At 50.2% G+C, this 69579-nt stretch overlaps 3 protein-coding genes across 3 annotated transcripts; 1 reads left to right on the forward strand and 2 right to left on the reverse strand.

The window, feature by feature from the left end:
- Positions 1-2723: 2723 nt before the first annotated feature.
- Positions 2724-6345, forward strand: LOC136788844 (proline-rich protein 36-like). The gene is made up of 2 exons (XM_066987558.1): positions 2724-3428; positions 3533-6345. The coding sequence occupies exons 1-2, from the start codon at positions 2834-2836 to the stop codon at positions 5356-5358; spliced, it is 2421 nt and encodes an 806-aa protein (XP_066843659.1). The 5' UTR covers positions 2724-2833; the 3' UTR covers positions 5359-6345.
- Positions 6346-45047: 38702 nt separating this feature from the next.
- LOC136788842 (proline-rich protein 36-like) lies at positions 45048-49397 on the reverse strand. The gene is made up of 3 exons (XM_066987554.1): positions 48721-49397; positions 47921-48628; positions 45048-47816 (listed from the first exon to the last, which is right to left on the reverse strand). The coding sequence occupies exons 1-3, from the start codon at positions 48947-48949 to the stop codon at positions 46135-46137; spliced, it is 2619 nt and encodes an 872-aa protein (XP_066843655.1). The 5' UTR covers positions 48950-49397; the 3' UTR covers positions 45048-46134.
- Positions 49398-52367: 2970 nt separating this feature from the next.
- On the reverse strand, positions 52368-56759 carry LOC136788843 (proline-rich protein 36-like). Its single transcript, XM_066987555.1, has 3 exons — positions 56110-56759; positions 55310-56017; positions 52368-55205 (listed from the first exon to the last, which is right to left on the reverse strand). Exons 1-3 carry the CDS (start codon positions 56336-56338, stop codon positions 53452-53454), a joined length of 2691 nt encoding a protein of 896 aa, XP_066843656.1. The 5' UTR covers positions 56339-56759; the 3' UTR covers positions 52368-53451.
- Positions 56760-69579: the final 12820 nt, after the last annotated feature.

Consider the following 69579-nt stretch of genomic DNA (forward strand, 5'->3'; position numbering starts at 1 on the left):
TTGTGGCTGTGCTTATAGCCATGAGGGACACATAGGGCTGTATTAGTGCTTTTCCTGGGTTTGCTTCCCTGACAGGTGATATGCTAGAAAGCATGTGGCCCAATATTATGTACTTTAGCAGGGAAGTGTGATTTTCACACACAAACATAAGTAATGTCCTCAGCTGCAAGCAGATGTCTGCCACCAAAGCACAGTGTTCCTGGGGTAGCTCTTTTCCATTTGATGCATACAAAGCAGAACAAAAACGCTGATGAAGTCACCAAAGCATAGTGACTAGATTTCCAGGGGCAGTGATTTCCTTCGTATCAGGGCAGACACAGATCCCTTTTGCTCATTTTGGAAATTATGTCCAAATCTCGGGGGTCAGAGCGATGGAGGATGTCGACTTCTAATAATTCCTACAGGCTTTGTCTTCCACCATGGAGAACCGTCTTTATGTGATGCAACTTCCCACTGAAGGGGAATTCCTGCACATTGTAAGGCTCTAGTCCATATGAGCTGGCCCCAGATACCATGGGTAGGTCCACATCCCAGACAGAGCAGAGCAGCATACATAGCTGCAACAGGCTTGAATAAGGACGCTGGTCGGTGGATAGTAGGACTGTTGCTTGGTAGTTTTAAGCTGCTGGGCAGCTGAACTCCACCATAGCCACTCTCTCACTCCCCCTCCTGAAAGGAAAAGGGGGAAAAAATATGATGAAAAGGGCTCAAGGAATTGTGATAAGGACAGGGAGATCACTCAACAATTATCGTCCTGGACAAAACACATGCAGCACAGGGAGATTAATATAATTTGTTGCCTATCACTAGCAGACTACAATAGTGAAAAATTACAAGCAAACTTAAAACCTCTTTTACCTCCTATCCACCCTGCTCTACCTCCTCCTGCCGAGTGTTGCAGGGGAATGGGGGATGTGGGCTGTGGTCAGTCCCTAACACTATCACCTAACACAACATCCCTAACACTTCATCACCTGCTGCTCCTCCACGGTCCCTCTCTGCCCCTGTTCCACGCGGGGTCCCTCCCACGGGATGCCGTCCTTCCCGAAATGAGCCTGCGGGGGCTGCTTACAGGCCACCATTCTTGAGGAACTGTTCCGATATGGGTCTGTACCACAGGGTCCGTCCGTCAGGAGCAAACTGCTCCAACCTGGGTCCCCCACGGGTGGCAGCTCCCCCCAGGCCCCCTGCTCCTGCGTGGGCTCCTCTCCATGGCTGCAGCTCTGGCCTGGGGCCTGCTGAAAGAGAGGAGGACACGCAGCATGAGAAGCTCCCGAGAGAAAGGAGCTCTGTTTTGGGTAAAAATCAGTCCCTTTTTCTATCATGGAGACATCCAAGGGCGTAGGACACGTGCACTTCAGGGAACCAAGAGATGCTGTGCATTTCTCTCGTCCCCCTGACACAGCCACTAGGCGACGATGCTTCCAATTCTCTCTAAAGAAACCTTGCTTTCTCAGGCCCAGGTGTCCAGCTACACACCAAGGACGTCCCTGGCTCCCAGGCACAGTTCCCAGGCCAAAGGCCGAGCTCCCCTCCGAACCCCCATTCCAGCAGACCTTGCTCCTGGCATTGTGGAGCAGCCACTTCATGTCAGCCTTTTCTCCTGGCAGTCAGCTTACCGCCGTAACCTCTGCCATCGGGGCGCCCGAGAGCCGTGTGAGGTCAGCAGAGAGTCACTGTCAGCCTTTGACCTCACAAAGGTGGGTGGCCATAAGTGCCCTGAGCGTCCAGCTCGCATTGAGTACTGCTGGTGGCACTCGAGGCGTGGAGGTCTGCATGGTGCAATGGGAGACGCCGATGTCCTGCTGCTGGAACAAGAGACGCTGATGTGCTGCTGGTGCAGGAGGAGACCTGAAGGTGCTGCTGCTTAGAGGTGCTGAGGAGCGGGCAGCCTCCGTGCCTGTGGCTGAGCATGCTCCTCTTAATTACTGCTCTACCCTTCCTATCTTTTTACTAAGGTGGGTAGAGAGAAATGCCCATATCTGTTTATTTCCTGGTAAGAAATGTAAGAGCCTTGTATCTGCATATTCAGCAGATTCATCCCAGCGCCCTTGGTACTGGCGATCTGTGTTGATCTGTAATAAAGAGCAATCGGTAGCACACCAAGTCTCCGTGACCTTGCATCTAACAGAATCGTCCAAATCCCTGTTGTGATCTCTCTACAGCTGTGCGCTGGCTAAGCTGTCTGTTGGATGGTGAAAATGGGAAATGATTGGGATGGGAAATGATGAGTGGGCCGAGAAATCATTGCTGGGATGGGAAGACTTCCTTGGGGTGGAAAGCCATTGGGCTAGGAAATCAAAGAGATGGGAAATATCTCGTATGGGAATCTGTTATCATGTGAAATTGTAAGGATGGGAAATGACCGTTAGGATGAAAAGCTGGTACTGGGACGGGAAATGCTTGGGACGGGGAAGTGTTGGTGTGAAACCGTCCTGGGCATGGCAAATGATGCGTGGGAGGGAAAGCCTGATGGGGATGGAAAAGTCTTGCGACGGGAAGCCTGCTTGGGTCCAAAACCTGCAGTCCTCACCAAGATGGCGGTGAGGGGCTGGTCAGCCGTTGGGACGGAACCGCCGTTGCCCGCGTTCCCCAACCGACCGCCCCACTCTCCAGCCACCATGGCAGGTACAGCAGCCGGCTCCCGCTCCTCCCGGGGCTGCGGCTCTGCTGGCGAGCCCAGCGCCCCAGATCTCACCCCAGCGCCCTTTTTCCCACAGAGGGTTTCCCCAGACGGCTTCCGCGGCTTCCGCAGACGCAAAACTCCCCCTTCGTCGTCCCAGCCGTGCCGCCAACGGTGGCTGCGTGGCTGCTGCCCTCCCTCCCCGGAGCGATGGCGCTGCCCTTGCAGCCGCCCCAGGTACCCACCCTCCCCTACGCGCTGCCCCAGGCCACCGTCTGGCACGTGGTGCCGGGGGTCCAGGGGCAGGTGCTGCAGCTCCCCGCCGGGGTGCAGCTGGCACCTGGGGGGCACCTCCCACCCGAGGGGCACCACCTGCAGCTTGGGCAGCTCCCCGCCGTGGGGCAGCTCCCTGCTGTGGGGCAGCTCCCCCACACCGCTCCTCCCTGGGCCCCCGTCTACCAGTGGGGAGAGCCCGTGGGGACGGGGACGGTGCTGCCCCAGGATCCCCTCTGGCTGGGGCCCGGGGCCGTGCTCCATGGGGAGCTCCTGCACCCCGCAGGCACCTGCCTGCTGCAGGCCCCTGCCCACCCCGGCCCCCCACCCCTCCTCATCCCGGGGCCTCCGCTGCGGGGGCAGGCGCTCCCCGCGCCCCGCACCCTGACCAGCAGCCGGGGGCAGCTGCCGGAGCCCTGCGACCACGCCGTGGGGCTCAGCGAGGACCAGGGGCCCCCGCTGCCCGGCCCCACTCCCCCCGAGCCTGCCCAGGCTCCAACGACCGCCAGCACCCGGACGGTGACGCCCGACGGTGAGTTTGGGGCTGGCGCAGCCGGCCGCTGGGCGCCCCACACCCAGGAGCCATGGGAAAGCTGGCATCGCCCATCCTGGGGGATTTGCTTGCTTTTTCCTCAGCGGCGACAGTTGCAGAGGTGCCTGAGGAGCCCCTGGAGCTGCTTGAGCTGGGCCCCGATGCCTTCGCCGAGGCCTTTCCCCACCTGGCAGGGGACAGCCAGCAGCTGCAGCACCTGCAGGACCAGCTCCCGGCCGACCTGGACATCTCCGGCTTGGAGGAGCTGCTCAGCTGGCTCGATGCCGTGGAGCCCCAGGACGCCTTCCCCGGTGTCCCCAGCAGTCCTGTGCTCAGCCGCTTCCTGTCTGAGCTGCCCGACCTCTGCGAGGACATGGAGGAGCCGAGCACACAGGGACTGGCAGCCACCAGAGCGCTGGGTGAGGTACCCTCAACCCCTGGGGTGCACCCCGAGAAGGTGCAGGGTGGGCGGGTGGTGCAGCCCCCTGCTGTGCCGGCAGCGAGCTCCCCCCTCAAGCCTGCAGCCAGTCCCCAACTCAGTGCCCTCAGGAGACCCCTGCCCAACCCTCCCTTCACTCTCCCCAAAAGGCCCCCCCACCCTGAATTCCTCACTGCCCTTAGCAGACCCCTGCCCAACCCTCCCTCGCGTCCCCTCAAGAGACCCCCCGACCCTGAATTCCTTAATTCCCTTAGGAGACCCCTGCCCAAGCCTCGCCTGAGTCCCCTCAAGAGCCCCCCCGACCCTGAATTTATTAGAGCCCTTAGGAGACCCCTGCCCAATCCCCCTCTGGGTCCCCTCAAGAGCCCCCCCGGCCCTGAATTTATTAGAGCCCTTAGGAGGCCCCTGCCCAATCCCCCTCTGAGTCCCCTCAAGAGCCCCCCGCCTGCCCCTGCGCCCACCGGCACCAAGTGGGGGGCCAAGCGCCCCGCGCCCACCAGCACCCCCAGCACAGCGCAGAGCTCCCAGCACAGGAGGCCGGCGACGGAGAAAACCCCCGGCAAGGAGAAGACGACGCTGCTGGGCCAGGGTGGCCAAGGCCCCAAGACGCTGTGCCAGGGGAAGACGGGTGGCCACAGCGCGGTGGCTGGCAGCAGCAGCCAAGCGGGTGGCGGCAGGCAGCAGCCGGCGAGCGACAGCACCAGGGCGCCCAGCAAGAGAGCCCGAAGCCCGGGGGCTGCTGGGGGGCAAGGAGCAGCGGCACCGCCTCCCCGGAGAGCGCTGCTGCTGCTGGAGCCCCCCCCCATTAAGCCCCGTGCCCGTGCCCGTGCCGTGCGGGCCCAGGACAGGCTCCGTCCCCAAGCCATCGGGGACAAGACGCTGCAGCGCCAGCACCCGGGGACAAAGACCCCCAGCGAGACTTTGCAGCCGCTGGGGGCCAGGGCGAAGGCGCTGGGGCCAGTGCGCCAGCCGCCCTGTGTGCAGCTGCAGCCCACCTCCAGCGGCCCCAGCAGCATGCCCAGGGCCCCGCCGACGGTGCCAGGCTCCAGCGCTGTGCCCGCTGCCCCCCGGCCCCCAGCTGGCGACAAGGCCCAGGCGGTGCCGGCACCACCAGGCAGCACGGCGCGAGCGTGGAGAGCTCCCGTGCAGCAGGCGCCCAGAGCGCCGTGCCTGCCAGCCGCGGGGGGCCAAGCGCAGCGGGAGCCTCTGCCCACGCAGCCACGCACGCTGCAGCGTCCGGCGCAGCCCCGCGTGGACTACGTGCCCTGCGTGGGGCCCTGGGCGGGCGGCGACGCGGCGCCCACGCCGCTGGAGGAGCAGGAGGCATCGGTGCCCATCACGCCGCAGCAGCGTCCCCAGCGGGAGCGCCTGAAGAAGCTGGCCCAGGAGGAGCGGCAGCGGGCGGCCCACCAGATGAAGATCGGCCCCGTGCAATTCTTCGTGCAGCGGCAGAAGGACCACGCCATAGCCAAGTATTACGGCTACCCGTGACCCTGCGCTCCTCGACGGCCCCCGCAGCACCCGGGCCCGCTCAGCATGCAGGCACAGAGACCTCTGCAGGCGCCTGCTCCAGCTTCAGCCACGCTCCTCAGCCCTTGCCCCTCTCGCTTGCCCTCTCCCTTCTCCAGTGCTGGAGCTGGGCAGTGTTTGCCACTGTCAGGGATGGGCAACTGGGGCAATGGGAAATGCGCGGGTCACGAATGAACGTTGCAGTGGGAAGCTGTTGGGATGTTGGCAATAGCTGGGGTGGGAAAGGTTGGGCATGGGAACTGCTTGTTGGGACACCAAATGGCTGAGATCCCAAACTTATTTCTTCGTTCGGGTCATTTCTCTTATTTAGTGCCTTCCTTATTAAATTCCTCTAGTGCAGGTGTTCACTCAGCAAGGCCTCTGCCTGCAGCTGTTCTTGCACTGGGATGCCGAGGGGATTTCATGCAGCCCGCTCCCGCTGCCCATGCTCAGTCCGTGCATGGATGTGGGCATGGCCAGCACGGACGGGAGAAAATGGGTGGACGGCTGGGTGGATGGGAGGGTGATGGGAGTTGGGAATTCAGCCTTGGGATCAGACACGGGAGGTTGTTGGGATAGGAAATGATCAGTGGGATGGGAAGTCACGATGGGGATAGGAATTCATTAGAATGGGAAAAATTGGTTTCATTTTTATTTCATTAAATTTACTTTATTGACTGTGTTGTACAGGATGGCATTTTTTTAGGTTCTCTTCCTTTTCTACCCTATTAAACTCTCTTTATCACAACGCACTGCTTTGTACTTTATTTTTCCTTCCGAGTCGTTCTGGATTCACTCAGGGTGGGGGGGACATTAGTGAACGCCTGTGTGCTTCAGATCCAAGGTCACCTTTGCCCTCAACTCAAGATACATATTTGCATCTGTTGTCATGATACAAAATTAACAACAACAAAATAAGAGTTAACTACTTCCGAGCACCAGCTGTACGTTTGCTGGGTCTGCTCTATGCATTTGAAGACCATTCAATACTATTCAGCACCTTCAGGAGGAAATGTGTGGTTCTAGGGAAATGCGTCTTGATCTGATGCAAACCTCTGACGCACCCTGCGGCCCCTGCAACCCCTGTGATTTTACCTGCAGCCCCTGCAACCGCTGTGATTTTACCTGCAGCCCCTCCAACACCTGTGAGGTTACCTGCAGCCCCTGCAATCCCTGTGATTTTACCTGCAGCCCCTCCAACACCTGTGATGTTCCCTGCAGCCCCTCCAAACCTGGGACAGGCCCTACAGCTGGCTCCGGGGACTACCCCGTTGCCGTATCAGTCGCCAATACACACGAGATGAAGGAATGAATGCAGAAGTCATCTCGTTTAGGCAGGGAATAAAGTCCTCCGAAGAAGGGGAAGGAGCAATAGGAAGGCGAGGCAGGCGACCCCAATGTAGGGCCATCCCAGGGAACAGGAGGCTGTTATAGCCTCAGGACAGGACTGAGGACTGCTGTTATAGCCTTCGACAGGACAAGGAGTAACCGCTTTAAACTGAAAAGTTAGATTTAGAATATATATTAGGAACAAATTCTCTACTGAGAGTACCTCACATCCTGTGCATCTGCCAACTTCTGCATTTTATGGTTGCCTCCCCTACTTAAGAGAGGATATTGGAGTGCTGTGTGAAACACTCAGATCTTACAGGAACAAAACAATACCTTACCTTTTGCGTTCAAATACGTGCCCAGTACGTTCAGCTAAAACAACTTCTAACCTACAGCGTTTGGTCAAAAGTTCCAATTTCTGTCTCAGTTTCATGTACACCAAATTTTCAAGCAGGATTTCTGGGCCAGTGTTGTCTGTCTGTGATAGACTGCTTTGCTAGATCATCATTCACTGCTCCCTCTGCCAGGCACAGGCCTTTCTCTCTTAATCCCTTGTAAGAAAACTTGCAGAGGTATATGGGGTAGCAGTCAGCAGTGTAAAAGAATAAGAGACATACTGCCTTCGTACATATATATACAACACAATATCAAAGACCTCATCAAGGTCCACCAAGGAAAGGAAGCAATGCAGGAGAAAGAAGACAGGACAACAGGGGGAATGGGGAGCATAAGGGAGGAGGCAGCCAGTGGCCTTAAAAACAAAGCATAAAAATAACTTTTTTAATAAGTTATTAACCAGTTATTTATATAAAAATAAGCCAGTAGTGGGACATAGTGAATTGGAGCTCTAAGGTCTGCATCTAGAGATGTCTTTTATCTTTATCATGCAGTTGTGGAGATGGGTCCTCTGGTTTTGGTCATGTTTTTTCACATTCTGCAATTATCTCCCAAGAACCACCCCCTGTTGGGCAGAAAGGTAGAGGTGTGCTCCAGAAACACAGCGATGGCAAGGAGTCCTCCACTTCATTCTTCCATTTTTTTCCAGCTGGAAGCATCCATAGTTGTCAACTGAATTGGTTTTGAGGAGTAGGAAAGACAGCATTGCTGGATTTCTGCTCTCTCCTAGATTCTATCATACCACATCATGACAGTTGTCTTTGTTTTATGTTCTTTTATGCCTGGATGTTTCTCATTTTTATGAGTGTGGGGTTTCCTTTTTCTTTCTTTCTCCTTTCTTTCTTTCTTTCTTTCTTTCTTTCTTTCTTTCTTTCTTTCTTTCTTTCTTTCTTTCTTTCTTTCTTTCTTTCTTTCTTTCTTTCTTTCTTTCTTTCTTTCTTTCTTTCTTTCTTTCTTTCTTTCTTTCTTTCTTTCTTTCTTTCTTTCTTTCTTTCTTTCTTTCTTTCTTTCTTTCTTTCTTTCTTTCTTTCTTTCTTTCTTTCTTTCTTTCTTTCTTTCTTTCTTTCTTTTTCTTTCTTTCTTTCTTTCTTTCTTTCTTTCTTTCTTTCTTTCTTTCTTTCTTTCTTTCTTTCTTTCTTTCTTTCTTTCTTTCTTTTTCTTTCTTTCTTTTTCTTTCTTTCTTTCTTTCTTTCTTTCTTTCTTTCTTTCTTTCTTTCTTTCTTTCTTTCTTTCTTTCTTTCTTTCTTTCTTTCTTTCTTTCTTTCTTTCTTTCTTTCTTTCTTTCTTTCTTTCTTTCTTTCTTTCTTTCTTTCTTTCTTTCTTTCTTTCTTTCTTTCTTTCTTTCCTTCCTTCCTTCCTTCCTTCTTTCCTTCTTTCTTTCTTTCCTTCTTTCCTTCTTTCCTTCTTTCCTTCTCTTTCTCTTTCTTTCTTCCTGTCTGTCTTTCTGTCTGTCTGTCTGTCTGTCTTGTCTCTTTCTGTCTTCCTGTCTGTCTTTCTGTCTGTCTGTCTGTCTGTCTTGTCTCTTTCTGTCCAGCACTGATTTTATTGCTACTTGTGCATATCCAGACTGTACAGTTTTCTCCATTCCCTCTGTTTCTTCCCTGTGTCTTGCCCCTCTTCCCTGCAACTGAACAGCATTGCCTTGATCAATGAAGTGGCAACATGCGGCTTACACAGTAAACTGCTGAAATTACAGCTATAGCCATGGAGCACAGCTGCAGATCAACAGAAGACCACCAATAACTCACATTTCTAAACTGCTTGTCACAATTCTTCAGTATGCAGGCTGTGATGCTGCCAAGAGCGATCTCACCTCTTAAGCACCCATCCATTTCTTCTCTTCCCAGACCCTCAAGGTATCCTGGTCAAACCACCCCCCTTGCCCCATCTCTCTGTCCCACATTCCTTTTCCCTCATCTTTTTTTTTTTTTTTTTTTCAGCATAGTATCTCCATAGAAGCTGCTGCTCCCCAACTCCGAGTTGACTAGGGCTGAACTATTGAAAAAGAAAAGAAAAGCTATAAATTATAGTGAGAGATGGTGAATACCTAACGATCTCTTAAAAGCAGGAATTTAAGGGAATAAGTAATAGATAAATGGAGATAAGATCAGAAGGAAAAAATCCGCTGTTGCAATCAAGAGAGTTTTAAGAAGTTTTTCAAGTACATTAGAAACGAAACTTAGAGTAATGACACAGATCCAATACGGGATGGGTATTGCTTCAGTGAGAAATGATGAAAAAAAAAACCACCAACATCACGTACATGTGTATGTGTTGTTGCGTATTTGGAAAAAAAACAGGTTAATGAAAACTGCATGCTCAATTAGATGATTTTCTTGTTGTCGTTGGTAGGGAATTGTGTGCTTTATAACACAATATGTGTTATATTTTTTTATATATATTTTAATAAATAGACTTTATTAGATAACTGATTTTGAATGTATAGCCTAAATGTTAGAAAAATTAACAACATGCAATATTACTTGTAAAAATTAACAACATGTGGTATCTAAATAATATTTAGAGATGTAAAGATGTTTGGCATTTCAAAGTCTACTTCTCCAATGAAAAGTGTGTTAGAGCTTCTGTTGGACGTAATGTAGCCTGCTCACTTCCTGCCCACCTCAGCAGGACAGGGGATAAAATCGGGGAAAAAAAAGGAACGAGAAAGCTCACGGGCTTTGATAAAGGCAGGGATATTGCTTATCAATGATTGTTGTGGAAAAATCTCTCTTAACTTGAGGAAATTAATTTAATGTCAATTAATTTGTATAAGTTTAATTACTAGTTCAGGTGTTGGGAAGCAAAAGGACAAACATCAAACCACATAGGGGTAACACTTTTCCTCCTCTTCTGGGCTCAACTTCACTCCAAGCACCTGTTTTCCACCTGCTGATCTCGCTCAGTCCATTCACTGGGGAAATGGGCAGCACAGGAGGAGGCTTTTTTCCATTTAGTGTTGGCTGACAATTCTGTAGAGTTATAAAGCCTCAATCAGTGCGATACAGGGTTCTTCTCACATTGTCTCACTGTGCCATAAGGGGAACAGCTCTAATTTAATAGAAGCTTCACCAGAAAATCATGAGTCATCTGCAGTTTTGAAGTTTTCTGGGATCAAGTCCCTTCAGACAGTTGAGGAATTTGCTCTATCACCTATGAAAACTGGTGCTCTAATAAGCTAGTGAGTGAACAAGAGAGAAATCCTCTGCTAGATGACTTGACAAATTTGGTCTGAAAACAGTGTTGAGGCAGAACAATCCACGATTTTTGCCTTGGATGCACAGAGAGATTGGGGGTAGTAGAATTCTTTTATTCTTCATTGATATAAACATTTTCAAAACAGGTGTTTGCTCAACCTTGCTTCCACTGTGTGCATGGGAGGGAGATAACTGAAAGTGGGGAGTGTTGCTTGAAACCTGCAAGTGGCTGAGGTCCAGTGGGGTTGGAGGCTTTCTTACTCCTTTTGGAAATGCAAAGCAACCTTGCGCCTACCCTGCACTTGCAGAAGGATCACGACAGCCCAAAGCACAGAGGCTTTGTAATTACTGCATAGGGATTGGGAGCAGGGGGCTGCAGGCGTGGCCTCTGTGAGAACAGTGCGGAAGCTGCCCGTGTCAGATAAGAGCCAGCTCCAGCCAACTCCAGAAGGGCCACGGCGCTTGCCAGAGCTGAGCCTATAAGCGATGTTGTTTGCACCTCCGGGAGAGCAGATTCAAGAAGGGGGAAATACTGCTGTGCAACAGAAGCTGGAAGAGCAAGGAGAGAGAACCAGCCCTGCAGCCCCCAAGGTGAGTGCAGCAGGAGGCAGGAGGTGCTCCAGGCTCACAGCAGCAGTTCCCCTGCGGCCCGGGGAGAGGCCCCTGGTGGAGCAGGCTGTCCCCCTGCAGCCCACGGGTCCCACACGGAGCAGATCTCCACGCTGCAGCCCGTGGAGGAGCCCCCTGTGGAGCAGGTGGATGTGGCCTGGAGGAGGCCGCGGCCTGTGGAGAGCCCCCGCAGGAGCAGGCCCCAGGCCAGAGCTGCAGCCATGGAGAGGAGCCCACGCAGGAGCAGGGGGCCTGGGGGGAGCTGCCACCCGTGGGGGACCCAGGTTGGAGCAGTTTGCTCCTGACGGACGGACCCTGTGGTACAGACCCATATCGGAACAGTTCCTCAAGAATGGTGGCCTGTAAGCAGCCCCCGCAGGCTCATTTCGGGAAGGACGGCATCCCGTGGGAGGGACCCCACGTGGAACAGGGGCAGAGAGGGACCGTGGAGGAGCAGCAGGTGATAGTGTTAGGGATGTTGTGTTAGGTGATAGTGTTAGGGACTGACCACAGCCCACATCCCCCATTCCCCTGCAACACTCGGCAGGAGGAGGTAGAGCAGGGTGGATAGGAGGTAAAAGGGGTTTTAAGTTTGCTTTTAATTTTTCACTATTGTAGTCTGCTAGTGATAGGCAACAAATTATATTAATCTCCCTGTGCTGCATGTGTTTTGTCCAGGACGATAATTGTTGAGTGATCTCCCTGTCCTTATCACAATTCCTTGAGCCCTTTTCATCATATTTTTTCCCCCTTTTCCTTTGAGGAGGGGGAGTGAGAGAGTGGCTATGGTGGAGTTCAGCTGCCCAGCAGCTTAAAACTACCAAGCAACAGTCCTACTATCCACCGACCAGCGTCCTTATTCAAGCCTGTTGCAGCTATGTATGCTGCTCTGCTCTGTCTGGGATGTGGACCTACCCATGGTATCTGGGGCCAGCTCATATGGACTAGAGCCTTACAATGTGCAGGAATTCCCCTTCAGTGGGAACTTGCATCACATAAAGACGGTTCTCCATGGTGGAAGACAAAGCCTGTAGGAATTATTAGAAGTCGACATCCTCCATCGCTCTGACCCCCGAGATTTGGACATAATTTCCAAAATGAGCAAAAGGGATCTGTGTCTGCCCTGATACGAAGGAAATCACTGCCCCTGGAAATCTAGTCACTATGCTTTGGTGACTTCATCAGAGTTTTTGTTCTGCTTTGTATGCATCAAATGGAAAAGAGCTACCCCAGGAACACTGTGCTTTGGTGGCAGAGATCTGCTTGCAGCTGAGGACATTACTTATGTTTGTGTGTGAAAATCACACTTCCCTGCTAAAGTACATAATATTGGGCCACATGCTTTCTAGCATATCACCTGTCAGGGAAGCAAAGCCAGGAAAAGCACTAATACAGCCCTGTGTGTCCCTCACGGCTGTAAGCACAGCCACAAGCACAAGCATGCTAACACACAGGAAATCTGTGCATGATCCCCAGAATTCACAGATGCAACGTGCATTTCTGTGCCCGTGCCCTGACACCAGCTGGCAGCAGGAGGTCAGCTCCCAGCCTCAGCTCACTCTCTGTTCCTTGGGTTTGCTTTAATGCCTCCTTTGAGACACTGCCTCAGCGCAGTGAGTTTGTGAATGTGACATATCATTCAATATTATCCACCATGAGCCACTCTGTTCCTATAGCAACTGCCTCCTTAGCCCAGTTCCTGGGTCTCTTCAGGTCTGTTTGATATTCACCTTGACACCTTTGGTGGAGGCCTTGAAGGAACACACAAAGTGTGAAAACACCTTGTACTTATTAGGCCAAGGTAATTCCTCCCCACATGGATGGGCACATATCATCTCCAAGAAAGGGGCTCCCACCTCCACGACTCCCGTCCATCCTCCACCTCTCTATGTCCTTGCATGAATAACGACCTGCACAGCTTAACCTGGACAGGAGCCTGAAGTCCACAACGAGAAACGCTCTGATCTGGGCTCCTTCCAAATGGGCCAGGCAGATATGACTAGAAGAATGTGTAAAACGTTGACCCTAGCTGACGTAATTTCTTTTGATTGATCTGATGCAAACCTGTGAAGCACCCAGCAGGCCCTGCAACCGCTGTGATTTTACCTGCAGCCCCTGCAACCCCTGTGATTTTACCTGCAGCCCCTCCAACCCCTGTGATTTTACCTGCAGCCCCTCCAACCCCTGTGATGTTCCCTGCAGCCACTCCAACCCTGGGACAGGCCCTACAGCTGGCTCCGGGGACTACCCCGTTGCCGTATCAGTCGCCAATACACACAAGATGAAGGAATGGATGCAGAAGTCATCTCGTTTAGGCAGGGAAGAAAGTCCTCCGAAGAAGGGGAAGGAGCAATAGGCAGGCGAGGCAGGCGACCCCAATGTAGGGCCATCGAAGGGAAGAGGAGGCTGTTATAAAATAGAAAAGAGAGAAAAGCATCAGTAGGCAGGTGATCCCCATCCCTGGGCGAGCTGCGAGACATGGGACAAGATTTCAGCTGTCATGCAGGCGAGCACATTGTCACCTGGCTGCTGCGATGCTGGGATAACAGCTCCGGGAGCCTGGAATCGGAGGGCAGGGAAGCCAAGCAGCTGGGATCCTTCTCTGGGGAAGGGGGCACTGAGAAAGCGATCGGAAACGGGGCACAAGCCTCTGGAGGCGGCGCCTGTCAGGCGTGAAGGAAAGGGATCCCTTCCAGGAAGATGCTGTGGGGTTGCTGAGGGTCGAAGAACAGCAGGTGTGGTGTTTTTCCTCAGCTGGGCAGCTGAGCTCCACCTCAACCGCTCTCTCCCTGCCCCTCCTCAAACGGAAAGGGGAGAAAATAGGATGGAAGGGGCTCAAGGGCTGAGAGAAGGACAGGGAGATCACTCCACTATGATCGTCACGGGCAAAAGAGGCTCAGCAGAGCCTGTTCCAGTCCAGGCCGGGCCTGCTCCTGCGGGGGCTCTCCACAGGCCGCGGCCTCCTCCAGGCCACATCCACCTGCTCCACCGGGGGCTCCTCCACGGGCTGCAGCGTGGAGATCTGCTCCGTGTGGGACCCGTGGGCTGCAGGGGGACAGCCTGCTCCAGCAGGGGCCTCTCCACAGGCCGCAGGGGAACTGCTGCTGTGAGCCTGGAGCACCTCCTGCCTCCTGCTGCACTCACTTTGGGGGCTGCAGGGCTGGTTCTCTCTCCTTGCTCTTCCAGCTTCTGTTGCACAGCAGTATTTCCCCCTTCTTAAATCTGCTCTCCCGGAGGTGCAAACAACATCGCTTATAGGCTCAGCTCTGGCAAGCGCCGTGGCCCTTCTGGAGTTGGCTGGAGCTGGCTCTTATCTGACACGGGCAGCTTCCGCACTGTTCTCACAGAGGCCATCCTGCAGCCCCCTGCTCCCAATCCCTATGCAGTAATTACAAAGCCTCTGTGCTTTGGGCTGTCGTGATCCTTCTGCAAGTGCAGGGTAAGCGCAAGGTTGCTTTGCATTTCCAAAAGGAGTAAGAAAGCCTCCAACCCCACTGGACCTCAGCCACTTGCAGGTTTCAAGCAACACTCCCCACTTTCAGTTATCTCCCTCCCATGCACACAGTGGAAGCAAGGTTGAGCAAACACCTGTTTTGAAAAGGTTTATATCAATGAAGAATAAAAGAATTCTACTACCCCCAATCTCTCTGTGCATCCAAGGCAAAAATCGTGGATTGTTCTGCCTCAACACTGTTTTCAGACCAAATTTGTCAAGTCATCTAGCAGAGGATTTCTCTCTTGTTCACTCACTAGCTTATTAGAGCACCAGTTTTCATAGGTGATAGAGCAAATTCCTCAACTGTCTGAAGGGACTTGATCCCAGAAAACTTCAAAACTGCGGATGACTCATGATTTTCTGGTGAAGCATCTATTAAATTAGAGCTGTTCCCCTTAGGGCACAGTGAGACAATGTGAGAAGAACCCTGTATCGCACTGATTGAGGCTTTATAACTCTACAGAATTGTCAGCCAACAATAAATGGAAAGTGCAGGAGGAATGTTCTTTCTTCCTCCTTGCCCTGCCATACGTTAGCGGACAGCTTGTGGTGCGGTATAGGTTCAGAGCCTCGCAGAAGAAGGATTTGAACCCAGGCTCTCCACGCTCTGCACCACTGCCTTCCTGAGGGCTTTTGACTCTTTTTTGTTTGTTTGTTTGTTTTGTTTTGTTTTTGCTTTTGTGGATGGTGTCTAAGTCTGGGGGAAAAAGAACCAACTGTGGGAGGAGGGAATGCTACTCCTGTCTGTGATAGTGATGATTTCCGGACAGTGGTAGCAACAGAGCTTCTGCAGGGAAGAGAAAATTACAGGCAGTCTCTGTTGCTATTCCACGTACTGTGAGTACTGTGTGCAGTTGTGGGCACCACAGTATGAGAAAAAGATATAAAACTGTTAGAGAGTGTCCAAAGAAGGGCAACAAACAGGAGGGTCTCTTTTAACAGGTGTATTGAGATTTGTGGCAAGGTTTTGGTAGCAAGGTCAGGGGCTGCACTGTGCTGGACACAGCAACAGATGCACCATAGGCCAAACTCAGACAACAAGCCAAGGTGTGTTGCCTCTGAGAATGCACAGAAAATATTGGATGGAGAGAGTTGGAGAGAACAAAAAGAATGAGGAACAACAGAGGGAACATCAAGGTCATAGGAGGAGGAGAAGTAGATGCTCCATGGTGGAGCAGATATTCTTTGAAACCTGTGGAGGATCCATGCCAGAACAGATGAATATTCCTGACAGGGACTGCAGCCTGTGGAGGACCCACACTGGAGCAAAGTAGAAACGAGAAGAAAGGATAGGCAGAGAAGAACTGCTGCACATTAACCACAGCCTCAACCTGTGCTGCCCATTTCCCCAGTGAATGGACTGAGCGAGATCAGCAGGTGGAAAACAGGTGCTTGGAGTGAAGTTGAGCCCAGAAGAGGAGGAAAAGTGTTACCCCTATGTGGTTTGATGTTTGTCCTTTTGCTTCCCAACACCTGAACTAGTAATTAAACTTATACAAATTAATTGACATTAAATTAATTTCCTCAAGTTAAGAGAGATTTTTCCACAACAATCATTGATAAGCAATATCCCTGCCTTTATCAAAGCCCATGAGCTTTCTCGTTCTTTTTTTTTTCCCCGATTTTATCCCCTGTCCTGCTGAGGTGGGCAGGAAGTGAGCAGGCTACGTTACATCCAACAGAAGCTCTAACACATTTTTCATTGGAGAAGTAGACTTTGAAATGCCAAACACCTTTACATCTCTAAATATTATTTAGATACCACATGTTGTTAATTTTTACAAGTAATATTGCATGTTGTTAATTCTTCTAACATCTAGGCTATACATTCAAAATGAGTTGTCTAATAAAGTCTATTTATTAAAACATATATAAAAAACATATAACACATATTGTGTTATAAAGCACACAATTCCTTACCAATGACAACAAAAAAAATCATCTAATTGAGCATGCAGTTTTCATTAACCTGTTTTTTTTCCAAATACACAACAACACATACACATGTACGTGATGTTGGTTTTTTTTTTTCATCATTTCTCACTGAAGCAATACCCATCCCGTATTGGATCTGTGTCATTACTCTAAGTTTTGTTTCTAATGTACTTGAAAAACTTCTTAACTCTACTGATTGCAAGAGTGGATTTTTTCCTACTGATCTTAACTCCATTTATCAATTACTTATTCCCTTAAATTCCTGCTTTTAAGAGATCGTTAGGTATTCACCATCTCTCACTATAATTTATAGCTTTTCTTTTCTTTTTCAATAGTTCAGCCCTAGTCAACTCGGAGTTGGGGAGCAGCAGCTTCTATGGAGATACTATGCTGAAAAAAAAAAAAAAAAAAAGATGAGGGAAAAGGAATGTGGGACAGAGAGATGGGGCAAGGGGGGTGGTTTGACCAGGATACCTTGAGGGTCTGGGAAGAGAAGAAATGGATGGGTGCTTAAGAGGTGAGATCGCTCTTGGCAGCATCACAGCCTGCATACTGAAGAATTGTGACAAGCAGTTTAGAAATGTGAGTTATTGGTGGTCTTCTGTTGATCTGCAGCTGTGCTCCATGGCTATAGCTGTAATTTCAGCAGTTTACTGTGTAAGCCGCATGTTGCCACTTCATTGATCAAGGCAATGCTGTTCAGTTGCAGGGAAGAGGGGCAAGACACAGGGAAGAAACAGAGGGAATGGAGAAAACTGTACAGTCTGGATATGCACAAGTAGCAATAAAATCAGTGCTGGACAGAAAGAGACAAGACAGACAGACAGACAGACAGACAGAAAGACAGACAGGAAGAAAGAAAGAAAGAAAGAAAGAGAAAGAAAGAAAGAAAGAAAGAAAGAAAGAAAGAAAGAAAGAAAGAAAGAAAGAAAGAAAGAAAGAAAGAAAGAAAGAAAAATAGAAAAATAGAAAACCCCACACTCATAAAAATGAGAAACATCCAGGCATAAAAGGACATAAAACAAAGACAACTGTCATGATGTGGTATGATAGGATCTAGGAGAAAGCAGAAATCCAGCAATGCTGTCTTTCCTACTCCTCAAAACCAATTCAGTTGACAACTATGGATGCTTCCAGCTGGAAAAAAATGGAAGAATGAAGTGGAGGACTCCTTGCCATCGCTGTGTTTCTGGAGCGCACCTCTACCTTTCTGCCCAACAGGGGGTGGTTCTTGGGAGATAATTGCAGAATGTGAAAAAACATGACCAAAACCAGAGGACCCATCTCCACAACTGCATGATAAAGATAAAAGACATCTCTAGATGCAGACCTTAGAGCTCCAATTCACTATGTCCCACTACTGGAAGTTATTTTTATGCTTTGTTTTTAAGGCCACTGGCTGCCTCCTCCCTTATGCTCCCCATTCCCCCTGTTGTCCTGTCTTCTTTCTCCTGCATTGCTTCCTTTCCTTGGTGGACCTTGATGAGGTCTTTGATATTGTGTTGTATATCTATGTACGAAGGCAGTATGTCTCTTATTCTTTTACACTGCTGACTGCTACCCCATATACCTCTGCAAGTTTTCTTACAAGGGATTAAGAGAGAAAGGCCTGTGCCTGGCAGAAGGAGCAGTGAATGATGATCTAGCAAAGCAGTCTATCACGGACAGACGACACTGGCCCAGAAATCCTGCTTGAAAATTTGGTGTACATGAAACTGAGACAGAAATTGGAACTTTCGACCAAACGCTGTAGGTTAGAAGTTGTTTTAGCTGAACGTACTGGGCACATATTTGAACGCAAAAGGTAAGGTATTGTTTTGTTCCTGTAAGATCTGAGTGTTTCACACAGCACTCCAATATCCTCTCTTAAGTAGGGGAGGCAACCATAAAATGCAGAAGTTGGCAGATGCACAGGATGTGAGGTACTCTCAGTAGAGAATTTGTTCCTAATATATATTCTAAATCTAACTTTTCAGTTTAAAGCGGTTACTCCTTGTCCTGTCGCTCCAGGCCCTGATAAAGACTCCCTCCCCAGCTTTCCTACAGGTTGCCTTTCAGTACAGGAAGGCTCTCCCTGGTGTCGCAGTAAGCTCACCTGTTACCCAGGGGTCACAGTTATTTCCTGTGATGGGAATAACGACAAGGGTTAATCTATTGCAGGTGATTTCATACAATTATAGAAAAGGTTTTGTTGGAAAGCACCTTAGAGGTCTCCAGATCACCCCCGTACTTCAAGCAGGGCCATTTTTAAAGCCCTGTCATATTGCTCAGGGGCTTGTACAGTCAAATTTTGAATGGCCCCAGCAAGAGACCCTACAGTCTCACTGTGTGCCTTTGCCAGTGCCTAGGCAGAGTGTGCTTCCCCTGCTGGTCCTGGTGAGATGAACTGATACAAGTTTTGAGAAAACAGAAGTTTATGCTACTGCATGAAGTACCCTTTGTAACATTTTTTTTTTTTTAACCTTTACCGTTTCATATCTGAAATTTGAAATTCATCAGGGAACTCAGCCTGGCACACAGTAAAACTGATGGCAGATACTTCACAATATTATTTGAATTTCACGTAAATAGAACAGACTAGCAACTTACTTAGGAGAAGTAATACAATTTTAGAAATATTCAAAACCAAAGGCATTCCAAACTAAGTTTAAGTTCAGAGGAAATCCAAAGGAAAAACTAATTTTGAAACTAATAATCAGAGAACATAATCTTCTACAAACGATAGATTTTCCTCCTGCATTGGGTAATTTTGATCTGTCTTTAATGATCATCTCGACATGGCTTTGACACTGAGTATTTTGCTTTGCCACTGCATTAAGTCTTCTTCTCATGTGTGGTAAATGTCCTGCTCTCATGGGATGGGCCTAGGAGACATACGCACTGTGTCTCATGATGCTTGGATATCATCTTAAATCTGTGAGAAGAGGAAAGGTCTCACTGCTTCCTGAACAGGGAATTGGATGTCTGCAGTTGAGAACCCTCTGTCTAATCTAGAAACGTGAAGGAAGGAGTTTGCTGGATTGCAAGTGACGGTGAAGAAAGCCACAGATGACATATCGAACTGATTGAAATGTTATTTAGCTCAGGGCATGGCTAATGATGTGGAGCTGGAATAGTTTGACGATTGTAATTACACTCACTATCATTGTTATTTGTTTACAGGATGGTAATGCCTAAAGGTCCCGCTGGAGCCTGAAACAAGGTTGTGCTGGGTGCTGCACGTGCATATATCAGTGGCGATTTGAGAGCTAGTGATACAAACAGACAAAACAGAGATTGAAAGGAGAAACAGAGGGATAGAGATAAGAAGATCTCCCTGCAGGTCGTTTAGGGTAACCAGCCATGAGTGCAGTGCATCCAGGTCTCCAGTGCTCTGCTGGCCCAGCCAGATGAATGGAAAACATTGCAGCTTTGGAAAAATAGTGTTTCTTCTAATTCTTTGGCCACAGTTTTGATGTTTTAGGACTGCTTTTTTTTTTTTTTTCCCCCATTTGTGCTAGAAAAGGTGAACTTTTCAAATACCTATTCTGAATTAAAATATCGTTTTCATTGTTATGTTTCTGTTTTGTTGGCACTATTCATAATGACTTCTACCCTTCGGTGGAAGCAAAAGCTTATCATACCATAAAATTGGAAAGATCACAGAAAACTTCAGAGCTTTTGAAGAAAGGTGAGGAAAATCCATTCCCTGCTCTAGGCAGAGAGAGTGGCTGATTTCCAGAAAGGTAAATGGGCAGGATAAGGCCGCTTCATGTTCACTGATGGCCAGTTGTATGGACTGTGAAGATAATGGACTACCAGCACAAGAGACGGTGCCAATAATCTAATCCAATACGATCTATTTCAAGTGGTGGAGACCTGATACTCTATGACAATGTGAGGAAGACCTAACTGTCAGGCAAACTTTGAGATGATCATGTTCAGGATCTAAAACTGTTATGACAAGTGTCAACACAGGAAGGGTGAAACAAAGGCATGAATGTCATACAAGGACCGATAAATCTCAGGAAGGCTGGAAACCAAGGCAAATGGATGGAATAAGATGGTGCTTTGTGTTAGCAAGAAGCAGAGGATAGAGAAATTAAATGTTATGGGTCAGCAAAAGAGTGGTTTTGTGCAAATCACTGCTAAAGATAGACAGCCTTGCTAGCCTGCTCTTTGCTCTTAGCTCCAGTCTAATAGTGAATTATCTCTGTACAGTTATCAGACACGTAAACAATAATGGGAATTATGGGAGACTTTAACTTCCCAGCAAAAGATTGAAAGATAATTACCACTTATGTTCATCCAGGTATACTATGTGATGGCTTTCTTCCCAAAAGTGAAAAAATACAAGACCGTTTTAGACTTGGCTCCTGTATGGGTTTAAATGTAGTAAAATTTGAATAAAGTGTGATCATGAGCTGACTTTTCTCATTTTACATTTCAAGACAGACAAAACCAGGTTTAGAATGAAGGTTCTGAGGCTTAGAAATGCAAACCTTGAAATCTAAGGAAATGAATAATTGAGTCTGACTAAGCAGCTCTGGGACTTGAGCGCAGAGAAGGCATAGTTAAAATTCAAAATTCAAAGAGGAAAAAAGCGATGAGAAAAGGTATGTTTCAGAGGTTAAAAACTGCAGAAATAAAGTAAGAATGACCAAAAACCTCCTTCACATAGGAAATTAAACAATAATAGTAAGTGGTACTTAAGCCACAGAAACCAGGGGGAAGAAAGAGAACAAATTAGGACAGTTGCACACTTGAGGCAAAAATAGGTCAAAAGTTACTGATGTCTCAAATGCTGCAAATCTGATTTCCTGCATCTAACAGCAACAACAATGTGATCTTAAGGGCAGTGACAGGACTCCCATTGAAAAGGAGGGTAGGGCACTAGGCGCAACATCATCTGGGGTGAAATAAAAATCTATAGTGATTCAAGTGAAAAATGAAAAGCTGATATCTACCTAGCCTGTTAACAGCATTGGCACGCAGAACAACAAGTCAAGTAGGAAAAATGCATAACAATTGTGCAAATCGGGGATAGTCCCCAGAATGGGAGAGTAACAAATATACTTCTGTCCAGAAGAGGGTAAAGAGTCATCCAGACAAGTGTGGGCCTGTTAGTTTGACATCAACACCGTGCAAAGTTTTGTAGCAAGAACAGATAAGACCAGGGAAGTAGGGGGTAATGTGTAATTTACAAGATAATTTATCAGAGCTAAATTGTTTCCAGATAATTTAGTAGCTTTCCTTTGTAGGACCAGTTCTTCCCTACACAGGGGATGAACTCCATCTATTTCACTTTCTGTGAGCTTCTGATACATTATCTACGGATTTCGGCTTTGGGGCTGCAAGAGAATAAAGGGAATTTGCAATTGTTCACACTGAAGAGGGAATTACCAGCAAAGGAGTGGTTACCTATGGTAATTCTCAGAGACAGTTCTGAAACTGCAGCTGCTAAGGAGGCAAAGACTCATGGAGAAATGTAGGCTGGAAGGGACCTCTGAAAACCCAACCTCCTATTCAGGGCAGAGCTGACTTCAAAGTTAGATATGTTCGGTATGGACATGGTGGCTGAAGATTAAAAATTACACAGGAGCTTTGAGATTTGCAGGTGACATAAGGTTGGGAAGTACTACCAAGCCTGACAGAAGGCTATCGCTTGTGATTGAAATGGTTCAGGTGAAGTGACATGTGATAATACAAAGCAGAGCCATTCTCAGAGATTCTCAAAAAAGGGTGATTTTTTGTCATGTTTGCTATATGGCAGTCAGGAGTTTAAAACAAACAAACAAACAAAATGACAAGAAAACCTCTTATGAGCAAGTTTGGACAGGAAATTGGTAGAAACTTCCCATTTTAAGAATGAAGTGCACCATAGCTATGAAGTCAGCATTCACCTAAGCAGTAATGGCCAACTCAAATCCCCCACAAGAAAGCAGTGGACAAACCAGAACACTAACAAACATGTTGGGGTCTAGAGTCAAACAGATATACCTAACTTTATTATACCTCAGCATCTGAGGGATTGCTTTTAGAGGCTGAGGGCTTGTACCCCATTTCCAATCACTTTCTCTGTGCCCCCTTCCCCAGAGAAGGAAGCTGCTTGGCTTCACTGCCCTCTGATTCAGCTGCCCGCTGAGGCTGCCCGCTCCTCAGCACCTGTAAGCAGCAGCACCTTCAGGTCTCCTCCTGCACCAGCAGCACATCAGCGTCTCTTGTTCCAGCAGCAAGACATCGGCGTCTCCCATTGCACCATGCAGACCTCCACGCCTCGAGTGCCACCAGCAGTACTCAATGCGAGCTGGACGCTCAGGGCACTTATGGCCACCCACCTTTGTGAGGTCAAAGGCTGACAGTGACTCTCTGCTGACCTCACACGGCTCTCGGGCGCCCCGATGGCAGAGGTTACGGTGCTAAGCTGACTGCCAGGAGAAAAGGCTGACATGAAGTGGCTGCTCCACAATGCCAGGAGCAAGGTCTGCTGGAATGGGAGTTCGGAGGGGAGCTCGGCCTTCGGCCTGGGAACTGTGCCTGGGAGCCAGGGACGTCCTTGGTGTGCAGCTGGACACCTGGGCCTGAGAAAGCAAGGTTTCTTTAGAGAGAATTGGAAGCATCGTCACCTAGTGGCTGTGTCAGGGGAACGAGAGAAATGCACAGCATCTCTTGGTTCCCTGAAGTGCACGTGTCCTACGCCCTTGGATGTCTCCATGATAGAAAAAGGGACTGATTTTTACCCAAAACAGAGCTCCTTTCTCTCGGGAGCTTCTCATGCTGCGTGTCCTCCTCTCTTTCTTGTATTTGGCTATGACTTTAGGCTTGTTCTTGCTACTCCTTAAGCAGACTGAAGCTTCCTGGGAACATCACGTTAACTGATTTTCACTACCTGTAAGTGCCTTTCCTCCACTTCTCATCTAATTAATTAGTGCTATCCTCTTCACGCCTGCTACAGAGGTATCCTTCCTACCTGGTACAATCTAGAAGAGCTTAGCAGCATCCATACGTCTCTTTCCTTTAGTCATCACAGTTACTTGCTCGAGGTAATTTGTGTTGAGCAGTAATCAACAGTAAGTGTCACCAAGCCATGGCTGCATTTGCTTGTGTCTTATGGAATCCCTGCAGCTGTGTCCCCTCCCAGCTTCCTGTGTGCCCCAAGCATCCTCGCTTGCAGGGCAGCAGAAGATGCAGAAAAGTCCTGGCCTTAGTGGAAGCACTGCCCTGCAAGAGCTAAGACATCCCTCTTAGCAGCACGCTGTAGCCCTGAAATCCCAAAAAACGGCACATGCCAGCTACTGGGAAGGAAATGAACTCTGTCATTGTGATATACCCGCTCAAGGCCCTGCTCTTTGGCCCAGGTGTCTACGAGGCGGTTTTGGAAATGAATCCTGTTGTGTGACTCCGTTCTTTCTGGGTGCTCCGTGCCCATAAAGCTTGCTTTTCAAGGCCCAGGAGGGTCTGCCGGGCACTGGCCTGGGTTCCCAGCCTGACCCACCTGCTGGGAATCAGGGAGGCTCGGTCGGTGTCTTGTGTTGGGTTTACGAGGACAGGTTCTGGTAGCGGGGGGCTGCAGGGGTGTCCTCTGTGAGGAGAATGCAGCAGCTGCCCCATGTTAGATAAGGGCCGGTTCCAGGAGGCCCCAGAGGGACCCGCTGCTGCCCAGAACTGAGACAAAAAGGATGATGTTTTGCGCCTGTGTGAGAGCCCACCTAAGAAAGGGAAAGAAACCTGCTGCACAGCAGCGTCTGGGTCAGGGAGGAGTGAGAAACCTCTCTGCAGCCCCCAAGGTGAGTGCAGCAGGAGGCAGGAGGTGCTCCAGGCTCACAGCAGCAGTTCCCCTGCGGCCTGGGGAGAGGCCCCTGGTGGAGCAGGCTGTCCCCCTGCAGCCCACGGGTCCCACACGGAGCAGATCTCCACGCTGCAGCCCGTGGAGGAGCCCCCGGTGGAGCAGGTGGATGTGGCCTGGAGGAGGCCGCGGCCTGTGGAGAGCCCCCGCAGGAGCAGGCCCGGCCTGGACTGGAACAGGCTCTGCTGAGCCTCTTTTGCCCGTGACGATCATTGTGGAGTGATCTCCCTGTCCTTCTCTCAGCCCTTGAGCCCCTTCCATCCTATTTTCTCCCCTTTCCGTTTGAGGAGGGGCAGGGAGAGAGCGGTTGAGGTGGAGCTCAGCTGCCCAGCTGAGGAAAAACACCACACCTGCTGTTCTTCGACCCTCAGCAACCCCACAGCATCTTCCTGGAAGGGATCCCTTTCCTTCACGCCTGACAGGCGCCGCCTCCAGAGGCTTGTGCCCCGTTTCCGATCGCTTTCTCAGTGCCCCCTTCCCCAGAGAAGGATCCCAGCTGCTTGGCTTCCCTGCCCTCCGATTCCAGGCTCCCGGAGCTGTTATCCCAGCATCGCAGCAGCCAGGTGACAATGTGCTTGCCTGCATGACAGCTGAAATCTTGTCACATGTCTCGCAGCTCGCCCAGGGATGGGGATCACCTGCCTACTGCTGCTTTTCTCTCTTTTCTATTTTATAACAGCCTCCTCTTCCCTTCGATGGCCCTACATTGGGGTCGCCTGCCTCGCCTGCCTATTGCTCCTTCCCCGTCTTAGGAGGACTTTCTTCCCTGCCTAAACGAGATGACTTCTGCATCCATTCCTTCATCTTGTGTGTATTGGCGACTGATACGGCAACGGGGTAGTCCCCGGAGCCAGCTGTAGGGCCTGTCCCAGGGTTGGAGTGGCTGCAGGGAACATCACAGGGGTTGCAGGGGCTGCAGGTAAAATCACAGTTGTTGGAGGGGCTGCAGTTAAAATTACAGCAGTTGCAGGGGCTGCAGGTAAAATCACAAGTGTTGCAGGGGCTGCAGGGTGCATCACAGGTTTGCATCAGATCAACCAAAAGAAATTACGTCAGCTAGGGTCAACGTTTTACGCATTCTTCTAGTTATATCTGCGTGGCCCTTTTGGAAGGAGCCCAGATCAGAGCGTTTCTCGTTGTGGACTTCAGGCTCCTGTCCAGGTTAAGCTGTGCAGGTCGTTATTCATGCAAGGACATAGAGAGGTGGAGGATGGACGGGAGTCGTGGAGGTGGGAGCCCCTTTCTTGGAGATGATATGTGCCCATCCATGTGGGGAGGAATTACCTTGGCCTAATAAGTACAAGGTGTTTTCACACTTTGTGTGTTCCTTCAAGGCCTCCACCAAAGGTGTCAAGGTGAATATCAAACAGACCTGAAGAGACCCAGGAACTGGGCTAAGGAGGCAGTTGCTATAGGAACAGAGTGGCTCATGGTGGATAATATTGAATGATATGTCACATTCACAAACTCACTGCGCTGAGGCAGTGTCTCAAAGGAGGCATTAAAGCAAACCCAAGGAACAGAGAGTGAGCTGAGGCTGGGAGCTGACCTCCTGCTGCCAGCTGGTGTCAGGGCACGGGCACAGAAATGCACGTTGCATCTGTGAATTCTGGGGATCATGCACAGATTTCCTGTGTGTTAGCATGCTTGTGCTTGTGGCTGTGCTTATAGCCATGAGGGACACATAGGGCTGTATTAGTGCTTTTCCTGGGTTTGCTTCCCTGACAGGTGATATGCTAGAAAGCATGTGGCCCAATATTATGTACTTTAGCAGGGAAGTGTGATTTTCACACACAAACATAAGTAATGTCCTCAGCTGCAAGCAGATCTCTGCCACCAAAGCACAGTGTTCCTGGGGTAGCTCTTTTCCATTTGATGCATACAAAGCAGAATAAAAACGCTGATGAAGTCACCAAAGCATAGTGACTAGATTTCCAGGGGCAGTGATTTCCTTCGTATCAGGGCAGACACAGATCCCTTTTGCTCATTTTGGAAATTATGTCCAAATCTCGGGGGTCAGAGCGATGGAGGATGTCGACTTCTAATAATTCCTACAGGCTTTGTCTTCCACCATGGAGAACCGTCTTTATGTGATGCAAGTTCCCACTGAAGGGGAATTCCTGCAGATTGTAAGGCTCTAGTCCATATGAGCTGGCCCCAGATACCATGGGTAGGTCCACATCCCAGACGGAGCAGAGCAGCATACATAGCTGCAACAGGCTTGAATAAGGACGCTGGTCGGTGGATAGTAGGACTGTTGCTTGGTAGTTTTAAGCTGCTGGGCAGCTGAACTCCACCATAGCCACTCTCTCACTCCCCCTCCTCAAAGGAAAAGGGGAAAAAAATATGATGAAAAGGGCTCAAGGAATTGTGATAAGGACAGGGAGATCACTCAACAATTATCGTCCTGGACAAAACACATGCAGCACAGGGAGATTAATATAATTTGTTGCCTATCACTAGCAGACTACAATAGTGAAAAATTAAAAGCAAACTTAAAACCCCTTTTACCTCCTATCCACCCTGCTCTACCTCCTCCTGCCGAGTGTTGCAGGGGAATGGGGGATGTGGGCTGTGGTCAGTCCCTAACACTATCACCTAACACAACATCCCTAACACTTCATCACCTGCTGCTCCTCCACGGTCCCTCTCTGCCCCTGTTCCACGCGGGGTCCCTCCCACGGGATGCCGTCCTTCCCGAAATGAGCCTGCGGGGGCTGCTTACAGGCCACCATTCTTGAGGAACTGTTCCGATATGGGTCTGTACCACAGGGTCCGTCCGTCAGGAGCAAACTGCTCCAACCTGGGTCCCCCACGGGTGGCAGCTCCCCCCAGGCCCCCTGCTCCTGAGTGGGCTCCTCTCAATGGCTGCAGCTCTGGCCTGGGGCCTGCTCCTGCGGGGGCTCTCCACAGGCCGCGGCCTCCTCCAGGCCACATCCACCTGCTCCACCGGGGGCTCCTCCACGGGCTGCAGCGTGGAGATCTGCTCCGTGTGGGACCCGTGGGCTGCAGGGGGACAGCCTGCTCCACCAGGGGCCTCTCCCCAGGCCGCAGGGGAACTGCTGCTGTGAGCCTGGAGCACCTCCTGCCTCCTGCTGCACTCACCTTGGGGGCTGCAGGGCTGGTTCTCTCTCCTTGCTCTTCCAGCTTCTGTTGCACAGCAGTATTTCCCCCTTCTTAAATCTGCTCTCCCGCAGGTGCAAACAACATCGCTTATAGGCTCAGCTCTGGCAAGCGCCGTGGCCCTTCTGGAGTTGGCTGGAGCTGGCTCTTATCTGACACGGGCAGCTTCCGCACTGTTCTCACAGAGGCCACGCCTGCAGCCCCCTGCTCCCAATCCCTATGCAGTAATTACAAAGCCTCTGTGCTTTGGGCTGTCGTGATCCTTCTGCAAGTGCAGGGTAGGCGCAAGGTTGCTTTGCATTTCCAAAAGGAGTAAGAAAGCCTCCAACCCCACTGGACCTCAGCCACTTGCAGGTTTCAAGCAACACTCCCCACTTTCAGTTATCTCCCTCCCATGCACACAGTGGAAGCAAGGTTGAGCAAACACCTGTTTTGAAAAGGTTTATATCAATGAAGAATAAAAGAATTCTACTACCCCCAATCTCTCTGTGCATCCAAGGCAAAAATCGTGGATTGTTCTGCCTCAACACTGTTTTCAGACCAAATTTGTCAAGTCATCTAGCAGAGGATTTCTCTCTTGTTCACTCACTAGCTTATTAGAGCACCAGTTTTCATAGGTGATAGAGCAAATTCCTCAACTGTCTGAAGGGACTTGATCCCAGAAAACTTCAAAACTGCAGATGACTCATGATTTTCTGGTGAAGCATCTATTAAATTAGAGCTGTTCCCCTTAGGGCACAGTGAGACAATGTGAGAAGAACCCTGTATCGCACTGATTGAGGCTTTATAACTCTACAGAATTGTCAGCCAACAATAAATGGAAAGTGCAGGAGGAATGTTCTTTCTTCCTCCTTGCCCTGCCATACGTTAGCGGACAGCTTGTGGTGGGGTATAGGTTCAGAACCTCGCAGAAGAAGGATTTGAACCCAGGCTCTCCACAGTCTGCACCACTGCCTTCCTGAGGGCTTTTGACTCTTTTTTGTTTGTTTGTTTGTTTGTTTGTTTTGTTTTGTTTTTGCTTTTGTGGATGGTGTCTAAGTCTGGGGGAAAAAGAACCAACTGTGGGAGGAGGGAATGCTACTCCTGTCTGTGATAGTGATGATTTCCGGACAGTGGTAGCAACAGAGCTTCTGCAGGGAAGAGAAAATTACAGGCAGTCTCTGTTGCTATTCCACGTACTGTGAGTACTGTGTGCAGTTTTGGGCACCACAGTATGAGAAAAAGATATAAAACTGTTAGAGAGTGTCCAAAGAAGGGCAACAAACAGGAGGGTCTCTTTTAACAGGTGTATTGAGATTTGTGGCAAGGTTTTGGTAGCAAGGTCAGGGGCTGCACTGTGCTGGACACAGCAACAGATGCACCATAGGCCAAACTCAGACAACAAGCCAAGGTGTGTTGCCTCTAAGAATGCACAGAAAATATTGGATGGAGAGAGCTGGAGAGAACAAAAAGAATGAGGAACAACAGAGGGAACATCAAGGTCATAGGAGGAGGAGAAGTAGATGCTCCATGGTGGAGCAGATATTCTTTGAAACCTGTGGAGGATCCATGCCAGAACAGATGAATATTCCTGACAGGGACTGCAGCCTGTGGAGGACCCACACTGGAGCAAAGTAGAAACGAGAAGAAAGGATAGGCAGAGAAGAACTGCTGCACATTAACCACAGCCTCCTCCTGTGCTGCCCATTTCCCCAGTGAATGGACTGAGCGAGATCAGCAGGTGGAAAACAGGTGCTTGGAGTGAAGTTGAGCCCAGAAGAGGAGGAAAAGTGTTACCCCTATGTGGTTTGATGTTTGTCCTTTTGCTTCCCAACACCTGAACTAGTAATTAAACTTATACAAATTAATTGACATTAAATTAATTTCCTCAAGTTAAGAGGGATTTTTCCACAACAATCATTGATAAGCAATATCCCTGCCTTTATCAAAGCCCATGAGCTTTCTTGTTCCTTTTTTTTTTCCCTGATTTTATCCCCTGTCCTGCTGAGGTGGGCAGGAAGTGAGCAGGCTACGTTACATCCAACAGAAGCTCTAACACATTTTTCATTGGAGAAGTAGACTTTGAAATGCCAAACACCTTTACATCTCTAAATATTATTTAGATACCACATGTTGTTAATTTTTACAAGTAATATTGCATGTTGTTAATTCTTCTAACATCTAGGCTATACATTCAAAATGAGTTATCTAATAAAGTCTATTTATTAAAACATATATAAAAAACATATAACACATATTGTGTTATAAAGCACACAATTCCCTACCAATGACAACAAAAAAAATCGTCTAATTGAGCATGCAGTTTTCATTAACCTGTTTTTTTTCCAAATACACAACAACACATACACATGTACGTGATGTTGGTTTTTTTTTTTCATCATTTCTCACTGAAGCAATACCCATCCCGTATTGGATCTGTGTCATTACTCTAAGTTTTGTTTCTAATGTACTTGAAAAACTTCTTAACTCTACTGATTGCAAGAGTGGATTTTTTCCTACTGATCTTAACTCCATTTATCAATTACTTATTCCCTTAAATTCCTGCTTTTAAGAGATCGTTAGGTATTCACCATCTCTCACTATAATTTATAGCTTTTCTTTTCTTTTTCAATAGTTCAGCCCTAGTCAACTCGGAGTTGGGGAGCAGCAGCTTCTATGGAGATACTATGCTGAAAAAAAAAAAAAAAAAAAGATGAGGGAAAAGGAATGTGGGACAGACAGATGGGGCAAGGGGGGTGGTTTGACCAGGATACCTTGAGAGTCTGGGAAGAGAAGAAATGGATGGGTGCTTAAGAGGTGAGATCGCTCTTGGCAGCATCACAGCCTGCATACTGAAGAATTGTGACAAGCAGTTTAGAAATGTGAGTTATTGGTGGTCTTCTGTTGATCTGCAGCTGTGCTCCATGGCTATAGCTGTAATTTCAGCAGTTTACTGTGTAAGCCGCATGTTGCCACTTCATTGATCAAGGCAATGCTGTTCAGTTGCAGGGAAGAGGGGCAAGACACAGGGAAGAAACAGAGGGAATGGAGAAAACTGTACAGTCTGGATATGCACAAGTAGCAATAAAATCAGTGCTGGACAGAAAGAGACAAGACAGACAGACAGACAGGAAGAAAGAAAGAGAAAGAAAGAAAGAAAGAAAGAAAGAAAGAAAGAAAGAAAGAAAGAAAGAAAGAAAGAAAGAAAGAAGAGAAAGAAAGAAAAATAGAAAACCCCACACTCATAAAAATGAGAAACATCCAGGCATAAAAGAACATAAAACAAAGACAACTGTCATGATGTGGTATGATAGGATCTAGGAGAAAGCAGAAATCCAGCAATGCTGTCTTTCCTACTCCTCAAAACCAATTCAGTTGACAACTATGGATGCTTCCAGCTGGAAAAAAATGGAAGAATGAAGTGGAGGACTCCTTGCCATCGCTGTGTTTCTGGAGCGCACCTCTACCTTTCTGCCCAACATGGGATGGTTCTTGGGAGATAATTGCAGAATGTGAAAAAACATGACCAAAACCAGAGGACCCATCTCCACAACTGCATGATAAAGATAAAAGACATCTCTAGATGCAGATCTTAGAGCTCCAATTCACTATGTCCCACTACTGGAAGTTATTTTTATGCTTTGTTTTTAAGGCCACTGGCTGCCTCCTCCCTTATGCTCTCCATTCCCCCTGTTGTCCTGTCTTCTTTCTCCTGCATTGCTTCCTTTCCTTGGTGGACCTTGATGAGATCTTTGATATTGTGTTGTATATATATGTACGAAGGCAGTATGTCTCTTATTCTTTTACACTGCTGACTGCTACCCCATATACCTCTGCAAGTTTTCTTACAAGGGATTAAGAGAGAAAGGCCTGTGCCTGGCAGAGGGAGCAGTGAATGATGATCTAGCAAAGCAGTCTATCACAGACAGACGACACTGGCCCAGAAATCCTGCTTGAAAATTTGGTGTACATGAAACTGAGACAGAAATTGGAACTTTCGACCAAACGCTGTAGGTTAGAAGTTGTTTTAGCTGAACGTACTGGGCACATATTTGAACGCTAAAGGTAAGGTATTGTTTTGTTCCTGTAAGATCTGAGTGTTTCACACAGCACTCCAATATCCTCTCTTAAGTAGGGGAGGCAACCATAAAATGCAGAAGTTGGCAGATGCACAGGATGTGAGGTACTCTCAGTAGAGAATTTGTTCCTAATATATATTCTAAATCTAACTTTTCAGTTTAAAGCGGTTACTCCTTGTCCTGTCGCTCCAGGCCCTGATAAAGACTCCCTCCCCAGCTTTCCTACAGGTTGCCTTTCAGTACAGGAAGGCTCTCCCTGGTGTCGCAGTAAGCTCACCTGTTACCCAGGGGTCACAGTTATTTCCTGTGATGGGAATAACGACAAGGGTTAATCTATTGCAGGTGATTTCATACAATTATAGAAAAGGTTTTGTTGGAAAGCACCTTAGAGGTCTCCAGATCACCCCCGTACTTCAAGCAGGGCCATTTTTAAAGCCCTGTCATATTGCTCAGGGGCTTGTACAGTCAAATTTTGAATGACCCCAGCAAGAGACCCTACAGTCTCACTGTGTGCCTTTGCCAGTGCCTAGGCAGAGTGTGCTTCCCCTGCTGGTCCTGGTGAGATGAACTGATACAAGTTTTGAGAAAACAGAAGTTTATGCTACTGCATGAAGTACCCTTTGTAACATTTTTTTTTTTTTAACCTTTACCGTTTCATATCTGAAATTTGAAATTCATCAGGGAACTCAGCCTGGCACACAGTAAAACTGATGGCAGATACTTCACAATATTATTTGAATTTCACGTAAATAGAACAGACTAGCAACTTACTTAGGAGAAGTAATACAATTTTAGAAATATTCAAAACCAAAGGCATTCCAAACTAAGTTTAAGTTCAGAGGAAATCCAAAGGAAAAACTAATTTTGAAACTAATAATCAGAGAACATAATCTTCTACAAACGATAGATTTTCCTCCTGCATTGGGTAATTTTGATCTGTCTTTAATGATCATCTCGACATGGCTTTGACACTGAGTATTTTGCTTTGCCACTGCATTAAGTCTTCTTCTCATGTGTGGTAAATGTCCTGCTCTCATGGGATGGGCCTAGGAGACATACGCACTGTGTCTCATGATGCTTGGATATCATCTTAAATCTGTGAGAAGAGGAAAGGTCTCACTGCTTCCTGAACAGGGAATTGGATGTCTGCAGTTGAGAACCCTCTGTCTAATCTAGAAACGTGAAGGAAGGAGTTTGCTGGATTGCAAGTGACAGTGAAGAAAGCCACAGATGACATATCGAACTGATTGAAATGTTATTTAGCTCAGGGCATGGCTAATGATGTGGAGCTGGAATAGTTTGACGATTGTAATTACACTCACTATCATTGTTATTTGTTTACAGGATGGTAATGCCTAAAGGTCCCGCTGGAGCCTGAAACAAGGTTGTGCTGGGTGCTGCACGTGCATATATCAGTGGCGATTTGAGAGCTAGTGATACAAACAGACAAAACAGAGATTGAAAGGAGAAACAGAGGGATAGAGATAAGAAGATCTCCCTGCAGGTCATTTAGGGTAACCAGCCATGAGTGCAGTGCATCCAGGTCTCCAGTGCTCTGCAGGCCCAGCCAGATGAATGGAAAACATTGCAGCTTTGGAAAAATAGTGTTTCTTCGAATTCTTTGGCCACAGTTTTGATGTTTTAGGACTGCTTTTTTTTTTTTTTTTTCCTTTTTTTCTTTTCCCCATTTGTGCTAGAAAAGGTGAACTTTTCAAATACCTATTCTGAATTAAAATATCGTTTTCATTGTTATGTTTCTGTTTTGTTGGCACCATTCATAATGACTTCTACCCTTCGGTGGAAGCAAAAGCTTATCATACCATAAAATTGGAAAGATCACAGAAAACTTCAGAGCTTTTGAAGAAAGGTGAGGAAAATCCATTCCCTGCTCTAGGCAGAGAGAGTGGCTGATTTCCAGAAAGGTAAATGGGCAGGATAAGGCCGCTTCATGTTCACTGATGGCCAGTTGTATGGACTGTGAAGATAATGGACTACCAGCACAAGAGACGGTGCCAATAATCTAATCCAATACGATCTATTTCAAGTGGTGGAGACCTGATACTCTATGACAATGTGAGGAAGACCTAACTGTCAGGCAAACTTTGAGATGATCATGTTCAGGATCTAAAACTGTTATGACAAGTGTCAACACAGGAAGGGTGAAACAAAGGCATGAATGTCATACAAGGACCGATAAATCTCAGGAAGGCTGGAAACCAAGGCAAATGGATGGAATAAGATGGTGCTTTGTGTTAGCAAGAAGCAGAGGATAGAGAAATTAAATGTTATGGGTCAGCAAAAGAGTGGTTTTGTGCAAATCACTGCTAAAGATAGACAGCCTTGCTAGCCTGCTCTTTGCTCTTAGCTCCAGTCTAATAGTGAATTATCTCTGTACAGTTATCAGACACGTAAACAATAATGGGAATTATGGGAGACTTTAACTTCCCAGCAAAAGATTGAAAGATAATTACCACTTATGTTCATCCAGGTATACTATGTGATGGCTTTCTTCCCAAAAGTGAAAAAATACAAGACCGTTTTAGACTTGGCTCCTGTATGGGTTTAAATGTAGTAAAATTTGAATAAAGTGTGATCATGAGCTGACTTTTCTCATTTTACATTTCAAGACAGACAAAACCAGGTTTAGAATGAAGGTTCTGAGGCTTAGAAATGCAAACCTTGAAATCTAAGGAAATGAATAATTGAGTCTGACTAAGCAGCTCTGGGACTTGAGCGCAGAGAAGGCATAGTTAAAATTCAAAATTCAAAGAGGAAAAAAGCGATGAGAAAAGGTATGTTTCAGAGGTTAAAAACTGCAGAAATAAAGTAAGAATGACCAAAAACCTCCTTCACATAGGAAATTAAACAATAATAGTAAGTGGTACTTAAGCCACAGAAACCAGAGGGAAGAAAGAGAACAAATTAGGACAGTTGCACACTTGAGGCAAAAATAGGTCAAAAGTTACTGATGTCTCAAATGCTGCAAATCTGATTTCCTGCATCTAACAGCAACAACAATGTGATCTTAAGGGCAGTGACAGGACTCCCATTGAAAAGGAGGGTAGGGCACTAGGCGCAACATCATCTGGGGTGAAATAAAAATCTATAGTGATTCAAGTGAAAAATGAAAAGCTGATATCTACCTAGCCTGTTAACAGCATTGGCACGCAGAACAACAAGTCAAGTAGGAAAAATGCATAACAATTGTGCAAATCGGGGATAGTCCCCAGAATGGGAGAGTAACAAATATACTTCTGTCCAGAAGAGGGTAAAGAGTTATCCAGACAAGTGTGGGCCTGTTAGTTTGACATTAACACCGTGCAAAGTTTTGTAGCAAGAACAGATAAGACCAGGGAAGTAGGGGGTAATGTGTAATTTACAAGATAATTTATCAGAGCTAAATTGTTTCCAGACAATTTAGTAGCTTTCCTTTGTAGGACCAGTTCTTCCCTACACAGGGGATGAACTCCATCTATTTCACTTTCTGTGAGCTTCTGATACATTATCTACGGATTTGGGCTTTGGGGCTGCAAGTGAATAAAGGGAATTTACAATTGTTCACACTGAAGAGGGACTTACCAGCAAAGGAGTCGTTACCTATGGTAATTCTCAGAGACAGTTCTGAAACTGCAGCTGCTAAGGAGGCAAAGACTCATGGAGAAATGTAGGCTGGAAGGGACCTCTGAAAACCCAACCTCCTATTCAGGGCAGAGCTGACTTCAAAGTTAGATATGTTCGGTATGGACATGGTGGCTGAAGATTAAAAATTACACAGGAGCTTTGAGATTTGCAGGTGACATAAGGTTGGGAAGTACTACCAAGCCTGACAGAAGGCTATCGCTTGTGATTGAAATGGTTCAGGTGAAGTGACATGTGATAATACAAAGCAGAGCCATTCTCAGAGATTCTCAAAAAAGGGTGATTTTTTGTCATGTTTGCTATATGGCAGTCAGGAGTTTAAAACAAACAATCAAACAAACAAAATGACAACAAAACCTCACGTTCATGCACTGTTAGCACAAGGAGGACTGAAAAAGTTAAGTGGTTATATAGTGTGTATGGCTATTCATTTTTTTTCCCCTCCAGTATGAATACACTGGACAAGGCAGCCCTGACACTCATTTGAGACATGAGGCACAGTTCTGCCACTTGTATTCACATTGAACTTAGGAGGAAGAGTTCACAAGACAGAAGGAACAAGTTGCCTATTGTCTGGAAGGGAATGAAAGGACATCATTCTGCCCAGCCAGAGGCCAGCTGAGAGAAGAATATGTTGTCTCTACGTAAATGAATTTCTTGAGTAAATATCAAGGAGAAATAGGAAATGTGTAAGTTGGGAGACACATCTGAAATGATGACTGCAGTTGGCTTATGAGCAAGTTTGGACAGGAAATTGGTAGAAACTTCCCATTTTAAGAATGAAGTGCACCATAGCTATGAAGTCAGCATTCACCTAAGCAGTAATGGCCAACTCAAATCCCCCACAAGAAAGCAGTGGACAAACCAGAACACTAACAAACATGTTGGGGTCTAGAGTCAAACAGATATACCTAACTTTATTATACCTCAGCATCTGAGGGATTGCTTTTAGAGGCTGAGGGCTTGTACCCCATTTCCAATCACTTTCTCTGTGCCCCCTTCCCCAGAGAAGGAAGCTGCTTGGCTTCACTGCCCTCTGATTCAGCTGCCCGCTGAGGCTGCCCGCTCCTCAGCACCTGTAAGCAGCAGCACCTTCAGGTCTCCTCCTGCACCAGCAGCACATCAGCGTCTCTTGTTCCAGCAGCAGGACATCGGCGTCTCCCATTGCACCATGCAGACCTCCACGCCTCGAGTGCCACCAGCAGTACTCAATGCGAGCTGGACGCTCAGGGCACTTATGGCCACCCACCTTTGTGAGGTCAAAGGCTGACAGTGACTCTCTGCTGACCTCACACGGCTCTCGGGCGCCCCGATGGCAGAGGTTACGGCGCTAAGCTGACTGCCAGGAGAAAAGGCTGACATGAAGTGGCTGCTCCACAATGCCAGGAGCAAGGTCTGCTGGAATGGGGGTTCGGAGGGGAGCTCGGCCTTCGGCCTGGGAACTGTGCCTGGGAGCCAGGGACGTCCTTGGTGTGCAGCTGGACACCTGGGCCTGAGAAAGCAAGGTTTCTTTAGAGAGAATTGGAAGCATCGTCACCTAGTGGCTGTGTCAGGGGGACGAGAGAAATGCACAGCATCTCTTGGTTCCCTGAAGTGCACGTGTCCTACGCCCTTGGATGTCTCCATGATAGAAAAAGAGACTGATTTTTACCCAAAACAGAGCTCCTTTCTCTCGGGAGCTTCTCATGCTGCGTGTCCTCCTCTCTTTCTTGTATTTGGCTATGACTTTAGGCTTGTTCTTCCTAGTCCTTAAGCAGACTGAAGCTTCCCCGGAACATCACGTTAACTGATTTTCACTACCTCTAAGTGCCTTTCCTCCACTTCTCATCTAATTAATTAGTGCTATCCTCTTCACGCCTGCTACAGAGGTATCTTTCCTACCTGGTACAATCTAGAAGAGCTTAGCAGCATCCATACGTCTCTTTCCTTTAGTCCTCACAGTAGACTTGCTCGAGGTAATTTGTGTTGAGCAGTAATCCACAGGAAGTGTCACCAAGCCAAGGCTGCATTTGCTTGTGTCTTATGGAATCCCTGCAGCTGTGTCCCCTCCCAGCTTCCTGTGTGCCCCAAGCATCCTCGCTTGCAGGGCAGCAGAAGATGCAGAAAAGTCCTGGCCTTAGTGGAAGCACTGCCCTGCAAGAGCTAAGACATCCCTCTTAGCAGCACGCTGTAGCCCCGAAATCCCAAAAAACGGCACATGCCAGCTACTGGGAAGGAAATGAACTCTGTCATTGTGATATACCCGCTCAAGGCCCTGCTCTTTGGCCCAGGTGTCTACGAGGCGGTTTTGGAAATGAATCCTGTTGTGTGACTCCGTTCTTTCTGGGTGCTCCGTCCCCATAAAGCTTGCTTTTCAAGGCCCAGGAGGGTTTGCCGGGCACTGGCCTGGGTTCCCAGCCTGACCCACCTGCTGGGAATCAGGGAGGCTCGGTCGGTGTCTTGTGTTGGGTTTACGAGGACAGGTTCTGGTAGCGGGGGGCTGCAGGGGTGTCCTCTATGAGGAGAATGCAGCAGCTGCCCCATGTTAGATAAGGGCCGGTTCCAGGAGGCTCCAGAGGGACCCGCTGCTGCCCAGAACTGAGACAAAAAGGATGATGTTTTGCGCCGGTGTGAGAGCCCACCTAAGAAAGGGAAAGAAACCTGCTGCACAGCAGCGTCTGGGTCAGGGAGGAGTGAGAAACCTCTCTGCAGCCCCCAAGGTGAGTGCAGCAGGAGGCAGGAGGTGCTCCAGGCTCACAGCAGCAGTTCCCCTGCGGCCTGGGGAGAGGCCCCTGGTGGAGCAGGCTGTCCCCCTGCAGCCCACGGGTCCCACACGGAGCAGATCTCCACGCTGCAGCCCGTGGAGGAGCCCCCGCTGGAGCAGGTGGATGTGGCCTGGAGGAGGCCGCGGCCTGTGGAGAGCCCCCGCAGGAGCAGGCCCGGCCTGGACTGGAACAGGCTCTGCTGAGCCTCTTTTGCCCGTGACGATCATTGTGGAGTGATCTCCCTGTCCTTCTCTCAGCCCTTGAGCCCCTTCCATCCTATTTTCTCCCCTTTCCGTTTGAGGAGGGGCAGGGAGAGAGCGGTTGAGGTGGAGCTCAGCTGCCCAGCTGAGGAAAAACACCACACCTGCTGTTCTTCGACCCTCAGCAACCCCACAGCATCTTCCTGGAAGGGATCCCTTTCCTTCACGCCTGACGGGCGCCGCCTCCAGAGGCTTGTGCCCCGTTTCCGATCGCTTTCTCAGTGCCCCCTTCCCCAGAGAAGGATCCCAGCTGCTTGGCTTCCCTGCCCTCCGATTCCAGGCTCCCGGAGCTGTTATCCCAGCATCGCAGCAGCCAGGTGACAATGTGCTCGCCTGCATGACAGCTGAAATCTTGTCCCATGTCTCGCAGCTCGCCCAGGGATGGGGATCACCTGCCTACTGCTGCTTTTCTCTCTTTTCTATTTTATAACAGCCTCCTCTTCCCTTCGATGGCCCTACATTGGGGTCGCCTGCCTCGCCTGCCTATTGCTCCTTCCCCTTCTTCGGAGGACTTTCTTCCCTGCCTAAACGAGATGACTTCTGCATCCATTCCTTCATCTTGTGTGTATTGGCGACTGATACGGCAACGGGGTAGTCCCCGGAGCCAGCTGTAGGGCCTGTCACAGGGTTGGAGTGGCTGCAGGGAACATCACAGGGGTTGCAGGGGCTGCAGGTAAAAACACAGTTGTTGGAGGGGCTGCAGTTAAAATTACAGCAGTTGCAGGGGCTGCAGGTAAAATCACAGTTGTTGGAGGGGCTGCAGGTAAAATCACAGGGGTTGCAGGGGCTGCAGGTAAAATCACAAGTGTTGCAGGGGCTGCAGGGTGCATCACAGGTTTGCATCAGATCAACCAAAAGAAATTACGTCAGCTAGGGTCAACGTTTTACGCATTCTTCTAGTTATATCTGCGTGGCCCATTTGGAAGGAGCCCAGATCAGAGCGTTTCTCGTTGTGGACTTCAGGCTCCTGTCCAGGTTAAGCTGTGCAGGTCGTTATTCATGCAAGGACATAGAGAGGTGGAGGATGGACGGGAGTCGTGGAGGTGGGAGCCCCTTTCTTGGGGATGATATGTGCCCATCCATGTGGGGAGGAATTACCTTGGCCTAATAAGTACAAGGTGTTTTCACACTTTGTGTGTTCCTTCAAGGCCTCCACCAAAGGTGTCAAGGTGAATATCAAACAGACCTGAAGAGACCCAGGAACTGGGCTAAGGAGGCAGTTGCTATAGGAACAGAGTGGCTCATGGTGGATAATATTGAATGGTATGTCACATTCACAAACTCACTGCGCTGAGGCAGTGTCTCAAAGGAGGCATTAAAGCAAACCCAAGGAACAGAGAGTGAGCTGAGGCTGGGAGCTGACCTCCTGCTGCCAGCTGGTGTCAGGGCACGGGCACAGAAATGCACGTTGCATCTGTGAATTCTGGGGATCATGCACAGATTTCCTGTGTGTTAGCATGCTTGTGCTTGTGGCTGTGCTTATAGCCATGAGGGACACATAGGGCTGTATTAGTGCTTTTCCTGGCTTTGCTTCCCTGACAGGTGATATGCTAGAAAGCATGTGGCCCAATATTATGTACTTTAGCAGGGAAGTGTGATTTTCACACACAAACATAAGTAATGTCCTCAGCTGCAAGCAGATCTCTGCCACCAAAGCACAGTGTTCCTGGGGTAGCTCTTTTCCATTTGATGCATACAAAGCAGAACAAAAACGCTGATGAAGTCACCAAAGCATAGTGACTAGATTTCCAGGGGCAGTGATTTCCTTCGTATCAGGGCAGACACAGATCCCAGATCCCTTTTGCTCATTTTGGAAATTATGTCCAAATCTCGGGGGTCAGAGCGATGGAGGATGTCGACTTCTAATAATTCCTACAGGCTTTGTCTTCCACCATGGAGAACCGTCTTTATGTGATGCAACTTCCCACTGAAGGGGAATTCCTGCAGATTGTAAGGCTCTAGTCCATATGAGCTGGCCCCAGATACCATGGGTAGGTCCACATCCCAGACAGAGCAGAGCAGCATACATAGCTGCAACAGGCTTGAATAAGGACGCTGGTCGGTGGATAGTAGGACTGTTGCTTGGTAGTTTTAAGCTGCTGGGCAGCTGAACTCCACCATAGCCACTCTCTCACTCCCCCTCCTCAAAGGAAAAGGGGGAAAAAATATGATGAAAAGGGCTCAAGGAATTGTGATAAGGACAGGGAGATCACTCAACAATTATCGTCCTGGACAAAACACATGCAGCACAGGGAGATTAATATAATCTGTTGCCTATCACTAGCAGACTACAATAGTGAAAAATTAAAAGCAAACTTAAAACCCCTTTTACCTCCTATCCACCCTGCTCTACCTCCTCCTGCCGAGTGTTGCAGGGGAATGGGGGATGTGGGCTGTGGTCAGTCCCTAACACTATCACCTAACACAACATCCCTAACACTATCACCTGCTGCTCCTCCACGGTCCCTCTCTGCCCCTGTTCCACGTGGGGTCCCTCCCACGGGATGCCGTCCTTCCCGAAATGAGCCTGCGGGGGCTGCTTACAGGCCACCATTCTTGAGGAACTGTTCCGATATGGGTCTGTACCACAGGGTCCGTCCGTCAGGAGCAAACTGCTCCAACCTGGGTCCCCCACGGGTGGCAGCTCCCCCCAGGCCCCCTGCTCCTGCGTGGGCTCCTCTCCATGGCTGCAGCTCTGGCCTGGGGCCTGCTCCTGCGGGGGCTCTCCACAGGCCGCGGCCTCCTCCAGGCCACATCCACCTGCTCCACCGGGGGCTCCTCCACGGGCTGCAGCGTGGAGATCTGCTCCGTGTGGGACCCGTGGGCTGCAGGGGGACAGCCTGCTCCACCAGGGGCCTCTCCCCAGGCCGCAGGGGAACTGCTGCTGTGAGCCTGGAGCACCTCCTGCCTCCTGCTGCACTCACCTTGGGGGCTGCAGGGCTGGTTCTCTCTCCTTGCTCTTCCAGCTTCTGTTGCACAGCAGTATTTCCCCCTTCTTAAATCTGCTCTCCCGCAGGTGCAAACAACATCGCTTATAGGCTCAGCTCTGGCAAGCGCCGTGGCCCTTCTGGAGTTGGCTGGAGCTGGCTCTGATCTGACACGGGCAGCTTCCGCACTGTTCTCACAGAGGCCACGCCTGCAGCCCCCTGCTCCCAATCCCTATGCAGTAATTACAAAGCCTCTGTGCTTTGGGCTGTCGTGATCCTTCTGCAAGTGCAGGGTAGGCGCAAGGTTGCTTTGCATTTCCAAAAGGAGTAAGAAAGCCTCCAACCCCACTGGACCTCAGCCACTTGCAGGTTTCAAGCAACACTCCCCACTTTCAGTTATCTCCCTCCCATGCACACAGTGGAAGCAAGGTTGAGCAAACACCTGTTTTGAAAAGGTTTATATCAATGAAGAATAAAAGAATTCTACTACCCCCAATCTCTCTGTGCATCCAAGGCAAAAATCGTGGATTGTTCTGCCTCAACACTGTTTTCAGACCAAATTTGTCAAGTCATCTAGCAGAGGATTTCTCTCTTGTTCACTCACTAGCTTATTAGAGCACCAGTTTTCACAGGTGATAGAGCAAATTCCTCAACTGTCTGAAGGGACTTGATCCCAGAAAACTTCAAAACTGCAGATGACTCATGATTTTCTGGTGAAGCATCTATTAAATTAGAGCTGTTCCCCTTAGGGCACAGTGAGACAATGTGAGAAGAACCCTGTATCGCACTGATTGAGGCTTTATAACTCTACAGAATTGTCAGCCAACACTAAATGGAAAAAAGCCTCCTCCTGTGCTGCCCATTTCCCCAGTGAATGGACTGAGCGAGATCAGCAGGTGGAAAACAGGTGCTTGGAGTGAAGTTGAGCCCAGAAGAGGAGGAAAAGTGTTACCCCTATGTGGTTTGATGTTTGTCCTTTTGCTTCCCAACACCTGAACTAGTAATTAAACTTATACAAATTAATTGACATTAAATTAATTTCCTCAAGTTAAGAGAGATTTTTCCACAACAATCATTGATAAGCAATATCCCTGCCTTTATCAAAGCCCGTGAGCTTTCTCGTTCCTTTTTTTTCCCCGATTTTATCCCCTGTCCTGCTGAGGTGGGCAGGAAGTGAGCAGGCTACATTACGTCCAACAGAAGCTCTAACACACTTTTCATTGGAGAAGTAGACTTTGAAATGCCAAACATCTTTACATCTCTAAATATTATTTAGATACCACATGTTGTTAATTTTTACAAGTAATATTGCATGTTGTTAATTTTTCTAACATTTAGGCTATACATTCAAAATCAGTTATCTAATAAAGTCTATTTATTAAAATATATATAAAAAAATATAACACATATTGTGTTATAAAGCACACAATTCCCTACCAACGACAACAAAAAAATCATCTAATTGAGCATGCAGTTTTCATTAACCTGTTTTTTTTCCAAATACGCAACAACACATACACATGTACGTGATGTTGGTGGTTTTTTTTTTCATCATTTCTCACTGAAGCAATACCCATCCCGTATTGGATCTGTGTCATTACTCTAAGTTTTGTTTCTAATGTACTTGAAAAACTTCTTAAAACTCTATTGATTGCAACAGCGGATTTTTTCCTTCTGATCTTATCTCCATTTATCTATTACTTATTCCCTTAAATTCCTGCTTTTAAGAGATCGTTAGGTATTCACCATCTCTCACTATAATTTATAGCTTTTCTTTTCTTTTTCAATAGTTCAGCCCTAGTCAACTCGGAGTTGGGGAGCAGCAGCTTCTATGGAGATACTATGCTGAAAAAAAAAAAAAAAAAAAAGATTGACCCTGAGGGAAAGGAATGTGGGACAGAGAGATGGGGCAAGGGGGGTGGTTTGACCAGGATACCTTGAGGGTCTGGGAAGAGAAGAAATGGATGGGTGCTTAAGAGGTGAGATCGCTCTTGGCAGCATCACAGCCTGCATACTGAAGAATTGTGACAAGCAGTTTAGAAATGTGAGTTATTGGTGGTCTTCTGTTGATCTGCAGCTGTGCTCCATGGCTATAGCTGTAATTTCAGCAGTTTACTGTGTAAGCCGCATGTTGCCACTTCACTGATCAAGGCAATGCTGTTCAGTTGCAGGGAAGAGGGGCAAGACACAGGGAAGAAACAGAGGGAATGGAGAAAACTGTACAGTCTGGATATGCACAAGTAGCAATAAAATCATTGCTGGACAGAAAGAGACAAGACAGACAGACAGACAGACAGACAGGAAGACAGAAAGAGACAAGACAGACAGACAGACAGACAGAAAGACAGACAGGAAGAAAGAAAGAGAAAGAGAAGGAAAGAAGGAAAGAAGGAAAGAAGGAAAGAAGGAAAGAAGGAAAGAAGGAAAGAAGGAAAGAAGGAAAGAAGGAAAGAAAGAAAGAAAGAAAGAAAGAAAGAAAGAAAGAAAGAAAGAAAGAAAGAAAGAAAGAAAGAAAGAAAGAAAGAAAGAAAGAAAAAAGAAAGAAAGAAAGAAGGAAAGAAAGAAAGAAAGAAAGAAAGAAAGAAAGAAAGAAAGAAAAAGAAAGAAAGAAAGAAAAAGAAAGAAAGAAAGAAAGAAAGAAAGAAAGAAAGAAAGAAAGAAAGAAAGAAAGAAAGAAGAGAAAGAAAGAAAAATAGAAAACCCCACACTCATAAAAATGAGAAACATCCAGGCATAAAAGAACATAAAACAAAGACAACTGTCATGATGTGGTATGATAGGATCTAGGAGAGAGCAGAAATCCAGCAATGCTGTCTTTCCTACTCCTCAAAACCAATTCAGTTGACAACTATGGATGCTTCCAGCTGGAAAAAAATGGAAGAATTAAGTGGAGGACTCCTTGCCATCACTGTTTTCTGGAGCACACCTCTACCTTTCTGCCCAACAGGGGGTGGTTCTTGGGAGATAATTGCAGAATGTGAAAAAACATGACCAAAACCAGAGGACCCATCTCCACAACTGCATGATAAAGATAAAAGACATCTCTAGATGCAGACCTTAGAGCTCCAATTCACTATGTCCCACTACTGGAATTTATTTTTATGCTTTGTTTTTAAGGCCACTGTCTGCCTCCTCCCTTATGCTCCCCATTCCCCCTGTTGTCCTGTCTTCTTTCTCCTGCATTGCTTCCTTTCCTTGGTGGACTTGATGAGGTCTTTGATATTGTGTTGTATATCTATGTACGAAGGCAGTATGTCTCTTATTCTTTTACACTGCTGACTGCTACCCCATATACCTCTGCAAGTTTTCTTACAAGGGATTAAGAGAGAAAGGCCTGTGCCTGGCAGAGGGAGCAGTGAATGATGATCTAGCAAAGCAGTCTATCACAGACAGACGACACTGGCCCAGAAATCCTGCTTGAAAATTTGGTGTACATGAAACTGAGACAGAAATTGGAACTTTCGACCAAACGCTGTAGGTTAGAAGTTGTTTTAGCTGAACATACTGGGCACGTATTTGAACGCAAAAGGTAAGGTATTGTTTTGTTCCTGTAAGATCTGAGTGTTTCACACAGCACTCCAATATCCTCTCTTAAGTAGGGGAGGCAACCATAAAATGCAGAAGTTGGCAGATGCACAGGATGTGAGGTACTCTCAGTAGAGAATTTGTTCCTAATATATATTCTAAATCTAACTTTTCAGTTTAAAGCGGTTACTCCTTGTCCTGTCGAAGGCTATAACAGCAGTCCTCAGTCCTGTCCTGAGGCTATAACAGCCTCCTGTTCCCTGGGATGGCCCTACATTGGGGTCGCCTGCCTCGCCTTCCTATTGCTCCTTCCCCTTCTTCGGAGGACTTTCTTCCCTGCCTAAACGAGATGACTTCTGCATCCATTCCTTCATCTTGTGTGTATTGGCGACTGATACGGCAACGGGGTAGTCCCCGGAGCCAGCTGTAGGGCCTGTCCCAGGGTTGGAGTGGCTGCAGGGAACATCACAGTGGTTGGAGGGGCTGCAGGTAAAATCACAGGGGTTGGAGGGGCTGCAGGTAAAATCACAGGGGTTGCAGGGGCTGCAGGTAAAATCACAGCGGTTGCAGGGGCTGCAGGTAAAATCACAGCGGTTGCAGGGGCCGCAGGGTGCGTCACAGGTTTGCATCAGATCAAGACGCATTTCCCTAGAACCACACATTTCCTCCTGAAGGTGCTGAATAGTATTGAATGGTCTTCAAATGCATAGAGCAGACCCAGCAAACGTACAGCTGGTGCTCGGAAGTAGTTAACTCTTATTTTGTTGTTGTTAATTTTGTATCATGACAACAGATGCAAATATGTATCTTGAGTTGAGGGCAAAGGTGACCTTGGATCTGAAGCACACAGGCGTTCACTAATGTCCCCCCCACCCTGAGTGAATCCAGAACGACTCGGAAGGAAAACTAAAGTACAAAGCAGTGCGTTGTGATAAAGAGAGTTTAATAGGGTAGAAAAGGAAGAGAACCTAAAAAAATGCCATCCTGTACAACACAGTCAATAAAGTAAATTTAATGAAATAAAAATGAAACCAATTTTTCCCATTCTAATGAATTCCTATCCCCATCGTGACTTCCCATCCCACTGATCATTTCCTATCCCAACAACCTCCCGTGTCTGATCCCAAGGCTGAATTCCCAACTCCCATCACCCTCCCATCCACCCAGCCGTCCACCCATTTTCTCCCGTCCGTGCTGGCCATGCCCACATGCATGCACGGACTGAGCATGGGCAGCGGGAGCGGGCTGCATGAAATCCCCTCGGCATCCCAGTGCAAGAACAGCTGCAGGCAGAGGCCTTGCTGAGTGAACACCTACACTAGAGGAATTTAATAAGGAAGGCACTAAATAAGAGAAATGACCCGAACGAAGAAATAAGTTTGGGATCTCAGCCATTTGGTGTCCCAACAAGCAGTTCCCATGCCCAACCTTTCCCACCCCAGCTATTGCCAACATCCCAACAGCTTCCCACTGCAACGTTCATTCGCGACCCGCGCATTTCCCATTGCCCCAGTTGCCCATCCCTGACCGTGGCAAACACTGCCTAGCTCCAGCACTGGAGAAGGGAGAGGGCAAGCGAGAGGGGCAAGGGCTGAGGAGCGTGGCTGAAGCTGGAGCAGGCGCCTGCAGAGGTCTCTGTGCCTGCATGCTGAGCGGGCCCGGGTGCTGCGGGGGCCGTCGAGGAGCGCAGGGTCACGGGTAGCCGTAATACTTGGCTATGGCGTGGTCCTTCTGCCGCTGCACGAAGAATTGCACGGGGCCGATCTTCATCTGGTGGGCCGCCCGCTGCCGCTCCTCCTGGGCCAGCTTCTTCAGGCGCTCCCGCTCGGGACGCTGCTGCGGCGTGATGGGCACCGACGCCTCCTGCTCCTCCAGCGGCGTGGGCGCCGCGTCGCCGCCTGCCCAGGGCCCCACGCAGGGCACGTAGTCCACGCGGGGCTGCGCCGGACGCTGCAGCGTGCGTGGCTGCGTGGGCAGAGGCTCCCACTGCGCTTGGCCCCCCGCGGCTGGCAGGCACGGCGCTCTGGGCGCCTGCTGCACGGGAGCTCTCCACGCTCGCGCCGTGCTGCCTGGTGGTGCCGGCACCGCCTGGGCCTTGTCGCCAGCTGGGGGCCGGGGGGCAGCGGGCACAGCGCTGGAGCCTGGCACCGTTGGCGGGGCCCTGGGCATGCTGCTGGGGCCGCTGGAGGTGGGCTGCAGCTGCACACAGGGCGGCTGGCGCACTGGCTCCAGCGCCTTCGCCCTGGCCCCCAGCGGCTGCAAAGTCTCGCTGGGGGTCTTTGTCCCCGGGTGCTGGCGCTGCAGCGTCTTGTCCCCGATGGCTTGGGGACGGAGCCTGTCCTGGGCCCGCATGGCACGGGCACGGGCACGGGGCTTAATGGGGGGGGGCTCCAGCAGCAGCAGCGCTCTCCGGGGAGGCGGTGCCGCTGCTCCTTGCCCCCCAGCAGCCCCCGGGCTTCGGGCTCTCTTGCTGGGCGCCCTGGTGCTGTCGCTCGCCGGCTGCTGCCTGCCGCCGCCCGCTTGGCTGCTGCTGCCAGCCACCGCGCTGTGGCCACCCGTCTTCCCCTGGCACAGCGTCTTGGGGCCTTGGCCACCCTGGCCCAGCGGCGTCGTCTTCTCCTTGCCGGGGGTTTTCTCCGTCGCCGGCCTCCTGTGCTGGGAGCTCTGCGCTGTGCTGGGGGTGCTGGTGGGCGCGGGGCGCTTGGCCCCCCACTTGGTGCCGGTGGGCGCAGGGGCAGGCGGGGGGCTCTTGAGGGGACTCAGAGGGGGATTGGGCAGGGGCCTCCTAAGGGCTCTAATAAATTCAGGGTCGGGGGGGCTCTTGAGGGGACTCAGGCGAGGCTTGGGCAGGGGTCTCCTAAGGGAATTAAGGAATTCAGGGTCGGGGGGTCTCTTGAGGGGACGCGAGGGAGGGTTGGGCAGGGGTCTCCTGAGGGCACTGAGCTGGGGACTGGCTGCAGGCTTGAGGGGGGAGCTCGCTGCCGGCACAGCAGGGGGCTGCACCGCCCGCCCACCCTGCACCTTCTCGGGGTGCACCCCAGGGGTTGAGGGTACCTCACCCAGCGCTCTGGTGGCTGCCAGTCCCTGTGTGCTCGGCTCCTCCATGTCCTCGCAGAGGTCGGGCAGCTCAGACAGGAAGCGGCTGAGCACAGGACTGCTGGGGACACCGGGGAAGGCGTCCCGGGGCTCCACGGCATCGAGCCAGCTGAGCAGCTCCTCCAAGCCGGAGATGTCCAGGTCGGCCGGGAGCTGGTCCTGCAGGTGCTGCAGCTGCTGGCTGTCCCCTGCCAGGTGGGGAAAGGCCTCGGCGAAGGCATCGGGGCCCAGCTCAAGCAGCTCCAGGGGCTCCTCAGGCACCTCTGCAACTGTCGCCGCTGAGGAAAAAGCAAGCAAATCCCCCAGGATGGGCGATGCCAGCTTTCCCATGGCTCCTGGGTGTGGGGCGCCCAGCGGCCGGCTGCGCCAGCCCCAAACTCACCGTCGGGCGTCACCGTCCGGGTGCTGGCGGTCGTTGGAGCCTGGGCAGGCTCGGGGGGAGTGGGGCCGGGCAGCGGGGGCCCCTGGTCCTCGCTGAGCCCCACGGCGTGGTCGCAGGGCTCCGGCAGCTGCCCCCGGCTGCTGGTCAGGGTGCGGGGCGCGGGGAGCGCCTGCCCCCGCAGCGGAGGCCCCGGGACGAGGAGGGGTGGGGGGCCGGGGTGGGCAGGGGCCTGCAGCAGGCAGGTGCCTGCGGGGTGCAGGAGCTCCCCATGGAGCACGGCCCCGGGCCCCAGCCAGAGGGGATCCTGGGGCAGCACCGTCCCCGTCCCCACGGGCTGTCCCCACTGGTAGACGGGGGCCCAGGGAGGAGCGGTGTGGGGGAGCTGCCCCACAGCAGGGAGCTGCCCCACGGCGGGGAGCTGCCCAAGCTGCAGGTGGTGCCCCTCGGGTGGGAGGTGCCCCCCAGGTGCCAGCTGCACCCCGGCGGGGAGCTGCAGCACCTGCCCCTGGACCCCCGGCACCACGTGCCAGACGGTGGCCTGGGGCAGCGCGTAGGGGAGGGTGGGTACCTGGGGGGGCTGCAAGGGCAGCGCCATCGCTCCGGGGAGGGAGGGCAGCAGCCACGCAGCCACCGTTGGCGGCACGGCTGGGACGACGAAGGGGGAGTTTTGCGTCTGCGGAAGCCGCGGAAGCCGTCTGGGGAAACCCTCTGTGGGAAAAAGGGCGCTGGGGTGAGATCTGGGGCGCTGGGCTCGCCAGCAGGGCCGCAGCCCCGGGAGGAGCGGGAGCCGGCTGCTGTACCTGCCATGGTGGCTGGAGAGTGGGGCGGTCGGTTGGGGAACGCGGGCAACGGCGGTTCCGTCCCAACGGCTGACCAGCCCCTCACCGCCATCTTGGTGAGGACTGCAGGTTTTGGACCCAAGCAGGCTTCCCGTCGCAAGACTTTTCCATCCCCATCAGGCTTTCCCTCCCACGCATCATTTGCCATGCCCAGGACGGTTTCACACCAACACTTCCCCGTCCCAAGCATTTCCCGTCCCAGTACCAGCTTTTCATCCTAACGGTCATTTCCCATCCTTACAATTTCACATGATAACAGATTCCCATACGAGATATTTCCCATCGACACGAAGCCTTTCTTAATCCAAAGAGATCTCATCCCAAAGAATTCCCATCTCTCTGATTACTTTTCCAAGTACTTCCTTCCCCAGTGAATGTTACCCGCCCCATTAAAGACTTCCCATCCCAATACTTCCCCATCCCCGGAGTGATTTCCCATCCCGACGCTTTTGCTCCCCAATGATTTCAAACCCAGGGAAGATTTCCCATCTCTTTGATTTCCTAGCCCAATGGCTTTCCACCCCAAGGAAGTCTTCCCATCCCAGCAATGATTTCTCGGCCCACTCATCATTTCCCATCCCAATCATTTCCCATTTTCACCATCCAACAGACAGCTTAGCCAGCCCACAGCTGTAGAGAGATCACAACAGGGATTTGGACGATTCTGTTAGATGCAAGGTCACGGAGACTTGGTGTGCTACCGATTGCTCTTTATTACAGATCAACACAGATCGCCAGTACCAAGGGCGCTGGGATGAATCTGCTGAATATGCAGATACAAGGCTCTTACATTTCTTACCAGGAAATAAACAGATATGGGCATTTCTCTCTACCCACCTTAGTAAAAAGATAGGAAGGGTAGAGCAGTAATTAAGAGGAGCATGCTCAGCCACCGGCACGGAGGCTGCCCGCTCCTCAGCACCTGTAAGCAGCAGCACCTTCAGGTCTCCTCCTGCACCAGCAGCACATCAGCGTCTCTTGTTCCAGCAGCAGGACATCGGCGTCTCCCATTGCACCATGCAGACCTCCACGCCTCGAGTGCCACCAGCAGTACTCAATGCGAGCTGGACGCTCAGGGCACTTATGGCCACCCACCTTTGTGAGGTCAAAGGCTGACAGTGACTCTCTGCTGACCTCACACGGCTCTCGGGCGCCCCGATGGCAGAGGTTACGGCGGTAAGCTGACTGCCAGGAGGAAAGGCTGACATGAAGTGGCTGCTCCACCATGCCAGGAGCAAGGTCTGCTGGAATGGGGGTTCGGAGGGGAGCTCGGCCTTCGGCCTGGGAACTGTGCCTGGGAGCCAGGGACGTCCTTGGTGTGCAGCTGGACACCTGGGCCTGAGAAAGCAAGGTTTCTTTAGAGAGAATTGGAAGCATCGTCGCCTAGTGGCTGTGTCAGGGGGACGAGAGAAATGCACAGCATCTCTTGGTTCCCTGAAGTGCACGTGTCCTACGCCCTTGGATGTCTCCATGATAGAAAAAGGGACTGATTTTTACCCAAAACAGAGCTCCTTTCTTTCGGGAGCTTCTCATGCTGCGTGTCCTCCTCTCTTTCTTGTATTTGGCTATGACTTTAGGCTTGTTCTTGCTACTCCTTAAGCAGACTGAAGCTTCCTGGGAACATCACGTTAACTGATTTTCACTACCTCTACGTGCCTTTCCTCCACTTCTCATCTAATTAATTAGTGCTATCCTCTTCACGCCTGCTACAGAGGTATCTTTCCTACCTGGTACAAGCTAGAAGAGCTTAGCAGCATCCACACGTCTCTTTCCTTTAGTCATCACAGTTACTTGCTCGAGGTAATTTGTGTTGAGCAGTAATCAACAGGAAGTGTCACCAAGCCAAGGCTGCATTTGCTTGTGTCTTATGGAATCCCTGCAGCTGTGTCCCCTCCCAGCTTCCTGTGTGCCCCAAGCATCCTCGCTTGCAGGGCAGTAGAAGATGCAGAAAAGTCCTGGCCTTAGTGGAAGCACTGCCCTGCAAGAGCTAAGACATCCCTCTTAGCAGCACGCTGTAGCCCCGAAATCCCAAAAAACGGCACATGCCAGCTACTGGGAAGGAAATGAACTCTGTCATTGTGATATACCCGCTCAAGGCCCTGCTCTTTGGCCCAGGTGTCTACGAGGCGGTTTTGGAAATGAATCCTGTTGTGTGACTCCGTTCTTTCTGGGTGCTCCGTCCCCATAAAGCTTGCTTTTCAAGGCCCAGGAGGGTCTGCCGGGCACTGGCCTGGGTTCCCAGCCTGACCCACCTGCTGGGAATCAGGGAGGCTCGGTCGGTGTCTTGTGTTGGGTTTACGAGGACAGGTTCTGGTAGCGGGGGGCTGCAGGGGTGTCCTCTGTGAGGAGAATGCAGCAGCTGCCCCATGTTAGATAAGGGCCGGTTCCAGGAGGCTCCAGAGGGACCCGCTGCTGCCCAGAACTGAGACAAAAAGGATGATGTTTTGCGCCTGCGTGAGAGCCCACCTAAGAAAGGGAAAGAAACCTGCTGCACAGCAGCGTCTGGGTCAGGGAGGAGTGAGAAACCTCTCTGCAGCCCCCAAGGTGAGTGCAGCAGGAGGCAGGAGGTGCTCCAGGCTCACAGCAGCAGTTCCCCTGCGGCCTGGGGAGAGGCCCCTGGTGGAGCAGGCTGTCCCCCTGCAGCCCACGGGTCCCACACGGAGCAGATCTCCACGCTGCAGCCCGTGGAGGAGCCCCCGGTGGAGCAGGTGGATGTGGCCTGGAGGAGGCCGCGGCCTGTGGAGAGCCCCCGCAGGAGCAGGCCCGGCCTGGACTGGAACAGGCTCTGCTGAGCCTCTTTTGCCCGTGACGATCATTGTGGAGTGATCTCCCTGTCCTTCTCTCAGCCCTTGAGCCCCTTCCATCCTATTTTCTCCCCTTTCCGTTTGAGGAGGGGCAGGGAGAGAGCGGTTGAGGTGGAGCTCAGCTGCCCAGCTGAGGAAAAACACCACACCTGCTGTTCTTCGACCCTCAGCAACCCCACAGCATCTTCCTGGAAGGGATCCCTTTCCTTCACGCCTGACAGGCGCCGCCTCCAGAGGCTTGTGCCCCGTTTCCGATCGCTTTCTCAGTGCCCCCTTCCCCAGAGAAGGATCCCAGCTGCTTGGCTTCCCTGCCCTCCGATTCCAGGCTCCCGGAGCTGTTATCCCAGCATCGCAGCAGCCAGGTGACAATGTGCTCGCCTGCATGACAGCTGAAATCTTGTCCCATGTCTCGCAGCTCGCCCAGGGATGGGGATCACCTGCCTACTGCTGCTTTTCTCTCTTTTCTATTTTATAACAGCCTCCTCTTCCCTTCGATGGCCCTACATTGGGGTCGCCTGCCTCGCCTTCCTATTGCTCCTTCCCCTTCTTCTGAGGACTTTCTTCCCTGCCTAAACGAGATGACTTCTGCATTCATTCCTTCATCTTGTGTGTATTGGCGACTGATACGGCAACGGGGTAGTCCCCGGAGCCAGCTGTAGGGCCTGTCCCAGGGTTGGAGTGGCTGCAGGGAACATCACAAGGGTTGCAGGGGCTGCAGGTAACTTCACAGGGGTTGCAGGGGCTGCAGGTAAAATCACAGGGATTGCAGGGGCTGCAGGTAAAATCACAGGGGTTGCAGGGGCCGCAGGGTGCGTCACAGGTTTGCATCAGATCAAGACGCATTTCCCTAGAACCACACATTTCTTCCTGAAGGTGCTGAATAGTATTGAATGGTCTTCAAATGCATAGAGCAGACCCAGCAAACGTACAGCTGGTGCTCGGAAGTAGTTAACTTTTATTTTGTTGTTAATTTTGTATCATGACAACAGATGCAAATATGTATCTTGAGTTGAGGGCAAAGGTGACCTTGGATCTGAAGCACACAGGCGTTCACTAATGTCCCCCCCACCCTGAGTGAATCCAGAACGACTCGGAAGGAAAACTAAAGTACAAAGCAGTGCGTTGTGATAAAGAGAGTTTAATAGGGTAGAAAAGGAAGAGAACCTAAAAAAATGCCATCCTGTACAACACAGTCAATAAAGTAAATTTAATGAAATAAAAATGAAACCAATTTTTCCCATTCTAATGAATTCCTATCCCCATCGTGACTTCCCATCCCACTGATCATTTCCTATCCCAACAACCTCCCGTGTCTGATCCCAAGGCTGAATTCCCAACTCCCATCACCCTCCCATCCACCCAGCCGTCCACCCATTTTCTCCCGTCCGTGCTGGCCATGCCCACATCCATGCACGGACTGAGCATGGGCAGCGGGAGCGGGCTGCATGAAATCCCCTCGGCATCCCAGTGCAAGAACAGCTGCAGGCAGAGGCCTTGCTGAGTGAACACCTACACTAGAGGAATTTAATAAGGAAGGCACTAAATAAGAGAAATGACCCGAACGAAGAAATAAGTTTGGGACCTCAGCCATTTGGTGTCCCAACAAGCAGTTCCCATGCCCAACCTTTCCCACCCCAGCTATTGCCAACATCCCAACAGCTTCCCACTGCAACGTTCATTCGTGACCCGCGCATTTCCCATTGCCCCAGTTGCCCATCCCTGAAAGTGGCAAACACTGCCCAGCTCCAGCACTGGAGAAGGGAGAGGGCAAGTGAGGGGGGCAAGGGCTGAGGAGCGTGGCTGAAGCTGGAGCAGGCGCCTGCAGAGGTCTCTGTGCCTGCATGCTGAGCGGGCCCGGGTGCTGCGGGGGCCGTCGAGGAGCGCAGGGTCATGGGTAGCCGTAATACTTGGCTATGGCGTGGTCTTTCTGCCGCTGCACGAAGAATTGCACGGGGCCGATCTTCATCTGGTGGGCCGCCCGCTGCCGCTCCTCCTGGGCCAGCTTCTTCAGGCGCTCCCGCTCGGGACGCTGCTGCGGCGTGATGGGCACCGACGCCTCCTGCTCCTCCAGCGGCGTGGGCGCCGCGTCGCCGCCCGCCCAGGGCCCCACGCAGGGCACGTAGTCCACGCGGGGCTGCGCCGGACGCTGCAGCGTGCGTGGCTGCGTGGGCAGAGGCTCCCGCTGCGCTTGGCCCCCCGCGGCTGGCAGGCACGGCGCTCTGGGCGCCTGCTGCACGGGAGCTCTCCACGCTCGCGCCGTGCTGCCTGGTGGTGCCGGCACCGCCTGGGCCTTGTCGCCAGCTGGGGGCCGGGGGGCAGCGGGCACAGCGCTGGAGCCTGGCACCGTCGGCGGGGCCCTGGGCATGCTGCTGGGGCCGCTGGAGGTGGGCTGCAGCTGCACACAGGGCGGCTGGCGCACTGGCCCCAGCGCCTTCGCCCTGGCCCCCAGCGGCTGCAAAGTCTCGCTGGGGGTCTTTGTCCCCGGGTGCTGGCGCTGCAGCATCTTGTCCCCGATGCCTTGGGGACGGAGCCTGTCCTGGGCCCGCACGGCACGGGCACGGGCACGGGGCTTAATGGGGGGGGGCTCCAGCAGCAGCAGCGCTCTCCGGGGAGGCGGTGCCGCTGCTCCTTGCCCCCCAGCAGCCCCCGGGCTTCGGGCTCTCTTGCTGGGCGCCCTGGTGCTGTCGCTCGCCGGCTGCTGCCTGCCGCCGCCCGCTTGGCTGCTGCTGCCAGCCACCGCGCTGTGGCCACCCGTCTTCCCCTGGCACAGCGTCTTGGGGCCTTGGCCACCCTGGCCCAGCAGCGTCGTCTTCTCCTTGCCGGGGGTTTTCTCGGTCGCCGGCCTCCTGTGCTGGGAGCTCTGCGCTGTGCTGGGGGTGCTGGTGGGCGCGGGGCGCTTGGCCCCCCACTTGGTGCTGGTGGGCGCAGGGGCAGGCGGGGGGCTCTTGAGGGGACTCAGAGGGGGATTGGGCAGGGGCCTCCTAAGGGCTCTAATAAATTCAGGGCCGGGGGGGCTCTTGAGGGGACCCAGAGGGGGATTGGGCAGGGGTCTCCTAAGGGCTCTAATAAATTCAGGGTCGGGGGGTCTCTTGAGGGGACGCGAGGGAGGGTTGGGCAGGGGTCTGCTAAGGGCAGTGAGGAATTCAGGGTGGGGGGGCCTTTTGGGGAGAGTGAAGGGAGGGTTGGGCAGGGGTCTCCTGAGGGCACTGAGCTGGGGACTGGCTGCAGGCTTGAGGGGGGAGCTCGCTGCCGGCACAGCAGGGGGCTGCACCGCCCGCCCACCCTGCACCTTCTCGGGGTGCACCCCAGGGGTTGAGGGTACCTCACCCAGCGCTCTGGTGGCTGCCAGTCCCTGTGTGCTCGGCTCCTCCATGTCCTCGCAGAGGTCGGGCAGCTCAGACAGGAAGCGGCTGAGCACAGGACTGCTGGGGACACCGGGGAAGGCGTCCTGGGGCTCCACGGCATCGAGCCAGCTGAGCAGCTCCTCCAAGCCGGAGATGTCCAGGTCGGCCGGGAGCTGGTCCTGCAGGTGCTGCAGCTGCTGGCTGTCCCCTGCCAGGTGGGGAAAGGCCTCGGCGAAGGCATCGGGGCCCAGCTCAAGCAGCTCCAGGGGCTCCTCAGGCACCTCTGCAACTGTCGCCGCTGAGGAAAAAGCAAGCAAATCCCCCAGGATGGGCGATGCCAGCTTTCCCATGGCTCCTGGGTGTGGGGCGCCCAGCGGCCGGCTGCGCCAGCCCCAAACTCACCGTCGGGCGTCACCGTCCGGGTGCTGGCGGTCGTTGGAGCCTGGGCAGGCTCGGGGGGAGTGGGGCCGGGCAGCGGGGGCCCCTGGTCCTCGCTGAGCCCCACGGCGTGGTCGCAGGGCTCCGGCAGCTGCCCCCGGCTGCTGGTCAGGGTGCGGGGCGCGGGGAGCGCCTGCCCCCGCAGCGGAGGCCCCGGGACGAAGAGGGGTGGGGGGCCGGGGTGGGCAGGGGCCTGCAGCAGGCAGGTGCCTGCGGGGTGCAGGAGCTCCCCATGGAGCACGGCCCCGGGCCCCAGCCAGAGGGGATCCTGGGGCAGCACCGTCCCCGTCCCCACGGGCTCTCCCCACTGGTAGACGGGGGCCCAGGGAGGAGCGGTGTGGGGGAGCTGCCCCACAGCAGGGAGCTGCCCCACGGCGGGGAGCTGCCCAAGCTGCAGGTGGTGCCCCTCGGGTGGGAGGTGCCCCCCAGGTGCCAGCTGCACCCCGGCGGGGAGCTGCAGCACCTGCCCCTGGACCCCCGGCACCACGTGCCAGACGGTGGCCTGGGGCAGCGCGTAGGGGAGGGTGGGTACCTGGGGGGGCTGCAAGGGCAGCGCCATCGCTCCGGGGAGGGAGGGCAGCAGCCACGCAGCCACCGTTGGCGGCACGGCTGGGACGACGAAGGGGGAGTTTTGCGTCTGCGGAAGCCGCGGAAGCCGTCTGGGGAAACCCTCTGTGGGAAAAAGGGCGCTGGGGTGAGATCTGGGGCGCTGGGCTCGCCAGCAGGGCCGCAGCCCCGGGAGGAGCGGGAGCCGGCTGCTGTACCTGCCATGGTGGCTGGAGAGTGGGGCGGTCGGTTGGGGAACGCGGGCAACGGCGGTTCCGTCCCAACGGCTGACCAGCCCCTCACCGCCATCTTGGTGAGGACTGCAGGTTTTGGACCCAAGCAGGCTTCCCGTCGCAAGACTTTTCCATCCCCATCAGGCTTTCCCTCCCACGCATCATTTGCCATGCCCAGGACGGTTTCACACCAACACTTCCCCGTCCCAAGCATTTCCCGTCCCAGTACCAGCTTTTCATCCTAACGGTCATTTCCCATCCTTACAATTTCACATGATAACAGATTCCCATACGAGATATTTCCCATCGACACGAAGCCTTTCTTAATCCAAAGAGATCTCATCCCAAAGAATTCCCATCTCTCTGATTACTTTTCCAAGTACTTCCTTCCCCAGTGAATGTTACCCGCCCCATTAAAGACTTCCCATCCCAATACTTCCCCATCCCCGGAGTGATTTCCCATCCCGACGCTTTTGCTCCCCAATGATTTCAAACCCAGGGAAGATTTCCCATCTCTTTGATTTCCTAGCCCAATGGCTTTCCACCCCAAGGAAGTCTTCCCATCCCAGCAATGATTTCTCGGCCCACTCATCATTTCCCATCCCAATCATTTCCCATTTTCACCATCCAACAGACAGCTTAGCCAGCCCACAGCTGTAGAGAGATCACAACAGGGATTTGGACGATTCTGTTAGATGCAAGGTCACGGAGACTTGGTGTGCTACCGATTGCTCTTTATTACAGATCAACACAGATCGCCAGTACCAAGGGCGCTGGGATGAATCTGCTGAATATGCAGATACAAGGCTCTTACATTTCTTACCAGGAAATAAACAGATATGGGCATTTCTCTCTACCCACCTTAGTAAAAAGATAGGAAGGGTAGAGCAGTAATTAAGAGGAGCATGCTCAGCCACCGGCACGGAGGCTGCCCGCTCCTCAGCACCTGTAAGCAGCAGCACCTTCAGGTCTCCTCCTGCACCAGCAGCACATCAGCGTCTCTTGTTCCAGCAGCAGGACATCGGCGTCTCCCATTGCACCATGCAGACCTCCACGCCTCGAGTGCCACCAGCAGTACTCAATGCGAGCTGGACGCTCAGGGCACTTATGGCCACCCACCTTTGTGAGGTCAAAGGCTGACAGTGACTCTCTGCTGACCTCACACGGCTCTCGGGCGCCCCGATGGCAGAGGTTACGGCGGTAAGCTGACTGCCAGGAGGAAAGGCTGACATGAAGTGGCTGCTCCACCATGCCAGGAGCAAGGTCTGCTGGAATGGGGGTTCGGAGGGGAGCTCGGCCTTCGGCCTGGGAACTGTGCCTGGGAGCCAGGGACGTCCTTGGTGTGCAGCTGGACACCTGGGCCTGAGAAAGCAAGGTTTCTTTAGAGAGAATTGGAAGCATCGTCGCCTAGTGGCTGTGTCAGGGGGACGAGAGAAATGCACAGCATCTCTTGGTTCCCTGAAGTGCACGTGTCCTACGCCCTTGGATGTCTCCATGATAGAAAAAGGGACTGATTTTTACCCAAAACAGAGCTCCTTTCTTTCGGGAGCTTCTCATGCTGCGTGTCCTCCTCTCTTTCTTGTATTTGGCTATGACTTTAGGCTTGTTCTTGCTACTCCTTAAGCAGACTGAAGCTTCCTGGGAACATCACGTTAACTGATTTTCACTACCTCTACGTGCCTTTCCTCCACTTCTCATCTAATTAATTAGTGCTATCCTCTTCACGCCTGCTACAGAGGTATCTTTCCTACCTGGTACAAGCTAGAAGAGCTTAGCAGCATCCATACGTCTCTTTCCTTTAGTCCTCACAGTTACTTGCTCGAGGTAATTTGTGTTGAGCAGTAATCAACAGGAAGTGTCACCAAGCCAAGGCTGCATTTGCTTGTGTCTTATGGAATCCCTGCAGCTGTGTCCCCTCCCAGCTTCCTGTGTGCCCCAAGCATCCTCGCTTGCAGGGCAGTAGAAGATGCAGAAAAGTCCTGGCCTTAGTGGAAGCACTGCCCTGCAAGAGCTAAGACATCCCTCTTAGCAGCACGCTGTAGCCCCGAAATCCCAAAAAACGGCACATGCCAGCTACTGGGAAGGAAATGAACTCTGTCATTGTGATATACCCGCTCAAGGCCCTGCTCTTTGGCCCAGGTGTCTACGAGGCGGTTTTGGAAATGAATCCTGTTGTGTGACTCCGTTCTTTCTGGGTGCTCCGTCCCCATAAAGCTTGCTTTTCAAGGCCCAGGAGGCTCTGCCGGGCACTGGCCTGGGTTCCCAGCCTGACCCACCTGCTGGGAATCAGGGAGGCTCGGTCGGTGTCTTGTGTTGGGTTTACGAGGACAGGTTCTGGTAGCGGGGGGCTGCAGGGGTGTCCTCTGTGAGGAGAATGCAGCAGCTGCCCCATGTTAGATAAGGGCCGGTTCCAGGAGGCTCCAGAGGGACCCGCTGCTGCCCAGAACTGAGACAAAAAGGATGATGGTTTGCGCCTGCGTGAGAGCCCACCTAAGAAAGGGAAAGAAACCTGCTGCACAGCAGCGTCTGGGTCAGGGAGGAGTGAGAAACCTCTCTGCAGCCCCCAAGGTGAGTGCAGCAGGAGGCAGGAGGTGCTCCAGGCTCACAGCAGCAGTTCCCCTGCGGCCTGGGGAGAGGCCCCTGGTGGAGCAGGCTGTCCCCCTGCAGCCCACGGGTCCCACACGGAGCAGATCTCCACGCTGCAGCCCGTGGAGGAGCCCCCGGTGGAGCAGGTGGATGTGGCCTGGAGGAGGCCGCGGCCTGTGGAGAGCCCCCGCAGGAGCAGGCCCGGCCTGGACTGGAACAGGCTCTGCTGAGCCTCTTTTGCCCGTGACGATCATAGTGGAGTGATCTCCCTGTCCTTCTCTCAGCCCTTGAGCGCTTTCCATCCTATTTTCTCCCCTTTCCGTTTGAGGAGGGGCAGGGAGAGAGCGGTTGAGGTGGAGCTCAGCTGCCCAGCTGAGGAAAAACACCACACCTGCTGTTCTTCGACCCTCAGCAACCCCACAGCATCTTCCTGGAAGGGATCCCTTTCCTTCACGCCTGACAGGCGCCGCCTCCAGAGGCTTGTGCCCCGTTTCCGATCGCTTTCTCAGTGCCCCCTTCCCCAGAGAAGGATCCCAGCTGCTTGGCTTCCCTGCCCTCCGATTCCAGGCTCCCGGAGCTGTTATCCCAGCATCGCAGCAGCCAGGTGACAATGTGCTCGCCTGCATGACAGCTGAAATCTTGTCCCATGTCTCGCAGCTCGCCCAGGGATGGGGATCACCTGCCTACTGCTGCTTTTCTCTCTTTTCTATTTTATAACAGCCTCCTCTTCCCTTCGATGGCCCTACATTGGGGTCGCCTGCCTCGCCTGCCTATTGCTCCTTCCCCTTCTTCGGAGGACTTTCTTCCCTGCCTAAACGAGATGACTTCTGCATTCATTCCTTCATCTTGTGTGTATTGGCGACTGATACGGCAACGGGGTAGTCCCCGGAGCCAGCTGTAGGGCCTGTCCCATGGTTGGAGGGGCTGCAGGGAACATCACAAGGGTTGGAGGGGCTGCAAGTAAAATCACAGTTGTTGGAGGGGCTGCAGGTAAAATCACAGGGGTTGCAGGGGCTGCAGGTAAAATCACAGGGGTTGCAGGGGCTGCAGGTAAAATCACAGTTGTTGGAGGGGCTGCAGTTAAAATTACAGCAGTTGCAGGGGCTGCAGGTAAAATCACAAGTGTTGCAGGGGCTGCAGGGTGCATCACAGGTTTGCATCAGATCAACCAAAAGAAATTACGTCAGCTAGGGTCAACGTTTTACGCATTCTTCGAGTTATATCTGCGTGGCCCTTTTGGAAGGAGCCCAGATCAGAGCGTTTCCCGTTGTGGACTTCAGGCTCCTGTCCAGGTTAAGCTGTGCAGGTCGTTATTCATGCAAGGACATAGAGAGGTGGAGGATGGACGGGAGTCGTGGAGGTGGGAGCCCCTTTCTTGGAGATGATATGTGCCCATCCATGTGGGGAGGAATTACCTTGGCCTAATAAGTACAAGGTGTTTTCACACTTTGTGTGTTCCTTCAAGGCCTCCACCAAAGGTGTCAAGGTGAATATCAAACAGACCTGAAGAGACCCAGGAACTGGGCTAAGGAGGCAGTTGCTATAGGTACAGAGTGGCTCATGGTGGATAATATTGAATGATATGTCACATTCACAAACTCACTGCGCTGAGGCAGTGTCTCAAAGGAGGCATTAAAGCAAACCCAAGGAACAGAGAGTGAGCTGAGGCTGGGAGCTGACCTCCTGCTGCCAGCTGGTGTCAGGGCACGGGCACAGAAATGCACGTTGCATCTGTGAATTCTGGGGATCATGCACAGATTTCCTGTGTGTTAGCATGCTTGTGCTTGTGGCTGTGCTTATAGCCATGAGGGACACATAGGGCTGTATTAGTGCTTTTCCTGGGTTTGTTTCCCTGACAGGTGATATGCTAGAAAGCATGTGGCCCAATATTATGTACTTTAGCAGGGAAGTGTGATTTTCACACACAAACATAAGTAATGTCCTCAGCTGCAAGCAGATCTCTGCCACCAAAGCACAGTGTTCCTGGGGTGGCTCTTTTCCATTTGATGCATACAAAGCAGAACAAAAACGCTGATGAAGTCACCAAAGCATAGTGACTAGATTTCCAGGGGCAGTGATTTCCTTCGTATCAGGGCAGACACAGATCCCTTTTGCTCATTTTGGAAATTGTGTCCAAATCTCGGGGGTCAGAGTGATGGAGGATGTCGACTTCTAATAATTCCTACAGGCTTTGTCTTCCACCATGGAGAACCGTCTTTATGTGATGCAAATTCCCACTGAAGGGGAATTCCTGCAGATTGTAAGGCTCTAGTCCATATGAGCTGGCCCCAGATACCATGGGTAGGTCCACATCCCAGACGGAGCAGAGCAGCATACATAGCTGCAACAGGCTTGAATAAGGACGCTGGTCGGTGGATAGTAGGACTGTTGCTTGGTAGTTTTAAGCTGCTGGGCAGCTGAACTCCACCATAGCCACTCTCTCACTCCCCCTCCTCAAAGGAAAAGGGGGAAAAAATATGATGAAAAGGGCTCAAGGAATTGTGATAAGGACAGGGAGATCACTCAACAATTATCGTCCTGGACAAAACACATGCAGCACAGGGAGATTAATATAATTTGTTGCCTATCACTAGCAGACTACAATAGTGAAAAATTAAAAGCAAACTTAAAACCCCTTTTACCTCTTATCCACCCTGCTCTACCTCCTCCTGCCGAGTGTTGCAGGTGAATGGGGGATGTGGGCTGTGGTCAGTCCCTAACACTATCACCTAACACAACATCCCTAACACTTCATCACCTGCTGCTCCTCCACGGTCCCTCTCTGCCCCTGTTCCACGCGGGGTCCCTCCCACGGGATGCCGTCCTTCCCGAAATGAGCCTGCGGGGGCTGCTTACAGGCCACCATTCTTGAGGAACTGTTCCGATATGGGTCTGTACCACAGGGTCCGTCCGTCAGGAGCAAACTGCTCCAACCTGGGTCCCCCACGGGTGGCAGCTCCCCCCAGGCCCCCTGCTCCTGCGTGGGCTCCTCTCCATGGCTGCAGCTCTGGCCTGGGGCCTGCTCCTGCGGGGGCTCTCCACAGGCCGCGGCCTCCTCCAGGCCACATCCACCTGCTCCACCGGGGGCTCCTCCACGGGCTGCAGCGTGGAGATCTGCTCCGTGTGGGACCCGTGGGCTGCAGGGGGACAGCCTGCTCCACCAGGGGCCTCTCCCCAGGCCGCAGGGGAACTGCTGCTGTGAGCCTGGAGCACCTCCTGCCTCCTGCTGCACTCACCTTGGGGGCTGCAGGGCTGGTTCTCTCTCCTTGCTCTTCCAGCTTCTGTTGCACAGCAGTATTTCCCCCTTCTTAAATCTGCTCTCCCGGAGGTGCAAACAACATCGCTTATAGGCTCAGCTCTGGCAAGCGCCGTGGCCCTTCTGGAGTTGGCTGGAGCTGGCTCTTATCTGACACGGGCAGCTTCCGCACTGTTCTCACAGAGGCCACGCCTGCAGCCCCCTGCTCCCAATCCCTATGCAGTAATTACAAAGCCTCTGTGCTTTGGGCTGTCGTGATCCTTCTGCAAGTGCAGGGTAGGCGCAAGGTTGCTTTGCATTTCCAAAAGGATTAAGAAAGCCTCCAACCCCACTGGACCTCAGCCACTTGCAGGTTTCAAGCAACACTCCCCACTTTCAGTTATCTCCATCCCAAGCACACAGTGGAAGCAAGGTTGAGCAAACACCTGTTTTGAAAATGTTTATATCAATGAAGAATAAAAGAATTCTACTACCCCCAATCTCTCTGTGCATCCAAGGCAAAAATCGTGGATTGTTCTGCCTCAACACTGTTTTCAGACCAAATTTGTCAAGTCATCTAGCAGAGGATTTCTCTCTTGTTCACTCACTAGCTTATTAGAGCACCAGTTTTCATAGGTGATAGAGCAAATTCCTCAACTGTCTGAAGGGACTTGATCCCAGAAAACTTCAAAACTGCGGATGACTCATGATTTTCTGGTGAAGCATCTATTAAATTAGAGCTGTTCCCCTTAGGGCACAGTGAGACAATGTGAGAAGAACCCTGTATCGCACTGATTGAGGCTTTATAACTCTACAGAATTGTCAGCCAACAATAAATGGAAAGTGCAGGAGGAATGTTCTTTCTTCCTCCTTGCCCTGCCATACGTTAGCGGACAGCTTGTGGTGGGGTATAGGTTCAGAACCTCGCAGAAGAAGGATTTGAACCCAGGCTCTCCACAGTCTGCACCACTGCCTTCCTGAGGGCTTTTGACTCTTTTTTGTTTGTTTGTTTGTTTGTTTGTTTTGTTTTGTTTTTGCTTTTGTGGATGGTGTCTAAGTCTGGGGGAAAAAGAACCAACTGTGGGAGGAGGGAATGCTACTCCTGTCTGTGATAGTGATGATTTCCGGACAGTGGTAGCAACAGAGCTTCTGCAGGGAAGAGAAAATTACAGGCAGTCTCTGTTGCTATTCCACGTACTGTGAGTACTGTGTGCAGTTTTGGGCACCACAGTATGAGAAAAAGATATAAAACTGTTAGAGAGTGTCCAAAGAAGGGCAACAAACAGGAGGGTCTCTTTTAACAGGTGTATTGAGATTTGTGGCAAGGTTTTGGTAGCAAGGTCAGGGGCTGCACTGTGCTGGACACAGCAACAGATGCACCATAGGCCAAACTCAGACAACAAGCCAAGGTGTGTTGCCTCTAAGAATGCACAGAAAATATTGGATGGAGAGAGCTGGAGAGAACAAAAAGAATGAGGAACAACAGAGGGAACATCAAGGTCATAGGAGGAGGAGAAGTAGATGCTCCATGGTGGAGCAGATATTCTTTGAAACCTGTGGAGGATCCATGCCAGAACAGATGAATATTCCTGACAGCCTGTGGAGGACCCACACTGGAGCAAAGTAGAAACGAGAAGAAAGGATAGGCAGAGAAGAACTGCTGCATATTAACTACAGCCTCCTCCTGTGCTGCCCATTTCCCCAGTGAATGGACTGAGCGAGATCAGCAGGTGGAAGACAGGTGCTTGGAGTGAAGTTGAGCCCAGTAGAGGAGGAGAAGTGTTTGTTACCCCTATGTGGTTTGATGTTTGTCCTTTTGCTTCCCAACACCTGAACTAGTAATTAAACTTATACAAATTAATTGACATTAAATTAATTTCCTCAAGTTAAGAGAGATTTTTCCACAACAATCATTGATAAGCAATATCCCTGTCTTTGTCAAAGCCCATGAGCTTTCTCGTTCCTTTTTTTTCCCCACTTTTATCCCCTGTCCTGCTGAGGTGGGCAGGAAGTGAGCAGGTTACATTACATCCAACAGAAGCTCTAACACATTTTTCATTGGAGAAGTAGACTTTGAAATGCCAAACACCTTTACATCTCTAAATATTACTTAGATACCACATGTTGTTAATTTTTACAATAATATTGCATGTTGTTAATTCTTCTAACATCTAGGCTATACATTCAAAATGAGTTATCTAATAAAGTCTATTTATTAAAAAATATATAAAAAACATATAACACATATTGTGTTATAAAGCACACAATTCCCTACCAATGACAACAAAAAAAATCGTCTAATTGAGCATGCAGTTTTCATTAACCTGTTTTTTTTCCAAATACACAACAACACATACACATGTACGTGATGTTGGTTTTTTTTTTTTCATCATTTCTCACTGAAGCAATACCCATCCCGTATTGGATCTGTGTCATTACTCTAAGTTTTGTTTCTAATGTACTTGAAAAACTTCTTAACTCTACTGATTGCAACAGTGGATTTTTTCCTAGTGATCTTAACTCCATTTATCAATTACTTATTCCCTTAAATTCCTGCTTTTAAGAGATCGTTAGGTATTCACCATCTCTCACTATAATTTATAGCTTTTCTTTTCTTTTTCAATAGTTCAGCCCTAGTCAACTCGGAGTTGGGGAGCAGCAGCTTCTATGGAGATACTATGCTGAAAAAAAAAAAAAAAAAGATGAGGGAAAAGGAATGTGGGACAGAGAGATGGGGCAAGGGGGGTAGTTTGACCAGGATACCTTGAGGGTCTGGGAAGAGAAGAAATGGATGGGTGCTTAAGAGGTGAGATCGCTCTTGGCAGCATCACAGCCTGCATACTGAAGAATTGTGACAAGCAGTTTAGAAATGTGAGTTATTGGTGGTCTTCTGTTGATCTGCAGCTGTGCTCCATGGCTATAGCTGTAATTTCAGCAGTTTACTGTGTAAGCCGCATGTTGCCACTTCATTGATCAAGGCAATGCTGTTCAGTTGCAGGGAAGAGGGGCAAGACACAGGGAAGAAACAGAGGGAATGGAGAAAACTGTACAGTCTGGATATGCACAAGTAGCAATAAAATCAGTGCTGGACAGAAAGAGACAAGACAGACAGACAGACAGACAGACAGACAGACAGACAGGAAGAAAGAAAGAGAAAGAAAGAGAAAGAAAGAAAGAAAGAAAGAAAGAAAGAAAGAAAGAAAGAAAGAAAGAAAGAAAGAAAGAAAGAAAGAAGAGAAAGAAAGAAAAATAGAAAACCCCACACTCATAAAAATGAGAAACATCCAGGCATAAAAGGACATAAAACAAAGACAACTGTCATGATGTGGTATGATAGGATCTAGGAGAAAGCAGAAATCCAGCAATGCTGTCTTTCCTACTCCTCAAAACCAATTCAGTTGACAACTATGGATGCTTCCAGCTGGAAAAAAATGGAAGAATGAAGTGGAGGACTCCTTGCCATCGCTGTGTTTCTGGAGCGCACCTCTACCTTTCTGCCCAACAGGGGGTGGTTCTTGGGAGATAATTGCAGAATGTGAAAAAACATGACCAAAACCAGAGGACCCATCTCCACAACTGCATGATAAAGATAAAAGGCATCTCTAGATGCAGACCTTAGAGCTCCAATTCACTATGTCCCACTACTGGAAGTTATTTTTATGCTTTGTTTTTAAGGCCACTGGCTGCCTCCTCCCTTATGCTCTCCATTCCCCCTGTTGTCCTGTCTTCTTTCTCCTGCATTGCTTCCTTTCCTTGGTGGACCTTGATGAGATCTTTGATATTGTGTTGTATATCTATGTACGAAGGCAGTATGTCTCTTATTCTTTTACACTGCTGACTGCTACCCCATATACCTCTGCAAGTTTTCTTACAAGGGATTAAGAGAGAAAGGCCTGTGCCTGGCAGAGGGAGCAGTGAATGATGATCTAGCAAAGCAGTCTATCACAGACAGACGACACTGGCCCAGAAATCCTGCTTGAAAATTTGGTGTACATGAAACTGAGACAGAAATTGGAACTTTCGACCAAACGCTGTAGGTTAGAAGTTGTTTTAGCTGAACGTACTGGGCACATATTTGAACGCAAAAGGTAAGGTATTGTTTTGTTCCTGTAAGATCTGAGTGTTTCACACAGCACTCCAATATCCTCTCTTAAGTAGGGGAGGCAACCATAAAATGCAGAAGTTGGCAGATGCACAGGATGTGAGGTACTCTCAGTAGAGAATTTGTTCCTAATATATATTCTAAATCTAACTTTTCAGTTTAAAGCGGTTACTCCTTGTCCTGTCGCTCCAGGCCCTGATAAAGACTCCCTCCCCAGCTTTCCTACAGGTTGCCTTTCAGTACAGGAAGGCTCTCCCTGGTGTCGCAGTAAGCTCACCTGTTACCCAGGGGTCACAGTTATTTCCTGTGATGGGAATAACGACAAGGGTTAATCTATTGCAGGTGATTTCATACAATTATAGAAAAGCTTTTGTTGGAAAGCACCTTAGAGGTCTCCAGATCACCCCCGTACTTCAAGCAGGGCCATTTTTAAAGCCCTGTCATATTGCTCAGGGGCTTGTACAGTCAAATTTTGAATGACCCCAGCAAGAGACCCTACAGTCTCACTGTGTGCCTTTGCCAGTGCCTAGGCAGAGTGTGCTTCCCCTGCTGGTCCTGGTGAGATGAACTGATACAAGTTTTGAGAAAACAGAAGTTTATGCTACTGCATGAAGTACCCTTTGTAACATTTTTTTTTTTTTTTAACCTTTACCGTTTCATATCTGAAATTTGAAATTCATCAGGGAACTCAGCCTGGCACACAGTAAAACTGATGGCAGATACTTCACAATATTATTTGAATTTCACGTAAATAGAACAGACTAGCAACTTACTTAGGAGAAGTAATACAATTTTAGAAATATTCAAAACCAAAGGCATTCCAAACTAAGTTTAAGTTCAGAGGAAATCCAAAGGAAAAACTAATTTTGAAACTAATAATCAGAGAACATAATCTTCTACAAACGATAGATTTTCCTCCTGCATTGGGTAATTTTGATCTGTCTTTAATGATCATCTCGACATGGCTTTGACACTGAGTATTTTGCTTTGCCACTGCATTAAGTCTTCTTCTCATGTGTGGTAAATGTCCTGCTCTCATGGGATGGGCCTAGGAGACATACGCACTGTGTCTCATGATGCTTGGATATCATCTTAAATCTGTGAGAAGAGGAAAGGTCTCACTGCTTCCTGAACAGGGAATTGGATGTCTGCAGTTGAGAACCCTCTGTCTAATCTAGAAACGTGAAGGAAGGAGTTTGCTGGATTGCAAGTGACGGTGAAGAAAGCCACAGATGACATATCGAACTGATTGAAATGTTATTTAGCTCAGGGCATGGCTAATGATGTGGAGCTGGAATAGTTTGACGATTGTAATTACACTCACTATCATTGTTATTTGTTTACAGGATGGTAATGCCTAAAGGTCCCGCTGGAGCCTGAAACAAGGTTGTGCTGGGTGCTGCACGTGCATATATCAGTGGCGATTTGAGAGCTAGTGATACAAACAGACAAAACAGAGATTGAAAGGAGAAACAGAGGGATAGAGATAAGAAGATCTCCCTGCAGGTCATTTAGGGTAACCAGCCATGAGTGCAGTGCATCCAGGTCTCCAGTGCTCTGCTGGCCCAGCCAGATGAATGGGAAACATTGCAGCTTTGGAAAAATAGTGTTTCTTCTAATTCTTTGGCCACAGTTTTGATGTTTTAGGACTGCTTTTTTTTTTTTTTCCTTTTTTTCTTTTCCCCATTTGTGCTAGAAAAGGTGAACTTTTCAAATACCTATTCTGAATTAAAATATCGTTTTCATTGTTATGTTTCTGTTTTGTTGGCACTATTCATAATGACTTCTACCCTTCGGTGGAAGCAAAAGCTTATCATACCATAAAATTGGAAAGATCACAGAAAACTTCAGAGCTTTTGAAGAAAGGTGAGGAAAATCCATTCCCTGCTCTAGGCAGAGAGAGTGGCTGATTTCCAGAAAGGTAAACGGGCAGGATAAGGCCGCTTCATGTTCACTGATGGCCAGTTGTACGGACTGTGAAGATAATGGACTACCAGCACAAGAGACGGTGCCAATAATCTAATCCAATACGATCTATTTCAAGTGGTGGAGACCTGATACTCTATGACAATGTGAGGAAGACCTAACTGTCAGGCAAACTTTGAGATGATCATGTTCAGGATCTAAAACTGTTATGACAAGTGTCAACACAGGAAGGGTGAAACAAAGGCATGAATGTCATACAAGGACCGATAAATCTCAGGAAGGCTGGAAACCAAGGCAAATGGATGGAATAAGATGGTGCTTTGTGTTAGCAAGAAGCAGAGGATAGAGAAATTAAATGTTATGGGTCAGCAAAAGCGTGGTTTTGTGCAAATCACTGCTAAAGATAGACAGTCTTGCTAGCCCGCTCTTTGCTCTTAGCTCCAGTCTAATAGTGAATTATCTCTGTACAGTTATCAGACACGTAAACAATAATGGGAATTATGGGAGACTTTAACTTCCAGCAAAAGATTGAAAGATAATTACCACTTATGTTCATACAGGTATACTATGTGATGGCTTTCTTCCCAAAAGTGAAAAAATACAAGACCGTTTTAGACTTGGCTCCTGTATGGGTTTAAATGTAGTAAAATTTGAATAAAGTGTGATCATGAGCTGACTTTTCTCATTTTACATTTCAAGACAGACAAAACCAGGTTTAGAATGAAGGTTCTGAGGCTTAGAAATGCAAACCTTGAAATCTAAGGAAATGAATAATTGAGTCTGACTAAGCAGCTCTGGGACTTGAGTGCAGAGAAGGCATAGTTAAAATTCAAAATTCAAAGAGGAAGAAAGCGATGAGAAAAGGTATGTTTCAGAGGTTAAAAACTGCAGAAATAAAGTAAGAATGACCAAAAACCTCCTTCACATAGGAAATTAAACAATAATAGTAAGTGGTACTTAAGCCACAGAAACCAGAGGGAAGAAAGAGAACAAATTAGGACAGTTGCACACTTGAGGCAAAACTAGGTCAAAAGTTACTGATGTCTCAAATGCTGCAAATCTGATTTCCTGCATCTAACAGCAACAACAATGTGATCTTAAGGGCAGTGACAGGACTCCCATTGAAAAGGAGGGTAGGGCACTAGGCGCAACATCATCTGAGGTGAAATAAAAATCTATAGTGATTCAAGTGAAAAATGAAAAGCTGATATCTACCTAGCCTGTTAACAGCATTGGCACGCAGAACAACAAGTCAAGTAGGAAAAATGCATAACAATTGTGCAAATCGGGGATAGTCCCCAGAATGGGAGAGTAACAAATATACTTCTGTCCAGAAGAGGGTAAAGAGTCATCCAAACAAGTGTGGGCCTGTTAGTTTGACATCAACACCGTGCAAAGTTTTGTAGCAAGAACAGATAAGACCAGGGAAGTAGGGGGTAATGTGTAATTTACAAGATAATTTATCAGAGCTAAATTGTTTCCAGATAATTTAGTGGCTTTCCTTTGTAGGACCAGTTCTTCCCTACACAGGGGATGAACTCCATCTATTTCACTTTCTGTGAGCTTCTGATACATTATCTACGGATTTGAGCTTTGGGGCTGCAAG

Source organism: Anser cygnoides, chromosome W, assembly GCF_040182565.1.
Source record: "Anser cygnoides isolate HZ-2024a breed goose chromosome W, Taihu_goose_T2T_genome, whole genome shotgun sequence".
Classification (NCBI taxonomy): domain Eukaryota; kingdom Metazoa; phylum Chordata; class Aves; order Anseriformes; family Anatidae; genus Anser; species Anser cygnoides.

Bases quoted from the DNA above. Each gene is read 5' to 3' on its own strand.
- LOC136788842 (XM_066987554.1), bottom strand. From the start codon at position 48,949: ATGCTTGGGACGGGGAAGTGTTGGTGTGAAACCGTCCTGGGCATGGCA. The intron at 48,629-48,720 runs GTACAGCAGCCG...TTTTTCCCACAG, and splicing joins CTCTCCAGCCACCATGGCAG to AGGGTTTCCCCAGACGGCTT. The intron at 47,817-47,920 runs GTGAGTTTGGGG...CTTTTTCCTCAG, and splicing joins CCGGACGGTGACGCCCGACG to CGGCGACAGTTGCAGAGGTG.
- LOC136788844 (XM_066987558.1), top strand. From the start codon at position 2,834: ATGGCGCTGCCCTTGCAGCCGCCCCAGGTACCCACCCTCCCCTACGCG. The intron at 3,429-3,532 runs GTGAGTTTGGGG...CTTTTTCCTCAG, and splicing joins CCGGACGGTGACGCCCGACG to CGGCGACAGTTGCAGAGGTG.
- LOC136788843 (XM_066987555.1), bottom strand. From the start codon at position 56,338: ATGCTTGGGACGGGGAAGTGTTGGTGTGAAACCGTCCTGGGCATGGCA. The intron at 56,018-56,109 runs GTACAGCAGCCG...TTTTTCCCACAG, and splicing joins CTCTCCAGCCACCATGGCAG to AGGGTTTCCCCAGACGGCTT. The intron at 55,206-55,309 runs GTGAGTTTGGGG...CTTTTTCCTCAG, and splicing joins CCGGACGGTGACGCCCGACG to CGGCGACAGTTGCAGAGGTG.